The 70,090-nt window shown below is 51.4% G+C and overlaps 2 protein-coding genes and 1 long non-coding RNA gene across 12 annotated transcripts in view; 1 reads left to right on the forward strand and 2 right to left on the reverse strand.

The window, feature by feature from the left end:
* LOC135978278 (uncharacterized) overlaps positions 1-5,902 on the reverse strand; it is an 8,748-nt gene extending 2,846 nt beyond the window's left edge. The window contains exons 1-2 of the long non-coding RNA XR_010595707.1: positions 5,780-5,902; positions 3,105-4,879 (exon numbers count right to left, since the gene is read on the reverse strand). This is a non-coding gene — a long non-coding RNA (uncharacterized LOC135978278). The remainder of the gene's footprint in view (positions 1-3,104; positions 4,880-5,779) is intronic.
* An 8,499-nt stretch (positions 5,903-14,401) lies between these two features.
* Positions 14,402-49,472, reverse strand: LOC135978279 (class I histocompatibility antigen, F10 alpha chain-like). Of its 10 annotated transcripts, none has more exons than XM_065579270.1 (8): positions 47,894-48,073; positions 40,989-41,252; positions 31,113-31,388; positions 29,214-29,489; positions 27,357-27,458; positions 26,912-26,944; positions 15,958-15,999; positions 14,402-15,452 (listed from the first exon to the last, which is right to left on the reverse strand). In XM_065579270.1, the coding sequence occupies exons 1-8, from the start codon at positions 47,946-47,948 to the stop codon at positions 15,448-15,450; spliced, it is 1,053 nt and encodes a 350-aa protein (XP_065435342.1). In that variant the 5' UTR covers positions 47,949-48,073; the 3' UTR covers positions 14,402-15,447. The 10 variants fall into 10 exon arrangements, with proteins under 10 accessions (XP_065435342.1, XP_065435347.1, XP_065435343.1 ...); XM_065579275.1 differs by lacking the exon at positions 47,894-48,073 and adding an exon at positions 43,213-43,832; XM_065579274.1 differs by lacking the exons at positions 14,402-15,452; positions 47,894-48,073 and adding exons at positions 15,459-15,780; positions 49,360-49,472.
* LOC135978280 (fibrinogen-like protein 1-like protein) lies at positions 43,832-54,651 on the forward strand. The gene is made up of 3 exons (XM_065579276.1): positions 43,832-46,967; positions 51,999-52,109; positions 53,499-54,651. The coding sequence occupies exons 1-3, from the start codon at positions 46,961-46,963 to the stop codon at positions 54,176-54,178; spliced, it is 798 nt and encodes a 265-aa protein (XP_065435348.1). The 5' UTR covers positions 43,832-46,960; the 3' UTR covers positions 54,179-54,651.
* Positions 54,652-70,090: the final 15,439 nt, after the last annotated feature.

Genomic DNA, 70,090 nt, shown 5'->3' on the forward strand with positions numbered 1-70,090 from the left:
ATAGCACATGCAGTGGGAGCATGCCAGCTGCTGCACCCCTTCGTAGGGCGGCCCTGCCCTAGTCCTGCTGGCACAGGACAACAAATTTAAAAGCAAAGTAAAGGATGAAAACTTCCTGCCACTATCTGATGAACCCAGGAGAAACTTCTCAGCTGTAACAGAAGTGCCGTCATCCAGCTTCTTGACAGTCAGTTAAATGGAGCCCTAGTCCAGGAGGTGCCTTACAATTAATGAATTATGGTTATGGTCTGAAGCAAAATCATTTAGGAAAAGAGAATCAGTTGGGTATCAGTCTGGCCTAGTGTAATTTTCTGTGAATGCTTGTTCAATGACAGCAGAATTTCTTCTTTTCTCCTGCACGTAGCAAGGCTGAAGAAGAAAGTGAAAGAGTAAAGCAGAACAAGGGGGTTTGCCAGAGGTCAAAAAATCATTTTTGCTGCTTTTTAGCAAAACTGAGAACCAAAATCATCACTTTTCCCACAGCTCCTGGTCCCCAGCACCTCACAGCCTGGATAGTAGAGCCAGGGCCTCCCTCACTTACGCAAGCTAATCCCACTGTAAGGATTGAGCGACTCCCAGGGTTAGGCCAAGCTGTTCCTAAATTCCATAGGTACCAGCATCGGCAAAATAACCCTAACCCACGTAGTAACCCTGAACCTTCGAGTGGACATGCCCCTCCACATGGTTATGCGTTTAGATTCCATGTAGGGGCCCGGGACCGTGTTCCTTTCTTTTCAGATGCGACACAGAACAATTCACGCCTGCAGAGACCCAAGTAAAAAATGAGGACTCAGTTGTAATGAAGTTTAACCAGAGGCTTAAGGCTCAACGATGGGATATCCGGAAACTCCAAGCCCACGGGAATGAGTTGATGATGGAAGGCGAGAGAGAGAGAGAAGGAAAATCTGTAGATTATTTGTCTGCATATTCTACAAATTACTCAGCATAACGCCAATCGGCCCCGAATGTAGTTATCGCCCCTTTAGGCAGGAAGGCAAGAGGGAGATTCAGTGTCTCCGCAGCAGTAGGGGGCTGCCACAGAAATTTTATTATAGATACTGGGGCAGCAATTAGCATTATCCATGTTAAGGATCTTAGATCCTCTTCTCTGTCATCAGGGTGTACAAAAACACTTGCAACTTTTGCAAGAATCAGGTTGTTACCACCCTTCCTATACTCATTGAAGTTCAGATAGGTCACCTAAGAAAGGTTCAGACCTTTGTGCTGATGAAATTAGCAGACCCAGGGAATTGCCTATTGGGAACTGATTTCCTATACAAATAAGGATGTATTCTTGATTTGGTTAACCAATTGTTGTGTCTTACTGTAGAACAGGCAAAGGATGACTCAACAGTGCTCATACCTGAGTGTGGCATGGTATCTCCAGTGGAGGAGACTGAACCTGAGGGGTATGATTTAACCAAAATAGTGGCTAATCATGCAGACCAACCTGAGTTACAGGTGTTACTTCGCAAACGTGCAGATGATTTTGTGAAATACAAGCATGATTGTGGATGTATGGCAGTCACTATTGTTGTAAAAGGAGGAGATATATCAACCCAAAGACAATATCTTTACCCAGAACTGGCAAACCCATATATGGAAAAGACTATCAAGTCTTTACTGACACAGGGAGTACTACGTAGATGTACTTCCACTGCCAATTCCCCTATCTGGCCTGTAAAGAAACCAAATGGTTCTTGGCATCTCACAATTGATTACAGATGCCTGAATCAGACCACGACCACTTGTGCCCCTACAGTGGCCAAGATGCAAAATTTAATCAAGTCCTTTGATCCAGAGGCTAAGTAGTTTACTGTCCTTGACATCAGTAACCGCTTTTGGACATTATCATTGGCCCACATTGTACAGTACCATTTTGCATTTAGTTTCCAGGGAGTCCAATATTCCTGGACACATTTACCCCAGGGGTATAAATCTGGACATGACTTATGAGGAGAGGCTGAGGGAACTGGGGTTATTTAGTCTGCAGAAGAGAAGAGTGATGGGGGATTTGATAGCAGCCTTCAACTGCCTGAAGGGGGGTTCCAAAGAGGATGGAGCTCAGCTGTTCTCAGTGGTGGTAGATGATAGAACAAGGAGCAATGGTCTCAAGTTGCAGTGGGGGAGGTCTAGGTTGGATATTAGGAAACACTGTTTCACTAGGAGGGTGGTGAAGCACTGGAATGGGTTCCCTAGGGAGGTGGTGGAATCTCCATCCTTAGAGGTTTTTAAGGCCCAGCTTGACAAAGCCCTGGCTGGAATGATTTAGTTGGTGTTGGTCTTGCTTTGAGCAGGGGGTTGAACTAGATGACTCCTGAGGCCTCTTCCAACCCTAATCTTCTATGATTGCTCTACAGTACTTGTATGATGTGAACTGAAAAATACTATTTTTTTGTTTATCATTTTTACGGTACAAATATTTATAATCAAAAATAACATACTTTCTGATTTCAGTTACAACACAGAATACAATATATATGAAAATGTAGAAAAACATCCAAAATATGTAATACATTTCAATTGGTATTCTATTGTTTAACAGTATCAGAGGGGTAGCTGTGTTAGTCTGGATCTGTAGAAGCGACAAAGAGTCCTGTGGCACCTTATAGACTAACAAAGGAATTCGTTGTTGTTGTTTTTTTTTTTCCCCACTGCTTGCATCTGAAGAAGTGGGTATTCACCCACGAAAGCTTATGCTCCAATACCTCTGTTAGTCTATAAGGTGCCACAGGACCCTTTGTCGCTTCTATTGTTTAACAGTGCAATTAAAAATGCGATTCATTGTGATTAATATTTTTAAGTTAATCACGTGAGTTACCTGCGATTAATCAACAGCCCTAGTCTATAGCTTTTAGTCTCAGTTTCTAGTCAGCGCTATTGGCCTTCTCCATATGGAAACCTTTTCAAAGGGTCTAAAATGCTTGGGAATCTTTCCTTTCCCCAATATTTGTCAGGCCCTGCTGCACCTCCGGCTTCGAGCCCGCAAATGGGCCCCAATACCTTAGGACAGGATGTCCTGCCGCATTTCCAGCCCCACCAGAAGCAAGAAGCCACCCAGACTCTGAGAATAAAGCCAAGCAAAAAGAGTTTCAATAACTCACCCAAGGATAGCACAGTGAAGAGCTAGAAAGAAAGAACTGAAGACTCTCTTCTGCATTCTCTTGCTAAAATCTTCCCAGTTTCTCTTGGATGCGGTGTCATGTTTTACTTTTTGAGTAATTAAACAGCTGTTATATTATCTCCCAAGGTGGCTGCATGTTAGTGGTTGGTAAAGGGATCTCTGCATACACTGTAAAATAATTTGACCTCCAAATACATCACAATTATCATTTGGCTGCACTGCATGGCTTCTTAACACACCATGGAGAGAGCAGAGATAGAGCTTAGATACCCCTGCTCCAAAAACTCCCACCAGATGGCCTAAAGGAAATTCGCCCTTGGCTAACAAGCCGCATGAAGCCTATGACACGCCATCATTCTGGGGCTTCTGTTGTTTCTGATTCCACCATGCATTAATTTACATAGCAGACAGGTAGAGAGCTGTGACAGTCCCTACAGTCCATGCAGACCGGACAGCCTAATATTAACGAGTCTCCATAATTCCTTACATGGTGTTAATACAGACATTTCACAAGGATATTCATCACCAGAGTGTCGTTAGCTTTCAGAAAAGGCCTCACTCGGTGCACTCTTAGAAGACCGTAGTATTGTATGCAAGCAGTGGATTTAATTGTTTATCACTCTTGCCTCAGCCCCTGAAAGGGGGAGGGATGTTAACAGATGGGTGGTGCCCAGAGAACCTCCGAGTGTGATGATTGGCTCCCCCTGTGGTGGGAGCACCTCCAGAACTGGCAACGGATCAGTGGGGCGCAGGTGACTGTGCTGGGCTATCCCAACAGGGACTTTGGATGTAATTTGACTAATAAAGTTGCAGCCTGGTTAAAACCCAGACCATGTGTCCTTAGGATTCTTCCACGCAGTGAGTGCACCAACCCCTCTTTATGAGATGCAGGCTGCTTCCCCATTGCAGGTCAGTCCCATTCTGTGGGTCAGGGACCCAGGCCTTCCTCCCCTTTTGGCTGCCTTTCTAGAGGAGACCTAACTCTGCTGCTGCTGCCATGGCATGGCTGATTAGCAGCCTGACTCATCGTTAGAAAAGAGACCTTAGTCAGCCAAGTGGGACTGCAAGAGAGCTCCCCTCTCAATACCACTTCTCAGAGAACCTGCTTCCGAGCTGATCAAAGTCTGTTTGATGGATAATGGAACAAGACATGGAATAACTTATTTGACCTATTTTAACCCTCTCTCTCAAGGATGCAGTCAGCAGTGGTTATATCTCTGGCCGGAAACTTGGTGCTCACATGATGTGAGATGATTTCAGTTTACACCCTCTTACTCGTTCATGAATTCAACATTTCCCAGCAAGACCTCCGTTTGCTCTGAGGTCAAACCTCTCCTTATTTATTGAGGGCCAGGCACTTTCCAAACATTCTCTGCTCCAAGGAGTTCACAATCTAACCTTTAAACCCTAGGATGATTTCCCAGAGGAATATGGACTCATTAAAGCAGGAGACTGAGTCAGAGAACCGAGTGACTTCTTGTAGCTGACCTTCCGCATGGGGTGAGGTGAGTGCCAGGAGGCTGGTCTGGCCCTCGGACCGTGGGCCAGCCAAAGCATGGCTGGAGTTATTTTCAATTGCTTATTTAATTTGGCAGGCTGCTACATTTTGGTTCTTCCAGGCCTGCTGGAAGCAATGGTGGGTACTCTATAACTCCTTGTAGCACCAGTGCCGTCTTATCTTGCAGTATCCGAGTACGTACCTCATGCCTAAGGGCCAAATTCTGAAATCAGATGCTTGCATGTGGCTCCTATTATCTGCAAGAGGGAGACACATGAGCTATTTCAATAAGGTAGAATTTTGCCTTAACTGATTACATTGCTTCTAACATCTTTTTAATCATAAAGTCCCCATTGTTAGAGCGCACAGTTGTCAGTGCCTTAACGCTAAGGAGAAGAAGAATGTGGCATCCTTGTAAGTTCCCCCAAAGCAGGTATTTGTCTTTTCAGTGAATCACAGACAATTACTGTAGCAGAGTCTCCCTGGCCCCTCACCTAGGAGCCACAGGGACCTGCCAGCCGCTTCCCGGGAGCCACCTTAAGTAAGCGCTGCCTGGACCCTGCACCCCCTCCCATGCCCCAACCCCCGTCCCACCCTGAGCCCCTTCCCGCACCCCAAACCCCTCGGCCCCAGCCCAAACCAGAGCCTCCTGCACCCCAAACCCCTCATCCCCGGCCCCACCCCAGAGCCGGCACGTCAACCATCTGCCCCAGCCCTGAGCCCCCTCCTGCATGCAAACTCCCTCCCAGAGCCTGCACCCCTCCCGCACTCCGAACTCCTCAGCCCCAGCCCAGAGCCTGCATCCCCAGCCGGAGCCCTCATCCCCGCCCCAACCCCCTGCCCCAGCCCTGAACCCCCTCCTGCACCTCAAACTCCTCATCCCCGGCCCCACCCCAGAGCCTGCACATCAACCCTCCGCCCCAGCCCTGAGCCTCCTCCTGCACGCAAACTCGCTCCCAGAGCCTGCACCCCTCCCGCACTCCGAACTCCTCAGCCCCAGCCCAGAGCCTGCACCCCCAGTCGGAGCCCTCATCTCCCCCGCAACCCCAACCCCCTGCCCCAGCCCTGAACCCCCTCCTGCACCTCAAACTCTTCACCCACGGCCCCACCCAGGAACCCGCACCCACAGCCGGAGCCCTCACGTAGTACGGCCCTACCGACTGGGTGAAGGGCTGTCAGGCTGGAAAGCCAGAAAGGCGGAAGTTGCAGGAGTCAAGGCAGAAGATGATGATGGGCCTGGATGATGGTGTTAGTGACGTGGTGGAAAGAGACGGTCAGATCTCAGAAAAGATATGGAGGAAAAAAGCAGCTAGTCTCTTGTGATAAATGAAGGGGGGTGTAGCTCCCTTTGATAGACAGCCAGCCAGCTAGCTGTAAAATCCCTCTCGGTCTGTTCTCTGCTTGCTTTACCTGTAAAGGGTTAACAAGCCCACAGGTGAAAGAAAAGGAAGTGGGCTCATGACCAAAAGAGTCAATGGGAAGGCAGAACTTTTTAAAATGGGAAAGAAACTTTCCCTTTTGTCTGTTGTTCTCTGGAGAAGCAGGGGCACGGAGCAGCAATGCTATAAGGGGGAATGCTGTGTATGTTTTGAACCAGGTATGAAAAATTATCTTCCATACCTAGAAGGAATCATTTGGAGAGGGAACATTTAGATAAATGCGATCAGGTTTATTCTTTATTTTGGCTTGTGGAGCTCCTCTGTGCTAACCCCAGATGCTTTTGTTTGCTTGTAACCCTTAAGCTGAACCCACAAGGAAGCTATTTTGGGTGCTTACTTTTTGGAATTGCTCTTTTAAAATCTAGCAAAAGCCTAAGTTCCTGATGTATTTTCTTTCTTTTTGTTTTTAATAAAACTTACCTTTTTTAAGAACAGGATTGGATTTTTTGTGTCCCTAAGAGGTTTGTGCATGTTGTTTGATTAGCTGATAGTCACAGCTAATTGTCTCTGTTTTCTTTCTCAGCTCTTCCCTGGGGGTGGGAGGGTGAAAGGGCTTGAGGGTACCCCACACGGAGGAATTCCCAAGTGCTCCTTCCTGGGTTCAAAGGGTTTTTTTTTTTCTTTGCATTTGGGTGGTGGCAGCATTTACCAACCCAAGGTCAGAGAGAAGCTGTAACCTTGGGAGTTTAATACCAGCCTGGAGTGGCCAATATTAATTTTTAAAATCCTTGCGGGCCTCCACTTCCTGCACTGGGAGTGACAGAGTGGGGATTCAGCCTTGACATCTCTCATCTTCATTTTTTTTAAATAGCTCATTTTCTTTTTTTATGAATTGAGCTGAGGAAAAGGTCACAACCCTGGCTGCTGTCTGGGTTTGCAGGTGTTTGGTGGTGTGCTGGGTTCAATAGGGGTGCTAGGGGTGCCAGAACGAGGGGTGCTAGGCCCGCCACACCCCCTGGCTTGAAGTGGTTTCCATAGGGCGACTATGCCAGGTTGGGGAAGACGCTTAAGGAAATGGAGGCTCAGGTGATCTTCAGTGGGATTTTGCCTGTGCCTAGAGAAGGGCAGCAAAGGTGTGACAGGATTATGATGCTCAACAGATGACTCAGGCAGTGGTGCTATGAGGAGGGCTTTGGGATGTATGGCCACTGGGAGGCATTCATGGACAGAGGACTGTTCTCTCGGGATGGACTTCACCTGAGCAGGGAGGGATATAGACTTCTAGGCATAGGCGGTGAGTTATATCTCCATGTGGTGCCCAGGCACCAGCAATATTCAGAGCCCAGGGGCCCAGCTCCACCAATATTTGGGGCCGGGTGTTCTCCCCCTCCCCCCCACCCCGGCCCCACCTGCCGCCCCCTCCCGCCGGCCTCTCTAGCTGCCTCCCTGGAGCAGAGCATCCCTGGCTGCCTCTTCCGCCAGCTCCATGCTGCCTCCCTGCAGCAACTGCTCCCGTGGGGTCCTAGTGCCCCCCATCTCGACTGCCAGGGCAGACTGACTGAGCCTGCCCTTCCACCCTCCGACCCTTCCCTTTTCTGGCGGGACCCTCCACCAGCACAGCTCCCCCCCCCCCCCCCCGCCCGCAGTCACCGCTCCTGCCCCATGCTGGGCAAGGGCCAGGAGGGAACATGGGGAGGAAGGGGAGTGATGTGGGTAATTATACGCTGTCAGCCTGACATCCATCCCAGGCAAGATGATGGAATATCTGCTATGGGATTATGTAAAACAAGTGGAAAACAGACGTGTCATAAGTGCGCTGAACTGAGTGTCGTCAGAGCACCTGTTTGTTTTCTTTCCCCCTCCCTAGCCCCCAGCCACAAGGGCACAGAGTAGAATGCCCTGGGTACTGCTCATCCCGTGCAACTCCATTGGTAATCGGACTCTCCCTCGCCCAGAGTTCAAATCAGGGTAGCTTGTCCGTGATGCTGTGGGAGGTGTGGTCAAATGTTCGGCTGCATGTCTGTGTTCTTTCTGCAGGCTGTATTGACTGTGGCCGGACACCCCAGCAGGCTCCAATCAAACCAATAAATCCCAGACTTGGTTTGTAGCAAAGGCACTTGGTCAGGTTTCTTGTCAGCGGAGAGAGAGCAGCCATTGGACTATACGCTGAGTAGCTGCAGATTGACAGCTGTGTGCCAGGTGCTTTGGGGAGATCCGCGCTGATGCGTGAGTGGCGGACGGGGAGAGATTTTTCTGGAATGTGTGAAACTGACAGAGAAGATGCCACAGTAAAGGAAATAGAGGCATGAAGGTGCGGTGATCCTAGCAAGGTGGAAGAGCGGGAAATGGAGGTGCTTTAAGCAAAGAAATGACTGAACTATGTTGCAGTTTTGATTTTATTAGGAATTGCTCCTGGGAATGTTACGTATTGGTGGGAATATTCTGGACTGATGGTTTTTGTTTGTTTGTTTGTTTTGTTTTGTTTTGTTTTTTTTTAAGTAGAATTGGACATTTAAAAAAATAAAGTAACTCCAATTGATTAAAACAAGTTAACCAATAACATGGTGCAAAAGTAGGAGCAATGGAGCGGAGGCTCCGCATAGCCCAAGTGCTCAATGCAGTGCTGCTGGGTTCCGACACTCATGAAAGTTGGGTGCTCGGAGCTGGTCCTAGAGGGACCATCAGCTCACCCTTTGCTTTTCCTGGGGGTGGAATAGCGGGGGCAAAGCCCTGCTACTTGTGTGTGTGTGGGGGTATCAATGGAGATTGCACTACCCTGTGTTCTCCCCTGGGGGCAGTGGGCTCTGTGTTGGGGAAAGGGGCCAGACTGCTGGGGGAGGGGGGGCTCTGTCCCTACCAGGCACTGCTGCCAGAGGCACCAGATGTCCTAATGTTATAGGGACAGTCCTGATAGTTGGGGCTTTGTCTAATATTGGCACCTGTTACCCCCCCCTCCCCCGCCCCGATCCGATCCGATTTTTTCACACTTCCCGGCTGGTCGCCAGCTGCTGCTGGGAGCCTTAGAGGCTGTTGGTGCTTCCCTGGGGTCCGAGCAGAGACTGTTGCTGCTGCCTATAAATCTGCAGTTGGATTTATCACCCTATCCCCGTGTGAGTCACTCGGGCAGCACTGAGCCCAGTCAGCCACATTCCTAACAGCTGCACAGAAGATCTCGTGGTTACAGGTCACGAAGGGCCCCTACAAAGTACATGTACCAACAAGACACTAATTTTACATTTGCTATATCAGGTCACGTGCCTGGGGAAATTCAGGTGTATTATCAGCATGGGCACCAATGACCCTGAGAATAGTGTTTTAACCAGTTACATTATATTTACCTCTTGGTTAATATAATTACTGTGTTGAATTGTGTGTGTTATTTCTTGGGAGCCTCCAAATATCTGGCAGGTAAGTGGGGGTTACACTGGTGTTAGAATTTCCCTCCTAAGCTGCCCTGATGATCCTGCCAGGAAGGGGCACAGGGGATGGAGGCACCGCCAAATAAATTCATACGGGAAGAAAATAAGGAAGTTAAACCCCACTGAGCTGAGGGCAGGATCCAGAAGACTCATAGACTCATAGACTTTAAGGTCAGAAGGGACCATTATGATCATCTGGTCTGACCCCCTGCATGCTGCAGGCCATAAAACCGTCCCTACCCCTTCCCTGGACTCTGCTGTTGAAGTCCCCAATCCTGTTTTTAGTGACTGCAATCGGCAGAGACCCTCCTGCTAGAGATCCCTGCCCCATGCTGCGGAGGAAGGCGAAAAACCTCCAGAGGCTCAGCCAATCTGCCCTGGAGGAAAATTCCTTCCCGACCCCAAATGTGGCGATCAGTAAGACCCCGAGCATATAGGCAAGAGTCTCCAGCCCGACCCCGTTAGCCATTATACTATTTACCCACCATTGCTTGGCTTTCCTTGACTACTATGTTTTACCATTAAACCATTCCCTCCATAAACTTATCTAACTTTATCTTAAAACCAGACAGGTCCGTCGCCCCCACCGTTTCCCTCGGTAGGCCGTTCCAATATTTCACCCCTCTGACGGTCAGAAACCTTCGTCTAATTTCAAGTCTGAACTTCCCCACGGCCAGTTTGTATCCATTCGTTCTGGTATCCACGTTAGTACTAAGCTGGAATAATTCTTCTCCCTCCCTTGTATTAATCCCTCTAATATATTTAAAGATAGCAATCATATCCCCTCTCAGCCTTCGCTTTGTCAGACTAAACAACCCAAGCTCCTCTAGTCTCCTTTCGTACGACAGCTTTTCCATTCCTCTGATCATCCTAGTGGCCCTTCTCTGCACCCGTTCCAGTTTGAGTTCATCTTTTTTAAACATGGGAGACCAGAACTGCACACAGTACTCCAAATGAGGTCTCACCATGTCTATAGACAGGGGACTCTAAGGCTTTGTCTACACTCCCCAGCTTTTAGCAACACAACCCCGCCACTAAAACTTTGGCAGTGTGAACTTTTTTTGTTGGCACTTTTGCCGACAAAAAATTTCCACCCCCTACGAGTGGGGTTCATGTTGTTGACAGGACCGGGCTCCTGCTGACAACGTGGCATTCATACTGCTGACTGGCAAAATGTTCGTCTTTTATAAAGGTTTTTTTAAGCACCGGTGAACACCAAAACTTTTGTCGCTCACTTGACAGTGTAGACAAGCCCTAAGGCTTTTCCATGCCCAGGTGCTGTTAGTTTGTAGTTGGGACACAGGAAGTACAAGCCACCTGGAAAAGGAATATAAAGGGCAGCTGCATCATCTCCATTTTGTCATTCCTGCTCCTTATCTCTGGAGTGACTTTTCTACAAGCCGAAGCTCTGAACAAAGGATTGAATGACCCATCCAAGCTGTGGATGTGATCCAGAGGGACTTTCAAGCCAGTGAATTCCCCAGTACTGTTAACAACTTGATATATGGACCTTGAAGTCGCTGTATGTATCTGAGTGCTTTATCATTTAACACTCTTGTCTTTCTTTTTTCCTTACAATAAACCTATCATTTTAGACACTAAAGAATTGCCTGGCAGCGTGGTATTTTGGGTAAGATCCAACTTAATATTGACCTGGCACTGTGGATGACCCTTTGGGGTTACCAGAATATTTTGTATAACGAGCAGAGTTTTTAAATAACTTTCACTGTACTGGACCTAGGTGCTGATTGGGAGCCAGAAAACTGAAACACAATGTGATTTCTTTTTTCAGCTTCTCGATAACCAGTATGGGGGATGAGAAGCAGAGTTTATGACGGGTTGGTGAGTTTAACCTCAGTGTTAACCACCAGTTTTGCTCTCCCTTTTGCAGCCTGCCCTAACCTTGGGAACTGCAATACAATAATCCCTAGCACTTCTAGAGCATTGTTGGCTCCATTTTATTGATGGGGATAAAGGCACAGAGAGGAAAATGACTGATTTTCTGTGGAAGCAGCAGAAATGGGAACAGAATCCAGGAATCCTGGCTTCCGGCCCCCTGGTCTAATCAATAACAATTCTTTCCTAAAACTTTGTGGGTTACGCTGGCAAAACCCAGCAAATGATGCCCCTGCACTGGGTAAAGTCACTGAAGGAGTGGGGAACAGGTGGGGTAAAGTTGGGGTGAGGGGTGCCGTGTTTGTAGAACAGCCTCTAGTCCCAACCTGGCTCTGGGAGGACAGGCTTGTTTCTCTGCAGCTATAGCCAGCAGGGGGAGTGCCTAGCATTGTTTTTGTGCAGATCCTACACAAGCATTGACTCATCTTGCACCTCCAAAGCACCGACTCCGGGACCACTCTCCTTCTCAGTTGGGGCAAGTGGAACCGAATCTGTTCCACTGAGCGGGGTGAGGAAGGGGAATTGGGGCAGCCCCACAGGGACCACACCCACACCCAGGAGATGCTACAGGAGGGAAGGGGTTATTCTGCTTAGCCAGAGTAAAGGTACAAACTCCCCTCCTGTACTGGATACCCGGGTCACAGACAGCAGCAGAAGGAATGGGAACCCACAGCTGCATCTATATCTCACATAGGTTGGTCTACATTGTTTATGGCTCAGGTCTAGATGAAATGACTGTAAAGACTCTCAGTAGTTATCAATGATTCACTCTCACGCTGGGAAAACATTGCTAGTGGGGTCCTACAAGAGTCGGTCCTGGCTCTGACAGTGTTCACCGTTTCATTCATGATTTAGATGCTCTAGTGGAGAGTGTACTTAGAAATGCTGCAGGCCCGAACAAGCTGGGAAGGGCGGCCAGCAGTTGTGAGGACAGGATTAGAATTCAAAACAATCTTGACAAATTGGAGAATTGGTCTGAAACCATCTTTGTTGAATTTATCTTGATTAGTGCAAATATTTCAGCCAGGAGGACAAAATGAAATGCATTAAACAGCCTAGGTACCAATATTACAGAACAGGAGCTGGGGTTCCAGTGGACCACAAACTGAGTATGTGTAAACAATGTGAGGCTATTGTGAAAAAGGCAAATATCATTCTGCAGTGTATTAACAAAGGTGTCGTATGCAAGACAGGAGGTTAAAAAAATGGACATCTTTATTCTTGAGAAAGGAAGACTGTGAGGGGACCTGATAAGTTTTCCTATAAGTTAAGGGCTGTTAGGAGAGGACTGAGATCAACTCCTCTCCAGCTGCACTGAAAATAGAAGAAGGGGGAAATCAGCATGCTTTGCAGTGATGGACATTTAGGTGAGACCAGGGATGGGAAAACTACGGCCTGTGGGACCGTCCTGCCTGGCCTCTGAGCTCCCAGCCAGGAGGCTGCCCCTGGCCCCTCCCCTGCTCTCCCCCACAGCCATGCCGCCGCCCAGGCAGTGCTCGGGGAGAGGGGGGGGGGGGCGGGGCTGCGCAGTCCAGCAGGGCAGCGCGCCTAGCTCCATCCAGGCTGCTGCTCTGAGAAACATGGTAAGGGTGCAGGGCTGTGAGCTTCTGCGGGGCAGTGTGTCTAGCTCCGGCGGGGCTGCAAGCTCCTGCTGCTCTGGGCGGCATGGTAAGGGGGCCAGGGCGTTGGATAAGGGGCAGGAGGTCCCGGGGGGCAGTCACGGGACAGAGAGCAGGGGGTGGTTGGATGGGGTGGAGGTTCGGGGGGGGGGCGGCCAGGGGACGTGGAGTCTCGTGGGTCTGTCTGGGGGCAGGGGTGTGGATAAGGGGCGGGGCGGCCAGGGAGGGTTGGGTAGGGGGTGGGGTTCCGGGGGGGTGGTTAGGGGCAGGGAGGGTCTCTGGAGGGGGCAGTCAGGGGACAAGGAGTGGGGGTGGGGTGGATGGGTTGGGGATTCTGAGGGGGGTAGTCAGGGGGCGGGAAGTGGGAGGGGGCAGCCAGGCTGATTGGGGAGGCACAGCCTTTCCTACCCGGCCCTCCATACAACTTTGCAACCTCGATGTGGCCCTCAGGACAAAAAGGTTGCCCACCCCGGGTTAGACATTAAGAAAAACTTTCTATGAGGATAGCCAATCTGTGGAACAGGTTGCCGCAGACCCCCAGGCAAATGCGCTCTCAGCTTCCACAACCCATGGGAGGAACCGCTCTTTAATGTATTGACCATACTTGCTGCTTGGGGTTTAAGCCGTAGGCTCCTCCACCTCCCAGTACCACACCTCTGAGCCTTCAGCATGCCTTCCTCGCTGTGACCGCGCCGCAGTGAGTCTACTTGGACTGGACCCCTGGAGGCTTCACACCCAAAAGAAGCAATGCAGCCCCCCCCGTCTCTGGACTGCATCGACTCCCAGCTGGTGCAAAACAGAAGGGCTTCTTGTACGTCTGAACCTAACACAGGAAGTTCTCAGGGGCCTTGAGCAAGAAATTCTCAGCACCATCCTGCTGGGCTTGTCCCCACCCAGGTGGGCTCAGGCGGCTCCTTGTTCCCAGCCCAGAAGTGACTCCTCCTTCCTGTGGTCCCTCCTATATCCTCTCCAAGGCCCCGCCGCCATCCTCTGTCTTCTTTCCCAGGCAAACAGATCTCCAGGTGACTCTCTCTCTTCAGCTCTCTGTTCTCTCTGCTGCCCATAACTGGCTGGCTCCAAGTTGGGATGGGCCTTCAGGTCATCAGTTGCTAAGTTACAAAATGTCCAGGCCATGGTCTGGGGTCCAGGCTGCTAGACTGGGTCACACCTGGTCCTCTGCAACAAGAGACACCCCTCCTCCCACCTTGGTTAGACATGCAGCACATGGGGGAAACTGAGGCACACACAGTATACATACGCAACATTAGGAAAATATCCCACTTAGTCACATAGGTTACCTAGAGAGGATGTGGAATCCCCATCATTGGAGGTTTTTAAGAACAGGCTGGACAAACATCTGTCAGGGTGTGACAGATTTATGTTATCAAGCTGCCAGAGACCTTAGGTGATCAGTCTAAGGCAGCGGGATTTTTAGAGGTGGAGATGAAGAGAGCACACCAAGTAACTAAGTTTAAAGTTTTATTAAGGGTCTCCCATTCGCTGACCTTCACAGTCTCCCTCGTTTTCGCAGCCCCTGCAGTTTCTGTTCTGCGAGTCTCCTTTCTTATGGCAGGGCAGGGTTGGCAGGGCAGGGTTGGAAGCTCGGCTCCCCTCTTTCTTGGCAGGTAGCAGAGAATCTGTTGTGTGCAGTGACCTTGGGCTGGAGTCAACCTCTTATCTTCAGGCCTAGCTGGAGTGTCAAGTTAACCCGTTCCCTTGTCTCTCTCTCCCTCCTTTGGCCTCCTGAAACCTGCAAAGGAACCTTCCATTCCCCACTCACTCACACCTTTAACCCTTCCCAGAATACTGCACCAGCGTTAGCAACATACAATACTGATCTGCCTTCCCAGGGGACTTGAGGGAGAGGGCCATTGGGGTGTGACAAGGGATGGTCTTGGTTTACTTGGTCTTGCCAGTGACCTCTTGAGGTCCCTTCTAGCCCAGCATTTCTATGGCTCTACAAATGGTGAACAGGCCATTAGAGGCACTTATAAACTAAATGCAGACACTTATGCCTGTCCAACAGACTTCCTCCGCTGATGATAGCAACAGTGCTACCAGCTGTGAGTAGACCAGGCCATTTACCATGTTACAATCATGAAATTCTACAGAAAAAAAATAGGTCCCCCACCATATACACACAAGCAGTTACTGCTCACATATCTAGCATACCGTACAGAGTGTGCAAACAGCACTGCGCAGCGTAGAGCATTGAGTGCACACACTAAATGCTAGCAAATACTAAACTCTTACTAAAAGAGTTTTTATCCATTCACATTTTGGAAATTATTTTGTGCAAATAAAACATTATTACAGAAAACTATTACATCTAAAAGGTAAAACGTGGTTCAGTGAGCAGATAAATGAGGCCAGAAATCCCACACGGGACACTCCAAGTGCCAGAGAAAAGCTGGGAGAGGTTGATTGGTTCTTGTAGGGAGACAGAGCAGAGCTCATCCATCTTCCTCTCTGGGGTCCCCTCAGGTTGTGGCACAGACTCCAACAGGCTCTGTTAAGCTGCAGAAGTTAAACACAGGCAACGTCTATTAAAGGGAACCTGCCATAATGGATGGTCACCCTAGTGGCTCCATGTTTAGTGGACAAAATCTCTAACCCCGCCGACAAAGCTTTTAGCTCCAGTGTCAGAGATCTGTGTTCCTGGAGCCTCAGGTGCTGGGCTCTGTCCCTCCTGCAGGTTCACTGGAGACTGTTCTCTGAAGCAGCTGGATTTATCATTACAAATCTCACCCAATGCTCTATCAGCAGCCACAGAGAAACCCCTCTCACTAGAGTCTTTCACACCTAAATTCATCGCAGAGAAAACAAGGGGGATTTGGCTGCAAACCTGTGTGAATAAAAGGGAAATAAGAGATCCAGAACTCCCCTGTTCTGCTCCGTGGGGCTGGTTTGCTAGAGGGGACGGGCCAGTGAGACTCAGGGTCCAATGATTTGGACTAGGTGTCTCTCTCCAGAGGCCTCAGTGAGAGCAGTGAACCCCCAGGCTAGAGCCCCCCTCACTTACCCTTGGCAGATCTGTCAGAGCCACTAGATCCTTGGTCACTTGCTGTGCAGAGGAGGAGGAGAAGAGAGAGTATATTAGCATCTCTCACAAGGCTGGGCTTCAGCGTAGTTAGTAGATACGGGGGACTCTTATCCAAAGGGAACAGTCATCACCTTACTCTTCCCTAGCAGTGAGGTGGTTGGTGCACAGATCAGTCTACAATGCAGTTGCCCTGGATTTCCACTATTCACATGCAAAAAACATTACCATTGTACGAGGTCAGCACTGACTTGTGCTTTTCACGTCTCTTCAGAATGGAAGCACTGAACACTCAACAGTCAAAGGCTAGCAAACTAAGAAATGCTGGGCTATGGATACTCAGGCCAAACAACCTCAACTCTGCCCCCTTCGGTCTGTGCCCAAATGGGTCCTTCAAGCAGACCACAGACTTCACCCTCACACCCTGCCAATCGACAGCAATTCCCGCCTTAATCAATGGCGCTGCACAGAACAGTGTGGATGGCATGAAGAGGAATGCTGATTGGGGTGGTGCTGGGCACACAGACAAGGGTGAGTTTGGTTTGGCCTGGTGCTGGTCTATTCCCTGTTCCTATTCCCAGACCCACTGGGGCAGAGTTCGAGTTGCGTGGGAAGCATCATTCTACCTCGGCATATCCTGGTTTGCCAACCTTTGACTTCTGGGAATTCAACACTCTCAGGACACAGGGAGCCTAGGGCAGGGCTGAGCACCTGCAACCTTAACTCCACGTTAACAAAGTTCTTGCATGTGAATTTCCGTTGTTCTGGAGTAAAGAGGAGAAGCGAGGGAGGCACGACTCAGGGCCAACTGTAGGAGGAAGGGGGGTGCTCCGAGGAGGTTGTGTTGGCACTTCTCAAACCCCCTCAGGTACCCGCTGGAGACACCCCTGAGAGGGTAAAGAGAGAGCTGGACGGCTACACCCTAGCAGGGCCCGGCAGATCTACGCATTTTATACTGACTCTTGGTGCCAGGCATTAGATGGCCTCTGAGACAGTCCATCATTTATGTAAATATTTCCCATAGTTTTAGTCTTGGTCTTGTCCCTAAAGCTAATTGCCGGAAACAACTGAGGAGGGGATTTGAACTCGTGGTCCTCGAGGTGAGAGCTTGGTGCCGATCTGACGTCAATGGAAAGACGCCCATTGGCTTCAACAGGCTTTGGATCAGGCCCAGACTTCACAAGCACCAAACCAACTTTCAGGTAAGTCAAAAGAAGTGTAACATTAAAAGCAGGTCAGACACCTTCAGGGTCACATTCAGCCACACACAGCACAGCTCTAGGGGGATAATAATTCTGCCCAACACCACCGTATACATTCCTGACCATCGCCTTCTCTGCACTAGAAAAATTGGGACCCATCCCCGCAAGCAATGCAATTCCACCAGTGATAGCAAAGGTGGAGCAATTGAGGAGATGGGGTTCAGGTGTTTTTAACCACTGCATCATCTAGACTTCCCCTGAGCAAGGTTACAGAACATGTGTCTACAGCCACTCTACACTACTGAAGACGACCTCTGCTGGGAAAATAACAAAGCAGGGCAGATTATCCAACAAGTTCTTGGAATGTATTGGAGACATTTTTTTCTTTCAGAAGGTGGAGAAAGCTACTAGGGGAGAGGCTGTTCTAGATTTAACTTTGACAAATAGGGAGGAACTGGTTGAGAATTTGAAAGTGGAAGGCAGCTTGGGTGAAAGTGATCATGAAATGACAGAATTCATGATTCTAAAGAATGGTAGGAGGGAAAACAACACAATAAAATAATGGATTTCAAGAAGACAGACTTTAGCAAACTCAGGGAGTTGCTAGGTAAGATCCCGTGGGAAGCAAGTCTAAGGGGAAAAACAGTTCAGAAGAGTTGGAAAGTTCTCAAAGAGACATTATCAAGCGCACAGGTGCAAACTATCCCACTGCACAGGAAAGCAATGAAGGTTGGCAAGAGACCACACTGGCTTAAACCAGGAGATCTTCAATGATCTAAAAATCAAAAGAGAGTCCTACACAAAGTGGAAACTAGGTCAAATTACAAAGGATAACTGTAAACAAATAACGCAAGTATGTAGGGACAAAATCAGAAAGGTCAAGGTACAAAACGAGATCAAACTAGCTAGAGACATAAAGGGTAACAACAAAACATTCTACAAATACATTAGCAGCAAGAGGAAGACCAAGGATAGGGTAGGCCCATTAGTCAATGAGGAAAGAAAGACAATAACAGAACATGGGAGGATAGGTTGATACGCTGGAGGGTAGGGATAGGATACAGAGGGACCTAGACAAATTAGAGGATTGGGCCAAAAGAAATAAGATGAGGTTCAACAAGGACAAGTGCAGAGTCCTGCACTTAGGACGGAAGAATCCCATGCACTGCTACAGACTAGGGACCGACTGGCTAAGCAGCAGTTCTGCAGAAAAGGACCTAGGGGTTACAGTGGACAAAAAGCTGAATATGAGTCAACTGTGTGCAATACGAGTCAGCAGTGTGCCCTTGTTTCCAAGAAGGCTAATGGCATCTTGGGTTGTATCAGTAGGGGCATTTCCCGCAGATTGAGGGACGTGATCATTCCCCTCTATTCGACATTGGTGAGGCCTCATCTGGAGTACTGTGTCCAGTTTTGGGCCCCACACTACAAGAAGGATGTGGAAAAATTGGAAAGAGTCCAGCGGAGGGCAACAAAAATGATTAGGGGGCTGGAGCACATGACTTATAAGGAGAGGCTGAGGGAACTGGGATTGTTTAGCCTGCAGAAGAGAAGAATGAGGGGGGATTTGATAGCTGCTTTCAACTATCTGAAAGGGGGTTCCAAAGAGGATGGACCTACATGGTTCTCAGTGGTAGAAGATGACAGAACAAGGAGTAATGGTCTCAAGTTGCAGAGAGGGAGGTTTAGGTGGATATTAGGAACAACTTTTTCACTAGGAGGGTGGTGAAGAAGTGGAATGGGTTACCTAGGGAGGTGGTGGAATCTCCTTCCTTAGTGGTTTTTAAGGTCAGGCTTGACAAAGCCCTGGCTGGGATGATTTAGTTGGGGTTGGTCCTGCTTTGAGCAGGGGGTAGGAGTAGATGACCTCCCGAGGTCCCTTCCAACCCTGAGATTCTATGATTCTATGTGAAAATGGGGAAAGGGCTAAATGACTTTTTTGTTTCAATTTTCACCATAAGGTTTTATAGCGATTGGAGGTCGAGCATAGTGAACACCAGTGAAATTGAGGTAGAATCTGAGGCTAACGTAGGGAAAGAACAAGTTAAAAATGATTTAGACAAGTTAGATATCTTCAAGTCACCAAGGCCTGATAAAAGGCATCCTAGAATACTCAAGGAACTGACAGAGCAGATATCTGAACCAGTATCTTTGAAAAGTCATGGAAGATGGCAGAGAGGACTGGAAGAGGGGAAACATAGTGCCAATCTATAAAAAGGGGATTAGGCACAACCCGAAGAATTACAGACCAGTCAGTTTAACTTCAGTACCCAGAAAGATAATGGGGCAAATAATGAAGCAATCAATTTGCAAACACCTAGAAGATAATAAGGTGATAGTAACAGTCAGCCTGGATTTGTCAAGAACAAATTGTGTAAAACTAACCTGATAGCTTTCTTTGATAGGGTAACAAGCCTTGTGTATGGGAGGAAATGGTAGATGTGGTATAACTTGATTTTAGTAAGGCTTTTGATAATGTCTCATAGGACCTTCTCATTAACAAACTAGGGAAATATAGTCTAGATGGTGCTACTATAAAGTGGGTGCAGAACTGGTTGGAAAACTGTTCCCAGAGAATAGTTATCAATAGTTCACAGTCATGTTGGAAGGGCATGACAAGTGGGGTCCCTCAGGCCTGGTCTACACTAGGGGGTTATGTTGTATTTAGCAGCGTTAACTCGAATTAACCCTGCACCCGTCCACACAACGAAGCTATTTATTTCGACATAGAGGTCTCTTTAAATCGATTTCTGTACTCCTCCCCGATGAGGGGAATAGCGCTAAATTCGACATGGCCATGTCGAATTAGGGTAGGTGTGTATGTAATTCGACGCTAAAAGCTCTGGGAGCTATCCCACAGTGCACCACTCTGTTGACGCTCTGGACAGCAGTCCGAGCTCGGATGCTCTGACCAGCCACACAGGAAAAGCCCCAGGAAAATCTGAATTCCTTTTCCTGTCTGGCCAGTTTGAATCTCATTTCCTGTTTGGACATCGTGGCGAGCTCAGCAGCACTGGCAACGATGCAGAGCTCTCCAGCAGAGGTGACCATGCAATCGCAGAATAGAAAGAGGGCCCCAGCATGGACTGATCGGGAAGTCTTGGATCTGATCGCTGTGTGGGGCGATGAGTCCGTGCTTTCGGAGCTGCGATCGAAAAAATGGAATGCCAAGATCTACGAGAAGATCTCCAAAGCCATGACGGAGAGAGGATACAGCCGGGATGCAACACAGTGCCGCGTGAAAATTAAGGAGCTGAGACAAGGGTACCAGAAGACCAAAGAGTCAAATGGACGCTCTGGATCCCAGCCCCACACATGCCGTTTCTACAAGGCACTGCATTCCGTTCTAGGTGCGGCCGCCACCACTACCACACCACTGTCCGTGGACTCTGACGATGGGGTATTGTCAACGGCCGCTTCCTCGGAGATGTTCGCGGACGGGGAAGATGAGGAAGGAGATGTGGAGGACGAGGCAGTCGACAGCGCTTTCAACGCTGATTTCCCCGACAGCCAGGGGAAATCACCCTCATGGAGATCCCCTACCAACCCTCCCAAGGTGGTAACCCAGACCGTGAATCAGGGGAAACATCAGTAGGTAAGTGTTTTAAACATTTATTTTGAACAGAATAGGAATGGTATCTTAACAATGGGTTTTTCATGATTAGTTTGCCCTAGGCGCTTTAGTTTCTAGTCCTTGCCAGTGCAGCTACTGGAAAATTCTGTCAATATGTCCGGGGATAGAGCAGAAATCCTCCTGGGACATCTCCACGAAGGTCTCCTGGAGGTATTGTGAAAGCCTTTGCATCAGGTTCCTGGGGAGAGCGGCCTTATTGCGTCCTCCATGGTAGGAAACTTTTCCGCGCCAGGCTAGCAGCAAGTACTCCGGGATCATTGCCTCGCAAAGCATGGTGGCATACGGCCCTGGTGCTTGCTGGCATTCACGCAGCATGCGGTCTGTGCCCGAAATCCTCATCAGAGTGATATCACTCATGGTGACCTGCTTTGAATTAGGGGAATGTTAGTATTGGGACTGATTGTCTGTTCCTTTACATAACTGTAACCGGCGGTTTACAGCCAAGCGGTGGAGGCATGACAGGGGCAGCATGCAGGGATCTTTCCCAGGGACAGCCGCGAGGGGGGTGGGACAGGGGCAGAGTTCACGCTGGCCGGATTGCCGGCAGCAGGAACTGGCCAATGCTAGGAGCATTGCTTGGAACGTGAAAGGAGGGCACTGCTATAAATTAAGCTTTAAGCAGCCAAAAGTCTACGGCTTACCATGTCCGCCTGCTAGCCGAATTCCGTTGTCCGGCCCCGCTTGTGTGATCTGTAAAGCAAGACCCCAGGCACTCAATGGGAAGGCCGAAAATTCGACCTTGTACTGAGTGCGCATGTGATAGGTGCTGTGCATGGTCTTGTTCACAGAGAAAGACTATATTCATTGTTCGCAAAATTGTATCTTTCTGAGGAATTCACTCCCTTTTTCCCATCCCACAGCTGCGAGTGTCTCACGAGCTACCCCGGCATCCCCCTCCCAGAGGCTGGCGCAGATCAGGCGACGAAAGAGAAGGATACGGGACGAGATGTTCTCAGAACTTATGGGCTGCTCCCGAGCCGAGGCGGCACAGCAGACCCAGTGGAGGGAGAACATGTTGCGATACCAGCGATCACACAGCGAATGGGAGGACAGGTGGCGGCAGGAAGACCAGCAGGCAACTCAAACGCTGCTTGGACTAATGAGGGAGCAAACGGACACGCTCCGGCGCCTTGTAGACGCCCACTGGTGAGAACACTTTAACCTGTCTGGTCATTCAGTGACAGACCTGCGGGTGGCTATATTACAACAGAAAAACTTCAAAAACAGACTCCAACGAGAAACTGCTGAGCTAGAATTGATATGCAAACTAGACACAATCAACGCCGGTTTGAATAAGGACTGGGAATGGCTGAGCCATTACAGACATTGAATCTGTCTCCCCTTGTAAGTATTCTCACACTTGTTATCTAACTGTCTGTCTGTACTGGGCTAGCTTGATTATCACTTCAAAAGTTTTTTTTCTCTTAATTAATTGGCCTCTCAGAGGTGGTAAGACAACTCCCACCTGTTTATGCTCTCTGTATGTGTGTATATATATCTCCTCAATATATGTTCCATTCTATATGCATCCGAAGAAGTGGGCTGTAGTCCACGAAAGCTTATGCTCTAATAAATTTGTTAGTCTCTAAGGTGCCACAAGTCCTCCTGTTCTTCTTTTTTCAAAGATTTTATAAGTCTTTTCTTTCACTCCAAGCACCTCACCCAAGCCCCTGTCCCAGTTTCATCCCCTAACTGTGTAGTTCTTAATAAAAAATACGTTTCTGTTAATTACTGTTTCCATCATGTTCTTTTAAAGGAGAGTATCAGAGGGGTAGCCGTGTTAGTCTGAATCTGTAAAAAGCAACAGAGGGTCCTGTGGCACCTTTAAGACTAACAGAAGTATTGGGAGCATAAGCTTTTGTGGGTAAGAACCTCACTTCTTCAAATGCAAGTAATGTAAATCTCCAGAGGCAGGTATAAATCAGTATGGAGATAACGAGGTTAGTTCAATCAGGGAGGGTGAGGTGCTCTGCTAGCAGTTGAGGTGTGAACACCAAGGGAGGAGAAACTGCTTCTGTAGTTGGATAGCCATTCACAGTCTTTGTTTCATCCTGATCTGATGGTGTCAAATTTGCAAATGAACTGGAGCTCAGCAGTTTCTCTTTGGAGTCTGGTCCTGAAGATTCCAAGTCTTACCCACGAAAGCTTATGCTCCCAATACTTCTGTTAGTCTTAAAGGTGCCACAGGACCCTCTGTTGCTTTTTACAGATTCAGACTAACACGGCTACCCCTCTGATACTTGACACCATGCAAGGCACTTCATTTAGCCGTATGGAATGGAAATCTATCAACCTCATGAAGAAACTTGCACAAATACAGACAGATATCATCTTCCTTTTCAAATGCAAACGGATGGACATCATACCAAATGGACTGAAGGTGAAAAATCCATTGCTATCTACATACTGCACAGACCACAGTGAGAGATTATGCCATACACTATCAAAGAAACTGAGGAACAAAAAAACTTCAACATTAAGTGGGTAAAGAAACCGTGGCAGGTGCAGCTTCTGTTTAAACAAACTTAATAGTCACAGGTTACCCTGCTCACTGTGGAACCTAGCTTTCAAAGCTTCCCAGATGCACAGCGCGTCCCGCTGGGCTCTTCTAGTCGCCCGGCTGTCTGGCTGGGCATAATCAGCAGCCAGGCGATTTGCCTCAACCTCCCACCCCTCCATAAACGTCTCCCCCTTGCTCTCACAGAGATTGTGGAGCACACAGCAAGCTGCAATAACAATGGGGATATTGGTTTCGCTGAGATCAGAGTGAGTCAGTAAGCTTCTTCATCTCCCGCCTTCAGACGTCTAAAAGCACACTCCACCACCATTCTGCACTTGCTCAGCCGGTAGTTGAAGAGTTCTTTTTCACTGTCCAGGGCACCTGTATAGGGCTTCATGAGCCAGGGCATTAGCGGGTAGGCTGGGTCCCCGAGGATCACTATAGGCATCTCCACATCCCCAACAGTTATTTTGTGGTCTGGGAAGTAAATACCTTCCTGCAGCCGTCTAAACAGACCAGAGTTCCTGAAAACGCGAGCATCATGAACCTTGCCCGGCCATCCGACATTGATGTTGGTAAAACGTCCCCTATGGTCCACCAGTGCTTGCAGCACCATTGAAAAGTAGCCCTTTCGGTTAATGTACTGGCTGGCCTGGTGAGCCGGTCCCAGGATAGGGATGTGAGTTCCACGTATAGCCCCACCACAGTTTGGGAATCCCATCGCGGCGAAGCCATCTATGATCACCTGCACGTTTCCCAGGGTCACTACCTTTGAAAGCAGTAGCTCAACGATTGCGTTGGCTACTTGCATCACAGCAACCCCCACGGTAGATTTACCCACGCCAAAGTGATTCGCGACTGACCGGTAACTGTCTGGCGTTGCAAGCTTCCAGAGGGCTATGGCCACTCGCTTCTGGACAGTCAAGGCTGCTCGCATCCGGGTGTCCTGGCGCTTCAGGGCAGGGGACAGCAACTCACAAAGTTCCAGGAAAGTTCCCTCACGCATCCGAAAGTTTCGCAGCCACTGTGATTCATCCCAGACCTGCAGCACTATGCGGTCCCACCAGTCTGTGCTTGTTTCCCGGGCCCAGAATCGCTGTTCCACACCATCAACATGACCCATTGCCACCATGATGTCCACGGCGCGGGGTCCCGTGCTTTGCGAGAGGTCTGTGCCCCTCTCAGACTTAATGTCCTCACTGCGCTGCCGTAGCCTCCTCGCCCGATTTCTCAGCATCTGCCTTTGAAAAAGGTGGATGATAAGGTGCGAGGTGTTGACAACGGCCATAACTGTAGCGATGATCGCAGCAGGCTCCATGCTCACAGTACTGTGGCGTCCGCGCTATCAATCACCAGAAAAGTGCGCGAACTGATCGCCCGCCGGCGCTTTCAGGGAGGGAGGGCGGGAGTGAGGGTTGAATGATGACAGTTACCCAAAACCACCCTTGACGCATTTTTTGCCCCAGCAGGCATTGGGGGCTCGACCCAGAATTCCAATGGGCAGCGGGGACTACAGGAACTGTGGGATAGCTGCCCACAGTGCACCGCTTCCAATGTCAACGCTTGCCCCGTTAGTGTGGACTCACAAAGTCGAATTACTGTCCTTAGTGTGGATACACACGTTTGACTTTGTAATATCGGTTCCACAAATTCGCTTTAAGTAAAATCGAACTACTCTCGTAGTGTAGACATACCCTCAGGGATCAGTTCTGGGTCTGGTTCTGTTCAATGGCTTCATCAAGGGTTTAGATAATGGCATAGAGAGTACACTTATTAAGATTGTGGCGATACTAAGCAGGAAGGGGTTGCAAATGCTTTGGAGGACAGGATTAAAATTCAAAATGATCTGGACAAACTGGAGAAACAGTCTGAAGTAAATAGGATGAAATTCAATATGGACAAATGTAAATTACCCCACTTAGGAAGAAACCATCAATTGCACACATAAAAATTGGGAAATGACGCCTAGGAAGAAGTACCACAGAAAGGAATCTGGGGTCATAGTGGATCACAAGCTAAATATGAATCAACCGTGTAACACGGTTGCAAAAAAAGGCAACATCATTCTGGGATGATTAGCCCGAGTGTTGTAAGCAAGACACAAGGAGTAATTCTTCCTCTCTACTCTGTGCTGATTAGGCCTGAACTGGAGTATTGTGCCCAGGAAGGATGTGGACACATTGGAGAAAGTCCACGGGAGAGCAATACGAATGATTAAAGATCTAGAAAACATGACCTATAAGGAAAGATCGAAAGAATTGGGTTTGTTTAGTCACAGAAGAGAAGACAGAGAGGGGACATGATAACAGTTTGCAAGTACATAAAAGGTTGTTACAAGGAGGAGGGGAAAAATTGTATTCATCAACTTCTGAGGACAGGACAAGAAGCAATGGGCTTAAATTGCAACAAGGGAGGTTTAGGTTGGACATTAGGGAAAAAAATCTTGTCAGGATGGTTAAGCACTGGAATAAATTGCCTAGAGAGGTTGTGGAATCTCTCTCATTGGAGGTTTTAAGAGCAGGTTAGTCAGGGATGGTCTATATCAGAGGTCTTAAAACATGCGGCCTGTGGGGCTAGTTCCTGCAGCCTGCAAATCTCCCCGTGGCCCACTCCCCACCCCCTCCAGGCCAGGGGTGGGCAAACTATAGCCCCCGTGGCGCCGCAAGCCCCGCGCCGCTCCCTGAAGCGGCCGGCACCACATCCCTGTGGTGGCAGGGAGTGGGGGTGGGGGCAGAGGGCTCTGTGCGTTGCCCTCCCTTCCAGGCACCGCCCCTCCGCAGCGCCCATTGGCCGGGAACGGGGAACAGTGGCCAATGGGAGCTTTGGGGGAGGTATCTGGAGGAGCAGCAAGGCCAGTGCACGGAGCCCTGTGGCCCCTTCCCTAGGGGCCGCAGGCATGTGGTTCCGGCTGCTTCCCGGAGTGGCGCTGAACTGGACAGGCAGGCAGGCAGGGAGCCTGTCCTGGCCCCGGAGCTGCTCTACGTAAGCGGCGCTGGGCCAGAGCCCGCAGCCTAAACTCCTCCTGCACCCCAACTCCCTTCCCTGAGCCCCCTGCCGCACCCTGCACCCCAACTCCCTGCCCTGAGCCCTGGCCACACCCCGCACCCCTCCTGCACCCCCTAGGAGCAGGGAGGGGGTGGAGTTAGGGTGGGGAATTCAAGGAAAGGGGTTGGAATGGGGGCAGGGAAGGGGTGGGAAAGGCAGGGAAGGGGCGGGGCCTAATAGAAGGGGCAGAGTTGGGGCAGGGCTGGGGGCAACAGGGGAGGGGTGTCAGTGATGCGGCCCTCGGGCCAATGCACTAGTTCTCATGTGGCCCTCGTGGTCATTTGAGTTTGAGATCCCTGGTCTAGATAATATCTAGTCCTGCCTTGAGTGCAGGGAACTGGACTAGATGTCCTCTCGAGGTCCCTTCCTGTTCTAGGATTCTATGGTACTAGAGCAATAGTTGGAGATTTCCCGAAAAGCCTCACTGTAGACAAGGTCTATGAGTGGGAGCGAGGATCTCCTGTCAGTGGCTCCAGGCTAAAATCCACAAGCATATACTGATGGCTGTTCAGAGATGGTCACTTGAAAAGAGGCGATGGGTCTCTTGTCACTTACCCTGAGCTACAGCGTAGCCGTCTCCCGTCCTCCCTGCAGAGAGAAGGCAAATTTCAGTGAATGCCGCTCCCGAGATAGGAACCGACTCCGATCTGTGTCCACAGCTCAGAAACAGGGCCCCTGGCCCAGCACAGACCCCTGGCGCCAGTAATGGACTCAAGGTCCCAGGCGCTCACGATCGGCAGGAGAGAAAGACACGAGACAGTTTCCAAAGATCTCAGTCCACTGGCTGCTGGGCTCGCTGGAAAACCAAGCCTCATATAAACTGTAACCCGCACCAAGGTTCTGGGTCTGGCCCTCCGGCAGCTCCCATGGGGGTCATTAGCTCAGTCCCGCAATGGGACAGTCACACAGTACTGACACTGGCTCCTGTATTGCTGTTGGCCTTAGGTAGGTGTGCAGGGCCCGGCAAGTCCAGGAAATGCCCCCAACCCAGCCACTTTACCTGGGCATTGCTTTTTCCAGAAGAATACTCCGATTATAACACCAATCAGGACAGCTGCAGTGATAACTCCAGCCACAATGGGAATCAGACTATTATTTGGTTCTGAAATGGAATGGAGAGAATGAGCAATGGGGAAAAATCCCCCACTAAAACCCCCCTTTCATCCCAGTGCAGGGATCAGTCAGTCAGCTCCCCAGATAAGGGCTGAATCCTGCAACCATCCACCCCTTCCAATGCAGCCACCATGCACCTACCAGGCATTATACCCCACCACAGAAAGTCCTGGACACTAGACCCAGCCTCTACCACTTCAATTCATAATAAATATTTAGCACTTAAAATAGAAGACTTTTATAACATTAATCAATCTTCATAAACCTAATTATTAGAGAGAATTAATGTCAGTATCGTCCCTAAACGGGAAAGGGGGAACACTTGCTGAAGATCACACAGAATCAGTGAAAGAGCCAGGAATAGACCCCAGGAATCCTGACTTCCAGCCCCTCCTCCTCTAACCCACCTGCCCCCACTCCCCTTCCAGGAGTCCTGGCTCCCAGCCCCTAACTCCCCCTTGACCACCCTGACTTTCATGACTAATGGAACACAGTCCCATTGTGTGATTCTGGTGACAAACTGGAAACTGACCTCAAAGCTCTGGATTTCCCTGCCATGAATATAGTTAGACACTATGCGTGTTTTTTGAGGGGGCAGGAAGTGAAGAGGGGACGATAGAGATATTTTAATACTGTTCTTGGTTTATATGAACCTGTTAAACCCCAAGTTCTGTATACACTTTAAGTTTCATTAATCAGCTTCTCCTGTTGTCTGAAAGATCCACATAATAATACAGCAAAAAGAAAAATATTTCTAAGAGAATAAGGAAATGTGGTTTATGACACAAAAATTGGCAGGGGACGTAGTAGCAGGATTATGATGTGAAACCATCTGTTGACTAGATTTCCAGTGCAGGCTGCCCTTTTAGAAATTGTTTGCACTTCCAAATGCTGCATTTTTCCACATCCCAATTAACCAAGCAAAAAGATGGGTAATAAATTCTCTCTCGACTTCCTTGTGCTAGGGGCATAGGAGACTCTCCCCCGATGCAGGGCTCTAATCTGCCTCCTCGCTCCATTCCAAGGCCAGACCCTCTCTTCCAGCATCACTGCACACAGAAACAAGCTGCTCCCAACATTAAACCTCTACCTCTGGCCACACGGGCCCATAGAGTCGTGTTTCTGAGAACCTGCTGAATCCTAGGACTAGAAGGGACCTCGAGAGCTTATCTAGTCCCGTCCCCTGCACTCATGGCAGGACCACGAGTGCATGAAGTTGAGAACGGGCTGGAAGCTGAAGCAAGACCAACTCTGTCTGGAAATAAGGGGCAGATTTGAGCTTCTCCTGGGATGTGATAAATTCTCCATCCCTTGGAGACTACATCTGGAATGGAAATCTCTTTCTGAAGGATCAGCGCTAGTTTGCCCACAGATGACCAGACTGTGATTCCCCCCTGCACTGGACTAGGCAGGAGCTCAGATCAGATGATTAGAATGGTCCCTTCAGGCCTTAATGTCTCGTTGTTAATCTTCTCCCTTCAGAGACACTGTATTGCTGAGATGTATCCAACAGCCCCAGAGGCAGCAAACTGGAGAGCAAGACATGAGCCCCAGGCACTGTGGGTCCCAGCTCTAGCACAAGAACTTGACTGCAGGGGGACAGAGCCAAAGAGGACAGGGCCTCACAGACCCTGAGGAAAGTCCAGCTTCAGCCTATAAATCCGAATGAGAATTTTTCAGGGGTTGAGTTTAATGGATTCCCCCTCTCCCACTAGGAAAACAGACAAACACACAAACTCCTTACCCCAGGAGACAGAGAGTGGCTCTAACAGGCTTTCATGCTCCACGTGACATGAATAATGGGCTTTGATCTTGGGATCAATCTCCATTGTCGCCCAGGTCTGGTAGGTCCCATCCCCATTGGGTAGGATGCCTTCAGAGTAGGTCTCCTGCTGTCTGCTCTCCCCATTTTTCAGCCAGGTCACGGTGATGTCCCGGGGGTAGAATCCACTGACCTTACAGGAGAGGGTGGTGAGGCCGTCATGAGATGACCTGTCGCTCACTCTAGCTGTTGGACACACTGGGAAAAAGAAGAAACTCAAGTTAGGTGTTTTCAAGCTCTAATCCAGGCAGCATTTTCTAGAGCTTTGCAGCATGAAATTCTGAGACCCGAGCAGTGGGAGAGGATGAGAGTCCATGAGACAGAATCCCTCTGATGAGAGAGAACCACCATGTTAGAGGATTTGTGTGCCAAATTCACAGCATCAGCAACGGTGAATCCTGAATCCAGGTCCCTGACCTGGCCTCTGCTCCAAACCACAGAGACACAAATACCTTGACAGGTTTCACTAAACTCCAGATACAGGTGTCAATCACATGCTAGGTTTGTACCCATCTCCTCTCAGTCCCTGGATTTGAAAGAGAGAAGAATCTTGCCCTGGCCAGGGAGCAAAAACTGGACTGGATAAACTGACCAATTAGAGACGGAAAGGGCCCATTAAACAAAAAGTGACACACAGTGCAAAATTGCCCCTCAAACGAGCTAATATGAATTGGCTAATTTCTTGTAGGTTGTTACCAAATCTATTTACCCCAATATTATGGATTTCAAAAGGAATTATGCTAATGTTGAAAAATCAGTTTCCCAGCCCCCTGGCACTGAAATACACATTACAATGCTGTGTATGGATTTTTCTTGTTGGCATTTGTAAAGATGGCAAAGGACAAGATAATGTTCTGCTGAGGTTTGTGAGAGAAATAAGCAATTAGTATAATTGTTGCAAAAAACTGGGTAGAAATTTCAAGTAACCTTGAACAGCAAGTGCAAACTGTTTGGGAAGGGAAAGATCAGGGTGTGTAATGATGCTAACTAATCTGGGAAATGTGTGTATATGGTAACAGACAAGGTACATAAACGGGTAATAGTGAGTTAACATTTTGAAGCAGGCTGTCCTCCTGAGTTGGAGTGTTAAAGCATTTAACCTCTTCCCTTCTATGTTTGTGATTAATCTTTAACTAAAAAGCTGGTAATAAATTTGAGTGTGATTATCTGGTGTCTTATTGATAAAAGAATCGAAAAGTAAGTATGAAAGTGTTGCAGCAAAGGTAGGTTTTGACGGGGAAAACTTTAAGGACAAGGGGAGCCTTCTTCCAGGTTAGTATGGGGAGGGCAATTCCACATGTAGGGAATGGCATGGAAGGAAGCACATAAATGACTGTAGGAGAAGTTTGGCAACAAGGACAAAGCTACCATCATTGATGGAACACGGGCTGGGGGCAACACAAGAAATATGATGGTACAGACAGTGAATGGGGAAGAATTACATGGTGAATGAAGCTGGTGTCCATAGAAGTGGCACTTCCATAATTAAGCAGAGTGCTCTAACATGCACAAGTACAGATTGCCTTGATAACGGCTGTGTCACATCAGAGGAAGAGGTAGAATTTGTGATGTGAAGTTGCGCTCATTTGGTCAAGTGGCTCTGGAGATGCAGCTTCTCTACAGTGAACTGCTTTTAACATTTTCAATTTCTTATCTTTTTTTCCAGCAGAACTGATGGGGAAGGGGTTGTTTCCCCACCTATCCCTGGTGCAAGGTTCGCTGAATATCCCCCTACCCACCTGCTCCAGTTTGGAACTGGGGCTGGGGAATGGAGATGTAGCCAGTAGTGTCCCCCTAGGTGGGGCTTGTCCCTCACCTTACCTTTCCTCTGTAGAGTCTCCTTCCCGTACTCTAGAGCACTCCTTAGCCAGGAAATACAATTCCCCTCCACGTAGCGTTTCCACTGCTGGTTGTCATTTACTTCAGCCTCCCATCTCCTCTTGGTGATCTGAGCCCCAATATCTGCTGCTACCCAAGTCATGGTCTCCTTATCGAAGGTAAGAAAGTCTTGTCCGTCATATGAATCCTGGTAAAACCCCTGAATGCTGTTGTCTTCCCGGAGATCACAGCCGTATATCGTCTGGATGATGTGAAACCCTGAAACACAGCTGAGGGTCAGAAGCAGTCTCTCTCTGAAAATCTCACCAAGAGCCCACTGCAGGTAGCCCAGTGGTGGTTCTTCTTGCTACTGGGCCCTCCCTCCCCTGAGAAATGGGGTTCCCACTTATGCTGTTGGGTCCTACACCCTCCCAGCTCCTTTCAGGAGGGAACCCAAACCCACAGGGGGCACCCTCTCCATCTGTTGGGTCTTGTACACTAAAGAGCCCCCACTGCAGAGAGCTCACAACCTTCAAGGAGTACCTCACTGCTGCTTGTTCTTGTATGTTCCCTGCAGGAGGAGCAGGGTGGCACAATCCCAAAGGGAGTACTCCGGATATTGCAGGGATCTATCCCCTCCAGCTCTCTTCTGCTCTCTGAGGATCCCCCCAGTTCTCGTAGTCAGGGTCATTCTGGAGAAGAGAGGGAGTTCAGGGTGTCTGTACCCCACTCTCTTCTGCTCTGGTTGTATTAACTTTGCAGGGTCCTCAGGATCACTTGGTCCCCCACCTCCGTCATTGACAGTACCCTCATTCCCCTGTGAGGAGGGGGTACAGGTCTGTCCCCCACACTAACCTCTGCTCTGGTTTAATGACCTCACAGAATGCCCAGGGTCACTCTGTTTCCCTGCCCCATCTTCTCCGTGCCCCCAACTCAGTCTAGGAATGGCAAAGAACCAACTTCATATGCTTGGCCTCTTTTTCACATGGCCACTGTCTCAAGGTGATTCCCTGTGAGGATCAGGCCACTGACGGCCCTTAGTTCAGCTAGCCACCATTTTCCTACAGATAGGCTAATCTTCACAACGGCCCCCATCTCGCACACAACCAAGAGCAGACTCAGTTAATGGAGCCACCCCTGGGCTGATAGGAGGCAGGGAGGGAGACTGGGGGGGAGGGAAGGGGGATGGGGACAGGAAGGAGAATTTAGGGGAGCGGGAGAGAGGCTGTGGTGAACAGAGAACACTGCGGGGATCACGAGGAAGACTGAAACGTGGGGAAAGGATCAGACCCCTAGCTTGGCAAACTGGGTAGAATGTTGGGGCACAAAAATAACTCACACAGGGTCCCAAATATTTTCACCCCTCCCTCACCCTGCATTAGATACATCGAGGTAAATGCCAAGATTTTCAGCAATGACTAGTGATTTTGGGTGCCTAACTGAGACCCTTTAAAGGGGCCTGATCAGAAAGTGGGAGCACCCGGCCTCTGAACATCAGACACCCAAAAATCACTAATCACTTGTGGAAAACATTAAAAGTAACAACAGCTACAGAAAGGTTAGTAACCATTTTTTCTTCTTCAACTGTTTGCACATGTCCCTTCCACGTTCGGGGACTCCCAAGCAATACCATAAGAGGTGGGCTCGGAGTTCATGGACACATGGATTACAATACTGCCCAACCAAAACCAGTGGCATCTCTCACTGAGTGGGTAATGGCGTAGTTGGAAGAAAAAGTATGTATTGACGCCCAGGTCGCTGCTCTGCAAATGTCCTGGATCAGGCCTGGGCCATGAACGCCACTGAGCAAGCTTGTGCTCTCATAGAATGGGCCGCAAGGAAGGCAGGTGGTGGGACACCTGCCTGCTCGTAGCACATGTGAAATGCACAATGTAATCCACAATGAAATTCTCTGAGCCAAAAGGGGTAGGGTTTTCATCCTATCAGAGCGGTGTGGATTTATGGATCAGCTTAGGACACCTGCCTAACATCCAGAGGGTGGAGATGTCATTCCTCCCTATTCTTGTGCGGCTTGAGGAAGGGAATGGGCAGGAAAATACCCTGATTACTATGAAACTCCAAGATTACCTTTGGGAGGAACACGGGGTGGGGGCAACGTTGTACCTTGTCGCAGTAGCGTAGCCGAGTTGGGGGGGAGCAGGGGGAGCGGCCGCTCCCCCACTGAGCAGAAGCTGTGCCTTTTTTGTGCTCCGATGCCTTTTGCTCCTGCACTACTGACTGAGTGGAGCATTTTTTTTTGCTCCCAGCGCCTTTTTTTCTCCCGACACTTTTTGCTCCCGGTGCCTTTTTTTAGCTCCGCTCCCCGTGCTCTTAACCTGGCTACGCCACTGCCTTGTCGTTAAAGAACACTGTATATGGAGGTTTTGACATAAGAGCTCTAATCTCCGAGACCCTCCTGACTGAGGTAATTGCTACCAGAAAAGCGACCTTCTAGGAAAGGTCCAACAGAGGGCACAATGCTAGAGGTTCAAAGGGAGGCCCCGTGAGCTCTGACAGGACCAGGTTTAAGTCTCCCAGGGGGATGTTGTCAAGGCTGATTCCCCACTCTGGCATTTCGAGTGCAGAAGGTGGGAGCCTGCAAGGACTCGAAAAATTAATACTGGCCACTCCAGCCTGGTAATGCTGCCACCACCCAAGTGAAAATCTGCCTTTTGCCAATCCAGAAGAACTCTCTTGGGAAGTTTTTCTGGGGCCCCTCGGCTTTTCCACCCCTTCTTCGGGAAAGCCAAGAAAGGAAACAAAAGAAAAGGAGAACCCAGCGGTTGTATTAGCTGATTAATATATGCACTACCTCTTTACCTCATAAGACACAGAAATCCAGTCATGTTCTTACAAAAAGGAAATTTTATTTAAAAAAAAGAAAGAAAACACCCTTGGAAAACTTAGGTTATTGCTAGATCTTAAAAGAGCAACTGCAAGGATTAATCACCAAGAGTAGCTTTCTTGGGATCCAGTTTAAAGGTTACAACATTTTACCTTCTTTGTTTTAATAAAATCCTTCTTTTAAGAACCTGACTGTTTTCTATGGTTTTAAAACCCCGGGAGTGGATTGTTAGATCACTGTGTAACCAATTGGTTAGGAGATTATTCTCAAGCTTCCCAGGAAAGGGGGTGTACAGGCTTGAGAGGGTATTTTGGGGGGAAGGGGAACTTCAAGTGGTTCCTTTCCCGGATTCCTGTTTAAAACACTTGATGGTGGCAGTGAGAGAAGCATTTCTCAGGGTGCAGGGAATTTTGTACCTTGGGGGTTTTAACCTAAGCTGGTAGAAAAAGCTTAGGAGCTCTTCATGCGGGTCCCCACATCTTTACCCTAGAGTTTAGAGTGGGGAGGGAACCCTGACAACTTCCATATCGGTGGTTCCAAATGAGTAGTTTCTAGGTATGATCCTGATGATTTTTCATACCTGGCCCAGAGCTTTTTACGGCATAAGTACTGCCCTGTCCCTCTGCAGCCAAGAGAACAAAAGACCCACACACCCAGCACTTTTCCCCACTTTGAGAGGGTACAGCTTCCTTACTGGTTCCCCTGGTCAGGTGCCAACTCATTTTAAGCTTACCTCTTAACTCTTTACAGGTAAGGCAGTTAGGGTACAGCTGCTAAGGAGGATTCTATAGCTACTGAATGGTTGGGGTGCTACCCCCACTCATTTATCACAGATGGGTTCCCAGATTTGTAGGTACAGCCTTTCAAAGCCCTCGAGGAAGGGAATGGACATTTCATGTGAAAAACCTGACTGACCACCCAGCAGGGGTAGAATGCGGAGATCGCTCCTAGGTGTACCTTAACGGATAAAATCGCTAGACCTGGCTGTTCCCAGACGGTTCTGGAGTATCTGCTTCATCTGAAAGATGACTCAGTGGGTGAGGAGGCAGGGGTGCCAGAACAGGGGGACCAAGGGGCCATGGCCCTGCCACTTTAGCTGCAGGTGAGAGCGGGGGGAGGGGAAGGGGAGGAGTGGGCAGAGCCTGAGAAGAAGTGAAGCGGGGGGGAGGGGAAGAGGTGGAGTCACAGTTTCAGCACCGGTGGCCCCCACACTCATAGGGAGATTCTGGCACCCCGGTGAGAGGCCTTGCAGGGTAGACCAAATGGAGAAACGCTTCCACTTGGCAAGGTAAGTAACTCTGGTAATTGGATTCCTACTGCCTAGCAAGACCTAGCAGACCTGCTCCGAACAGGCCAGTTCTGCAGGTTTAAACATGGACCTGTCAAGCAGATGGAGCATTTGGCCGCGAACTTGCGAGATCAGGTCCAGAAGGGGAGGGAGCGGCATTGGAGTTGCTACTGACGTGTCTAGAAATAAGCCAAACTAGTGCTGATGTGGCCAGGCTGAGGCTATGAGAATAACCTTCGCTCTTGATCTTCAGCAAGATCTTGTGCACAAAAGGAATTGGGGGGAGATGGGGAAGGGGAAAGGCGCAGAACAGGTGATTTCTCCAAGGGAGTAAGACGACATCTGTGAGTGAGCCCGGGTTGCAGTCACACAGACAGCAGAACGGCTGACATTTCCTGTTCTGTCTGGTCATGAACAGGTCTACGAGGGGAGTACCCACCACTGGAAAATGGTCCTTGCTATGTTGGGGCATAGGGACCATTCATGGTGAGAAGATCTGAGTTGCCAGCTTGTTCTGGGCTCCCAAAAGGGGAGAAGCTTTGAGGTGTATTGAGTGCTTTATGAAGAACTCCCACAAACAAATGGCCTCCTGACACAGTGGGGAGAAGAGCGGGCCGCTCTCTGCCTGTTGATGTAAAACATGGCTGCCATATTGTCTGTAAGAACTTGCACCACCTTGCTTGCGATGGTGGGTAACAACACCTGACATGCTAGGCCAACCACTCTGAGCTCTCTGACGTTTATCCATAGCAAGAGTTGCTGCCGGGACCACTGACCTTGTGTCGTGAGGTGCTGAAGATGGGCAGGCACTGTGAGCACCGAGTCCAAATGATGGCTGTTTGGCCGGTACACTGAGGCCAGCCAAGCCTGTAGGGGTCTGAGGTGCAACCTCGCATACCACACCTCGTATAGGCACGCGACCATGCGACCCAACAGCCTGAGTGGGCCTTGACCTGTGATGACACTAATTGGAAGTGGGCTCCTGGGAGGAAGGCCCTGGCCTGGGTAGAATTGAGCAACGCTCCGATAAACACTATCCTCTGAGCCGGGAGGAGTGTTGGCTTCTGCTCGTTTATCAGCAGGCCCAGTGTTCGAAAGGTTGTTTGGACGAGGTGGATGCTGGCTTTCATCTGGGATTGGACTGGTCATTGACCAGCCAGTCACTGAGGTACAGATACACATGCACCCCTCACCTTCTCAGGAAGGCTGCCACTATTACCAGCATTTCATAAAGACCCATTAGGCTGCTGACAGGCTGAACGGGAGGATGGTAAACTGGCAATGAGTCTGGTTCACAACGATCCCGAGAAACCTTCTGTGGCCTCAGAAAATAGAGGTGTGGAAATAGGCATCTTTCAAATCGAGGGTGGCGTCCCAGTCCCCTACATCCAGGGAAGGAATGATGGAGACAATGCACAACTTCAGTCTTTGAGATGTTGCAGGTCTAGAATGGGTCAGAGACTCACTTTGGCACTCAGGATTAAGGATCGTAACGTTGCACTCCACATACTTCATGGAAATATGATTATGAATGTGAATATGATGTAACTGGAATATGCTTTATGCAAAACGTCTCTTGTATGATGTCATTAGAAAGCTTGTAATCTACTGAGTATGTTCATCCTATTTGTTTTCATGTATTATTTCTATGTCTGGAATTGGGGAAATATGAAACTTGTATCACTGTTGTAGTCACACCAGATGAGGGCCGTCAATGGGGCATTGGGAACTTGATGGCTCCCATTGATTAGGGCAATTGATGGTAAATGATTTATTTACCTGAAAGCCTTCCTGTGTACATAGGGGCCAACCAAGGAGGAATGGAGACTTGACCATGTCACCTGGTAGTGAAATCCATCTTAAATCTGGTACTTTTCCATTTAGCAAGAGGGGCAGGGACCCAGAAAGAGAAAAGATTCCCACCTTGTGCCAAAGTTATAAAAGGGGGTGCCAGTCATGAGAAAACCCCTGCTTATCAAATAAGATGTCTGCTGGATCTAACAAAGACTGTACCAGGGGAAAGGATGGGCCCAGACTAGGAAAGAGTCCAGTCTGTGAAGTAAACTTATTGGAACATCTTTGAGGATGAGATATTTCCTGTAATCAGTTTCTTAATGTATCAGGCTTAGATTTGAGTGTTTTGTTTCAATTTGCTCTGTTACTTACTTTGTTCTGTCTATTACTTGAAACCACTTAAATCCTATTTTCTATACTTAATAAAATCACTTTTGTTTATTAATAAACCCAGAGTAAGTGATTAATACCTGGGGGAGCAAACAGTTGTGCATCTCTCTCTATCAGTGTTATAGAGGGTGGACAATTTAGGAATTTATCCTGTATAAGCTTTATACAGAGTAAAAGGGATTTATTTGGGGTTTGGGCTCCCAAAAGGTTGAACACTGAGTGCTGGGAAAGTCCCTGTTAACTGAGAAGCCCCTGGGCTGAGTGAATCTGTTTCTGTAGCCCAACCTCTGTGTCTGTGCTGGAGGTGACTGGTGTGTCTAACTCAGCAAGACGGGAGTGGAGGGAAACCTGTTCGGGTAGGAGGGTTGTTCTCAGTGGTATCCCAGGACATGGAGTGACAGTCTCAAGGGGAGTCTCTGTGACCAAACCCGTCACAACTTCAGCCTGGCCTCCCTGTCCTTTTTCACATGTGGACTGAACTGGTGGAAGAGCTGACAGCGATCCGCCATAGGAGTCTCATCCAAGCACTTTAGACAGCTGGAGTGCAGGTCGCTCAAAGGCATGGGCTTGCCACAGGAGGCACCGGGTTTGAAGCCCGGAGACCGAGACATGCCCAGTTTCAGGAGCAGAAGAAACTCTGCTAGAAGAGTCCAACTAACTATTTAGATCAGTGGTGTCCAATACGTTCGCCACTAGCCACAGGTGGCTAATAGGCTATTGAATTGTGGCTAATGCATATGGCTTTTTTGTAATGTGGCTAATAAGAAAAATTCAAAACCACAAGTGTGGCTAGCATCGAATTTCTATTGGACACTGCTGATTTATACCAATCAACTAAAGTTAAAAAGTGAGAAAACAACTGAGGTGAAAAGGGATGGAGTAACGAGAGAACCACTGAGAATCTGGAGAGATGCAGGGCGGCAGGTCACAGACACGCAGAGATCCCAAGCCAGGTGCCCGAGAGGAGTGCCCCTCTTCTCCTCGGTGCTGCACTCCACAAGGATAAGCAGGGTGGGGCATGTGACGAACTGGGACTGTTCTTAATGTGGTCTGTGAATGCTGACAGGGGAGTGTGGCTAGGATAGTTAGTCTGCAATGGGGGGATGGGAGACTGACCAACAGAGAATACCTGAGCATGTAACATGAGAACCCAGGAAGGGGTTAGAGGCCAGGTGAGACCTTTGCCCGGGAAACTGAACAAAGGCTGTGGGAGGGGTCGCTGAAGGAGAGTCTCGGAAGCTGGCTGGTGAGGTGGCTGGGAAGCAGAGAGGGCTCTGACCTCCCAAGGGGGCTGGGGTGCCCGAGAACCCCAAGATGGACCTAATTGAGGGGTATCCTGTGGTCTGTGCCTGCAAGACCTGTCTTGGACTGTGTCCCTGTCATCTAAATAAACCTTCTGCTTTACTGGCTGACTAAGAGTCATGGTAAATCGCAGGAAGCCGGGGGTGCAGGGCCCTGAGTTCCCCCACACTCCGTGACAGGGCACCGATGAGGTCTCAGAGGGACCAGACCCCGAATTCCCCCCATGTGCGTGTTGGGGGCAGACACAGCTAGAGAGAACACTTGGTGGTCAAGATGCAGGACTCAGGACAGTCTCTGGCGATCTGGCAGCCCCAGGACGGAGGGAGGAAGAGGGGTAAATGGGGGGAGGAGGGCAGGAGGGACAGTGGTTTGGGGAGGGGGCAGTGGGAACAGAACAGCAGCTCCCCAGCGCAGGCGAGCGGAGGCCCTCTCTCAGCACTGGGGAGGCTGGTGTCCGTGTGAACAGGTCAGGCTGGACAGGCTCAGCAGCAGGGGACCAATGGGTGAGACTAGTCAGGAGAGGGTTAAACTAGCTACAGAGGGGGCGGGCTGGGGGGCAGACACTTGGCAACCCTCCACGCTGTCGCTTAGTCCTGGGGCAGGGCCACCAGAAACCCAGGTGTCCAGGGCAGGACAGGAATTAGTTCTCATTGCTGCTGTCAGTGCTGGGAGCCAGGAGGGACTGGAGGTGCTACAACAAGGGGCTGGGGACACTCCTGGGTGAGCACCAATGCGACAGGCCAGTACCACTGACACGGGGGAAACAGGGATTGTCACTCGCGAGTCCCCTGTCAGGAAGGGAGGAGCAATTACGTCAGAGAGACCCTCACCGGCCAGGGACAGTTCAGCAGCGCCAGGCACTGAACGCTTATGGATCATTCCCGTGCTAAGTGAGACAGCACAATCGGGGGCCTGGCCAGGTGACTACAGCCCCCCACATCAGGGACTGAGTAGGAAGAACGGCTCTGCACACGTCTATCGATAGTGTGCAGGGGAACCTGCCTGACCCCGGGGGCTCCGTGCTGGGTTTGTGCTGCCAGGAGTAAGGCAGCCCGGGAGTCTCTGCATGTTGCAAAAAGAACAGGAGTACTTGTGGCACCTTAGAGACCAACAAATTTAGCTGTAGTCCACGAAAGCTTATGCTCTAATAAATTTGTTAGTCTCTAAGGTGCCACAAGTACTCCTGTTCTTTTTGCGGATACAGACTAACACGGCTGCTACTCTGAAATCTGCACGTTGCAGGGGCTGATTCTCTCACTAACTCTCCAGCCCAAGTTGATGACACTCTGCAGAGTCTGACCTGAGATAAACTCACTCTGGAAATAAGACAAAGTGAACAATGAAGGAGGCTCACTGGTGAGCAGCTTCTCCCCAGGGCTGGGGTGAATGCAGCACTGCCTGCTCTTGTGACTTTACTGTGCGTTTCATGATAGTGGCTGGTTTTAATAAACCCCCAGTTCCTGGACTCATGGGATTAGGGGAAAGTCTCAGCTCTCTTTTCTTACAGCAGTAACTTCTCGTCCTTCTAGCAGCAGGGAAAACCCCAGAAATGTGTCCCCTAAGGGCTCAAACCAGAACGCAAATAAAAATAAGCTCCAGTATTATTCCCAAAATACTTACAACGCTTAAGCGAAACTCAGGATTTTGGGGGTCTGACTCGTAATGTCTGAACACTTGGGGCTGTCGATATTGGGGCTCCCCATCACTCGATATCTGGGAATTGAGACAAGACGTCTCAGAACCCTGTTCTAGCTCTAGGGTCTGACAGAGTCACTGTTGTAGCCAGGAGGAACAAACCCCCCTGTCCAGAAATCGCTGGGTGCGATTCTCTGGCCTGTGTCACCAGGAGGTCGGACTAGCCGGGTCTGCTGGGAACTTCTGGCTTTTGCACCTCTGCCACTCTGTCTGGGAAATGGCGGGGGTGGGAGGGGGCCCCCCCCGAAGGGCAGCAGAGGCAGCTGCAAGTGGGACTGGTAGCAGAAGTCTGGGCTGTTTGGGGAGGGGACAATCTGAGAGTCCCACTTTGGAGGGTGTCAAAAAATCTCTTTCGCATGGACCCTCCATCCTGCAGCCCCTCCCCCCATCCCATATCCCTTTGTCCCCCACATTCACACTGACTCCAGCGAGAAAATGCGCCTTCGGACTCTGTCCCCTCCCCCCATCCCCAACACACATCCCGGTGTCCCTTCACCCTGTTTACATCAACCACACTCCCAACCCCCACCCCATTTCCCTAGGTCGTGTTGTGTCCTTCACTCACCCTCGGTCCGGTTGTAGAGCTGACTCAGGGTGTTCAGACTCGCGTTGTACCATTTCTGGAAGCGCTGTCCCCACCAGGTCACCTCGTCCCAGAACTCCGAACCCTCGTTCTGCGCCATCCACAGTGTGTAGGGCTCCGCCCTCTTCGTCCCACTGGTGTAGACATAGGTGAGCTGATCGTCCACATACACAACACGGCTGTACCAGGGCAGCCCCGGGGCAGGCTCCGACACCACAGTGTCCAAAATGCGCCTGGAGTGCAGGCCTGAGGGGGGAGATTGGGGGAGGGGAGAGTCAGACCGAACCAGACCCTGCCAGGAGCCCCTGGCAATATGCGAGAGGCAGCGCCATCCCTTAGGAGGGAGATCTGGGGAAGGGCTCACAGAACGGCCTGACCGGGGAGAAAGAGACGGTGGGGTAGAAGGAGAAAGGGAGGCAGGGCTGGAGGGGGAGTGAGGAGAGGAAGGGGTAGGGAGGTACGGGGGGCTGGAGCATGTGAGGAGTACGGGAGCATATGGGGACAGTGTACTGGGGGTACAGGGGAGTGAGAGGCAGGAGAGGGGGCCCAGGAGGAGGGGCAGGGCTGGAGTGCGGTGTGGGGAAAAGGAAAGGGGTGTTATGGGAGAGGGTGGGGCAGGAGGACTGGGGGAGGGGAGATGCAGGAGCTGAAGCTGGGGAAGGCAAGGTGGGCAGGGGAATGTGTCCAAGCTACAGGTGGGAGCCAGGACACCGGCTGTGCACAGAATTTACTGTAATTTATTCAGAACATAAGAACGGCCAGACTGGGTCAGACCAAAGGCGCATCTAGCCCAGTCTCCTGTCTTCTGACAGTGGCCAATGCCCAGTGCCCCAGAGGGAATGAACAGAACAGGGAATCATCAAGTGATCCATCCTCTGTCGCCCATTCCCAGCTTCTGGCAAACAGAGGCTAGGGACAGCATCCCTGCCCATCCTGACCAATAGCCATTGGTGGACCTATCCTCCATAAACTTAGCTAGATCTTTTTTGAATCGTGTTATGGTCTTGACCTCCACAACGTCCTCTGGAAAGGAATTCCACTGGTTGACTGTGTGTTGTGTGAAGAAACACTTCCTTTTGTTTGTTTTAGACCTGCTGCCTATTAATTTATTTGGGTGACCCCTAGTTCTTGTGTTATGTGAAGGGGTAAATAACACTTCGGTATTCACTTTCTCCATACCAGTCTTGATTAAAACTATGATTTTATCATGGATATTTGTAGTATAAGACCTGGACAGGTCCTGGGCAATGAAGAAAAGCTCACGGAAGCCCGTGACCCATCCGTGACTTTTACTAAAAATATCCATGGCAAAATGGAGAGCTCAGCTGCGTGACCCACAAACCACACACAGGGGCTAGGCAACTGCAGACCACTCAGAGCTCTGGGTCCCCCTGCCACCCACAGCAACTGGGAGCGGTTGGTTCCCCCACAACCCACAGAGGCCGCCCCACCGCTCCTGGCTGCTACAGGTGGCAGGGGGACCGCACAGCTTCCGGCCGCCGTGTTCTGAAGTCATGGAGTTTGCTGGAAGTCACAGATCCCATGACTTCCGCAACCTCTGTGGAAAAATAGACTTTCATTATATCACCCCCCGTCATCTCTTTTCCAAGCTGAGAAGTTCCAGTCTTATTAATCTCTCCTCATGTAGCAGCCATTCCATACCCCTAACCATTTTTGTTCCCCTTTTCTGTACTTTTTCCAATTCCAATATTTCTTTTTTCTGATGGAATGATTACATCTGCATGCAGTATTCAAGATGTGGGCATACCATGGATTTATATAGAGGCAATATGATATTTTCTGTCTTACTATCAATCACTTGCCTAATGATTCTCAACATTCTGTTAGCTTGTTTGATTGCCACTGCGCATTGAAAAAACGAGGAGTCCTGTGGTACCTTAAGACTAAGCTTTCGTGTATGCATCTGACAAAGTGGGTTCCAGCCCACGAAAACTTATGCCCAAATAAATTTGTTAGTCTTTAAGGTGCCATGGGACTCCCCTTTGTTTTTGCAGAAACAAACTAACATGGCTACCCCTCTGAAACTCCACATTGAGTGCATGTTTTCAGAGAACTATCCACAATGACTCCAAGATCTCTCGAGTGGTAACAGCTAATTTAGATCCCACCACTTTATATGTATAAACTGGGATTATGTTTTCAAATGTGCATTACTTTGCATTTATCCACACGGAATTTCACCTACCATTTTATTGCCCAGTCACCCAGTTTTGTAAGATCATAGAATCATAGAAGATTAGGGTTTGAGGAGACCTGGGAGGTCATCTAGTCCAATGCCCTGCTGAAAGAAGAACCAACACCAACTAAATCATCCCAGCCAGGGATTTGTCAAGAACGGCCTTAAAAACCTTCTAAGGACGGAGATTCCACCAGCTCCCCAGGTAACCCATTCCAGTGCTTTACCACCCTACTAGTGAAAAAGTTTTTCCTAATATCCAAACAAGACCTCCCCCACTGCAACTTGAGACCATTGCTCCTTGTTTGGTCATCTGCTACCACTGAGAACAGTCTAGATCCATCCTCTTTGGAACCCCCTTTCAGGTAGTTGAAAGCAGCTATCAAATCCCCCCCATTCTTCTCTTCTGCAGACTAAATAAGCCCAGTTCCCTTAGCCTCTCCTCATAAGTCATGTACTCCAGCCCCCTTATCATTTTTGTTGGCCTCCGTTGGACTCTCTCCAATTTTTCCACATTCTTCTTATAATGTGGGGCCCCAAAATGGACACAGTACTCCAGATGAGGCCTCACCAATGCCGAATAGAGGGGACTGATCATGTCCCACGATCTGCTGGCAATGCTCCTACTTATACAACCCAAAAGGATGTTGCCAAAAAAGCTAACAAGGGCACACTGTTGATTCATATCCAGTTTCTCATCCACTGTAACACCTAGGTCCTTTTCCCAGAACTGCTGCGTAGGAAATCGGTCCCTAGTCTGTAGCAGTGCATGGGATTCTTCCGTCCTAAGTGCAGGACTCTGCACTTGTCTTTGCTGAACCTCATTAGATTTCCTTTGGCCCAATCCTCTAATTTGTCAAGGTCCCTCTGTATCCTATTCCTACCTCCAGCGTATCTACCACTCCTCCCAGTTTAGTGTCATCTGCAAACTTGCTGAGGGTGCAATCCATGCCATCCTCCAGATCATTAATGAAGATGTTGAACAAAACCGGCTCCAGGACCGACCCTTGGGGCACTCCGCTTGATACTGGCCGCTAACTAGACATGGAGCCATTGATCACTGTTGAGCCCGATGATCTAGCCAGCTTTCTATTCACCTTACAGTCCATTCATCCAGCCCATACTTCTTTCACTTGCTGGCAAGAATACTGTGGGAGACTGTATGAAAAGCTTTCCTAAAGTCAAAGAATAACATGTCCACTGCTTTCCCCTCATCCACAGAGCCAGTTAACTCATCATAGAAGGCAATTAGGTTAGTCAGGCATGACTTGCCCTTGGCGAATCCATGCTACTGTTCCTGATCACTTTCCTCTCCTCCAAGTGCTTCAGAATTGACTCCTTGAGGGACCTGCTCCATGATTTTTCCAGGGACTGAGGTGTGGCTGATTGGCCTGTAGTTCCCCGGATCTTCCTTCTTCCCTTTTTAAAAGATGGGCACTACATTAGCTTTTTTCCAATCATCCGGGACCTCCCCTGATTGCCATGATTTTTCAAAGATCATGGCCAATGGCTCTGCAATCACATCAGCCAACTCATTTAACATCCTCGGATGCGGTGCATCCGGCCCCATGGACTTGTGCTCGTCCAGCTTTTATAAATAGTCCTGAACCACTTCTTTCTCCACAGAGGGCTGATCACCTCCTCCCCATACCGTGCTACCTGGTGCAGTAGTCTGGGAGCTGACCTTGTTCGTGAAAACAGAGGCAAAAAAAGTATTGAGTACATTAGCTTTTTCCACATCCTCTGTCACTAGGTTGCCTCCCCATTCAGTAAGGGGCCCACACTTTCCTTGACCTTCTTCTTGTTGCTAACATAGCTGTAAAAAAACCCTTCTTGTTACTCTTAACATCCCTTGCTATCTGCAACTCCAAGTGTGATTTGGCCTTCCTGATTTCACTCCTGCATGCCTGAGCAATATTTTTATACTCCTCCCTGGTCATTTGTCCAATCTTCCACTTCTTGTAAGCTTCTTTTTTGTGTTTAAGATCAGCAAGGATTTCACTGTTAAGCCAAGTTGGTCGCCTGCCATATTTGCTATTCTTTCTGCACATCGGGATGGTTTGCTCCTGCAACCTCAATAAAGGATTCTTTAAAATATAGCCAGCTCTCCTGGATTCCTTTCCCCTTCATGTTAGTCTCCCAGGGGACCTTGCCCATTACTTCCCTGAAGGAGTCAAAGTCTGCTTTTCTGAAGTTCAGGGTCCGTATTCTGCTGCTCTCCTTTCTTCCTTGTGTCAGGATCCTGAACTCGACCATCTCATAGTCACTTCTCCCAGGTTCCCATCCACTTTTGCTTCCCCTACTAATTCTTCCCTGTTTGTGAGCAGCAGGTCAAGAAGAGCTCTGCCCCTAATTGGTTCCTCCAGCACTTGCACCAGGAAATTGTCCCCTACACTTTCCAAAAACTTCCTGGATTGTCTGTGCACTGCTGTATTGCTCTCCCAGCAGATATCGGGGTGACTGAAGTCCCACATGAGAACCAGGGCCTGTGATCTAGTACCTTCTGGTAGTTGCCTGAAGAAAGCCTCATCCACCTCATCCCCCTGGTCTGGTGGTCTATAGCAGACTCCCACCATGACATCACCCTTGTTGCTCACACTTCTAAACTGAATCCAGAGACTCTCAGGTTTATCTGCAGTTTCATACTGGAGCTCTGAGCAGTCATACTGCTCTCTTACATACAATGCAACTCCCCCACCTTTTCTGCCCTGCCTGTCCTTCCTGAACAGTTTATATCCATGACAGTGCTCCAATCATGTGAGTTATCCCACCAAGTCTCTGTTATTCCAATCACATCATAATTCCTTGACTGTGCCAGGACTTCCAGTTCTCCCTGCCTGTCTCCCAGGCTTCTTGCATTTGTGTATAGGCACTTAAGATAACTCGCTGATCGTCCTGCTTTCTCAGTGTGAAGCACGAGTCCTCCTCTCTTGTGCTCTCCTGCTCATGCTTCCTCCTGGTATCCCACTTCCCTCAGGGCTTTGGTCTCCTTACCCCCCCTCCGCCCGGCCAACGAACCTAGTTTAAAGCCCTCCTCACTAGGTTAGCCAGCCTTCTTGCGAACCCCAAGTAAGTTGGGCAGGGTCCTTTTCCCCTCTTCCAACCCTTATCTTCTATGATTCTATGACCCAGTAGGGCCAGGCTGCACTGGGGCCTAACCCTGTTTAGGTCAAACCACACCTGTTACTGAGGTGTCACAAGGGCACCAATGTGCCTTAAGCCATTTTAAACAAACCCCAAATCCACCCTGCACCCTCACCCGGATCAATACGGGCTGCTGAGCTGCCCAGCGTCTGAGCTGCTGCCTCATGGAGAACAAGGGAAATTCAAGTCCATGCCAGGAAAAGCAGGATGTGCCTTCCCCTCTCCTCACCCCATCCTACTGGGATCCGGAAGCTCTTTATCCGGCAGCTACGGGAGATCCTAACAGTACAAACGCAGCAGCTGTTCTGTGCTCTGCAACGGGAGCTCGCACCCAAACTAAGACCTGATTAATCACAGATCCAGGGTTCTAGACTCTCCCCTCGCCCTGGGGTGCTAAAACACCACCAGAGACAGAGGGGAGTTAACATCTCCTCTCTAGGAGGACACCTCTAATGACCTGCTTCCACTACAGATACGACCCATTGCCATTGCTGACTGGGAGTACAACTGGACTGGTGCTGACACAACTTAGCCGTACGTAGCCAAGGACAAACCACACTCAGGAGTTCCAGGCACTGGGGTGAAACCCAGCGTGAAGAATCTTCTGGGAGCCATGAAAGGTCAGAGATCCAAGAAGCCTTTTCCCTTCATTTAACCCTGGTCTATGGGGGGGGGGAGGGGGGGCGCTAATTTACTCCCTCAACCTGAGCTCTGCAAACAGGAAGAATCGTGTCTGAAAGCTCCGCCCTGCCCTGAGACGCGGGGAATGAAACACCCTGGGCAGCGCCTGGACCCGGGGATTTCCCAGTCTGAGCACCTCACGGGGCTGCGACGGGCTTGTCAGCGTGTGCAGCACCCATGGGTGCTCTGGCCCCAACGAAGCCTCACCCCCTGGCTGGGTGAGGTTGGCATTAGATGAAGGGGTTACAGTTCAGTGGCTCTCAGCACCCCACTACACACAGTGTCCCAGCAGCGACCCTGGCAGCACCTGGCACAAGGGGGCCAGGACCCCCCCAGTCACTATAGCAACGTCACCGTTCCATGTCAGTGACCGCTCAGTGCTGGGGGGAGCGGTGTGGTTATCCTGACACCTCTGAACGCAGAGCCCAGAACGGCCCCCCCACACCCAGCTCCCCCCTCCCTGCGCCCCCCAGCCCGACTGCCCCCCAACACCCAGCTCCCCCCTCCCTGCGCCCCCCCAGCCCGACTGCCCCCCGACACCCAGCTCTCCCCTCCCTGCGCCCCCCAGCCCGGCTGCCCCCCCGACACCCAGCTCCCCCCTCCCTGCGCCCCCCAGCCCGGCTGCCCCCCCGACACCCAGCTCCCCCCTCCCTGCGCCCCCCAGCCCGGCTGCCCCCCCGACACCCATCTCCCCCCTCCCTGCGCCCCCCAGCCCAACTGCCCCCCCGACACCCAGCTCCCCCCTCCCTGCGCCCCCCAGCCCGACTGCCCCCCGACACCCAGCTCCCCCCTCCCTGCGCCCCCCAGCCCGACTGCCCCCCCACACCCAGCTCTCCCCTTCCCGGGGTCTCCCCCCGATACTCACGGCAGTGGCCCCCCGGCAGGGCTACAGCCCCCAGCAGGCGCAGCGCCAGGGCCATGCCCGGTCTCGGCACCACAACCCGAGAACCCCGCGGGGCGCTGAGACCGGACTCCAGCTCCCAGCTACTGGCCGTGTGAGCCTCCGGTCTGCAGGGATTGGCTGAGAGGGGAACATCCAGCCAATAGCGGCGCGCAGCCCCGCCTCCGGTCTGCAGGGATTGGCTGAGAGGGGAACATCCAGCCAATAGCGGCGCGCAGCCCCGCCTCCGGTCTGCAGGGATTGGCTGAGAGGGGACCATCCCGCCAATAGCGGCGCGCAGCCCCTCCTCCGTCACCGGTCGCTGGGCCGGCTGGCGAAGGGGAACCGAATGTCTGAGCCGGGGGGGGGGATGAGACCTGGGCCCCGGGGCTGTAATGGGCGGAGCCGCCATTAGCTCGGCCGGTCTCTGGCCCCGCCTCTCTGGGGTCAGCTGGTCCGTGTGTTCCGAGGCTGGAACTCGGGGGGCCGCACCCCCGGGCTGGGGGCGGGTGGCACTAGGGGAAGGGGTCACAGTTCGGGTCAGGGGCTCTCAGCCCCCCACTACACACAGTGTCCCAGCAGCGCCCTTAGCTCTAGTCGGACCTGCAGCCCCCAGGCCCGAGACCCCTTCCTGGAGCTCAGGGACTTGTCTGTCCCGCTGGCAACTTTAATCAATTTCTGGATTTCATGAATTAACCCTTTCCCGCCCCTCTCCCTTTGCGGGGAGTGACCCCACAACAACCCCTGGAACTCCTGCAGCCTCACTGCCCCCAGTCTGTGGCTGAGGAGAGGGGCACAGAGAGAGGCCATTGATTTGCCCTGGAAGCAGCACATATAGGGCTAGAACCCAGGAGTCCTGGCTCCAGCCCCCTGATCTAAGCACAAGGGGACGGTGCCCCAACTCCTGTATTTTCTTTGCTTTTGCAAGTCAGGGGGCTGTTTACCTCATTTCGGGGAATTATTTTTCGTTAGTCTCCTCTTGGGGGCAGAGGAGGTACCAAGGCTCTGGGACCTGAGACGTTTGCCCCGTGCTGCAGGACAGTCACTGTGGGCGTTCGTATCACTGGGCTTTGCACACTGCCCTGGGCCAGTCTCTCCGGGTCTGGGGAGCCAGGCTAATGGGAAACTTCCCCAGCTGGGATGCTGTCAAGGCTGATTCCCCACGCTGGCACTTCGAGTGCAGAACAGGGGGGGGGGGGGGGGGAAGGGTCCACAAGGACTCTAAAAATTAATACTGGCCACTCCAGGCTTGTATTAAACTCCCAAGGTTACAGATCCTCCTGGCCGTGGATTGGTAAATGCTGCCACCCCTTTGAGAGCCCAGGAAGGCGCACTTGGGAATTCCTTCCTGTGGGGTACCCCCGAACTCTTCCCCCCCCGTCTGGGGAAGAACTGAAAAAAGGAAAAGAAATCAGCTGCTGCCACCAGCTAACTGAAAAACATGCACAGACCTCTTAAAACACAGAAATCCAATAATGTTCTTAAAAAAGGATCTCCCAGCAGTACGCCTTCTCACTCTCAGCTCCTAGTGCCTCTTGCTCCCAGATCCTCATACACACCACCACAAACTGAAGTGAGCTCCTTTTTAAACCCAGGTGCCCTGATTAGCCTGCCTTAATTGAGTCTAGCAGGTTCTTCTTAATTGACTCCAGGTGTCCTAATTAGCCTGCCTGCCTTAAATTGGTTCAAGAAAGTTCCTGCTTGTTCTAGTGCAGCCCCTGCTCTGGTCACTCAGAGAACAGAAAACTATTCATCCAATGGCCAGTATATTTGCCTTCTACAAGGCTTCTGTACCCCACTTGTCTGGGTCTGTCACATATCCCTCCCCCCTGCTCAACACCAAGGGGTTGGGCAGCTTGGGACGCCAGACAGTGCACACGTGACAAGCCATCGGCATTACCGTGATGGCTCCCTGCTCTGTGTTGCACACGGAACTGGAAAGGTTGGAGGGATAAGAACCACCTGGTCACCCTAGTGTTCTTCTCCTTGTTCCGTTGCATCCATTGAAGAGGGGCATGGTCGGTCACGAGGACAAATCTGCGCCCGAGCAGGTAGTAGCGCAACGTTTCCATGGCCCATTTTACAGCGAGGTACTCTCTCTCCACCACAGCATATTTTTGTTCCCTCGGAAGGAGTTTCCTACTGAGGTAGAGAACTGGATGTTCCTCTTCCCCAACCATCTGTGATAGAACGGCCCCTAACCCTACTTCCGATGTATCCGTCTGCAGGATAAATTCCTTGGTAAAATCTGGGGCTATCAGTACGGGGTTACTGCAGAGGGCAGTCTGTAGGTCTGTGAACGCTCTCTCTGCTCCGTCAGACCATCTCACCAGATCAGGTCCGTGGGCTTTCAGTAGGTCTGTCAGGGGGCTTGCCCTTGTGGCAAAGTTGGGGCTAAATCATCGGTAATACCCCACCACACCTAGGAATGCCCGGACTTGTTTCTTGCATTGTGGTCGGGGCCAATTTTGGATGGCCTCTAACTTGTTCAGTTGGGGTTTTACCAAACCTTTTCCCACAATGTAGCCAAGATATTTGGCCTCCGTAAACCCTACAGCACACTTAGCAGGGTTAGCTGTAAGGCCAGCTCGCCTGAAGGTATTGAGGACTGCCTCCACCTTCGAGGTGGGTTTCCCAGTCTGGGGTATGAATGACCACATCGTCCAGGTAGGCAGCAGCATAATGATTATGGGGTGTAGTAGCTTATCCATGAGGCGCTGAAAGGTAGCTGGGGTCCCATGTAGTCCAAAAGGGAGGACAGTGCGGCTTTAGCCTGTTCTGGTTTGACACATACACACACACCCCGCCCCAACCCGCCTCACCCCACAAAAAGCTGCCATTTTGCAACTGTCATGGGCCGGCAGCAGCTGTAATCAAACTTGGGACCTCTGGAGCTTCACACGTGAGCCTCTGCTGTAGGGTTCTCAACCTATTTCGCATTGGGGGCTGCATATGCCGTGCTCTGCGTTCTGTGGGCTGTAGCTACACAAGATGTAATACCAGGGCCGGGATAGATATACCTGGGGGGGGGGGGGGGGGCGGGGGGTGAATGAGCCGGTTTCTGTCCAAGAGTCTGGATTGCTCTGGGCTGCTGATCCCGGCAAGGTCATTGTGAATCCCTGCGCTGAGTGCTGAAGGTGGCCTGGGAAAAGCATGTGTGGGGCGGGGGAGGGGTGTCTATGTTAATCCCGGCTGAAATAAGTGGCCATGCCCTTGCTAGGGCAGCGCTTACAGTGCACCCCTCAGCGACCCGGCTCCATTTTGAACTCTTTTTGGCCAGGACTGTGGCCCCTGGCGACTCTGCCCACTTTAAGCCTGGCCTGAGCTGGGCCCACAGAACAGCTGCAGTGTCAGCAGCGTGTCCCCCTCTGGGCTGCTGGGCTGCAGTGCAGGGGGCAGCATGCCTGGCGTGGGGCACACAGCAGCTCTGTGCCCTGGGCCCCTCTCACCTGGCGCTCATCTGAGGGGGGCAGAGCCCTGCCGGAGGCTGCCCAGCTGCTGTCTCTGTGTGGGTGAGCGGGCACTGCCCTCCGGCTGGTGGTAGTGACTGTGGACGGGGGGAGCTGGGACAGTGGGGGTTGCTCCGAGCAGCACTCCCCTTGCAGCGGTGCAGCGCGGGGAGAGAGGAGGCAGCTCCTTCCCCACCACAGGGAGCGCTCCAGCCGGCCCTGACCCGCCCGGGACCCGGGAGCCAGGACATCGGAGCCGCAATCTTTGAATGGTTTTTACCATGCAGCTGGGTCCCCGCTGTGTGCTAATCGGGCCGGCTGCAGAGATGGAGACAGTGGCCGGGCCGGGGGAGAGGTGAATGGTGGGCTTCACCCCATCTCCAGAGACTTGCCCCCCCCCCATGCTGAGCCCCTTTGAACATCCAGCCATGCCCTGCGGTGCCTACCTGGGAGCTGAGCTCTTCTGAAAATCTGGCCCAGTAGTTGAGCCCTCTGAAAACTCTGGCCTTAGCGTCTAAGGGTAACATTTTCAAGAGTGGCTAAGTCACTTAAGTGCCTAAATCCCAGTGACTTCTAGTGGGATTTAGGCACTTGTGAAACTCTCTCCTGGTCTCATGTCCAGCGGTTTCTGTCCCCTGCAGGGTTCCAGTCCAGCTCTCTCCTGCTTCTGTCTGCGCTGTCCATGATGGCGCTCCTTTGCGTAGCCCCCATGCAGGGCAACGGGGCCCTGGCCCACAAGAAGGTCGAGAGGGGTGAGTAGAGAACCCGTCGGAGAGCTTCTATCATCTGCCATATCCGAGATCAGGGCATCGTGGGCCTGATTCTGCTCCTCTCCCCCATGCCGGGGTCACCCCTAGATCCACTTATCCACTGAATGCACCTTCCAGCCCCCCCGTCAGCGCTGGGCCCCAAGGAACGCTGAGTTCTCCGAAGGGATCGCAAGGCCAGCCTGCGCTAGTGACCCCACTACTCCCATTCGCAGGCCTCCAGCGCCTGGGAATGGGCCAGCCGGGGTGGGGGAGGTGCTGCTCGACTGGCTGTTTGCTTTCCACAGCTTCGTTATCCCTTTCTCCGGTAACGGCTGCCAAGCCCCCGGCAGTGACTGAAGAGCGCTGGTGCCAACCGCAGGGCAGCGTGTGGGAACCAGGCACCCCCCCCCAAATTGGCTGGGAGTTCTACCCTTCCATCTCACCAACTCCTATACTAGGGCTAGCCCCGGCTAACAGCTGGGGATCTCTCGCTCATGCCTAGAAGCCTTGCCCCCAGAGTCCAGGCAGCAGGGAGAGCCAGTTCCTCCTTGTCAGGGGTTTTCATTCCCTTCTCCCCACACCTCCAGCGGCTCTGGGAGCTGCTCAGGGGCTTGCCCAGGCAGGCCAGGGGCCGAACCAGCTCCAGAGGTGGCCCTGAGCCCCTGCCCCCGCAGAGCTCAGCAGCTCCTCCCCCTCGGCTCAGCTATGGGGGTGGGGCACACAGGGGGATTGTCTGGGGGGTAGGGGAGCTGGGGGGGCTCAGGCTCGAGGGATGACCCTGGGGAGGGGAGGAGCAGTATAACCACAGTGCTTTCATTCTACCAGGATAGTTCAGGACAATTTCCGCCCCAAAGACAAGCCCCTCGATAGGATGTCTGGAATTTTCAAAGGCACCACAGGGAGTTGGGTGCCTAAATCCCACTGAATTCCAATCACAGTCGGGTGTCAAACTCCCTTAGGCTCTTTGAAAACTCCCATTTAAATTGTCACTGATGGGTTTCATAATTGACATTCGCTGAGATGGATCTGGCAGCGTCTCCCCCACCCTCGCCAAATGATTTCTTCAGCAGTACGGACTCAGGAAGGATACAGAGCCTTGGTTTACACTTGATTCATCTCTTCAAGGTTTCTTCAAAACCAGCAGAGCAAGAAACTATTCTTATTTTATTTTATTGGTAAAATGAAAGTGTAAGATCTGGAGCCGGATTCTGTGGCCAGGAATGGCCGGGGCGGATTGTGTGGCTGTAGTATTGTGAAATACACAGGACCTGCCTCTAAAAACCCAGCCTCCAGTTACCCCAGGCTGATTTGATTGAGCTAGCTAGCGCGCGCTCTCTCTCTCTCCCTCCCCTCCCCCCCCGCCCCCTTAACCTGATGTTCGTGGCATTTCAGGGTTCCCCAAAGACTGCAGCAACATCCCCAGGGACAGCCCCAGCGGGGTCCATGTCATCCAGCCGGCAGGCTCTCCCCCTCGAGTGGTGTGGTGTGACATGGACACCGAAGGCAAAGGCTGGACCGTTGTGCAGAGAAATTCTTACAACACAGAGATCACCTGGAAGGAGTCCTGGAGCACCTACAAGTACGGCTTTGGGAACGTGCAGCAGGATTACTGGCTGGGCAACGAGTACCTGTCCCTGCTCACGCGGCAGACCATCTACAAGGTCCGCTTTGTGGTGGAGGACAAATCCAACAACACCCGCTACGCAGAGTACGACATCTTCAGTGTCGAGGATGAGCCCAGTGGGTACCCGCTGAGGCTGGGCAGGTACTCTGGGGACGGCGAGGACTATCTCACCACCTACCACTCCGGCCTGGGGGGCATACACGACAACATGAAGTTCAGCACGACTGACAAGGATCAGGACCAGTCCAGTGGGAATTGCGCAAGTAGCTATGGAGGCTGGTGGTACGACAAGTGTCAGAACGTCCTGCTCAATGGGAAAGGCTTCATCTACTGGGCAGGGTTCTGTAAGAGTGGGGAGTGCAGGTCTTCCCTCATCCTGGTTAAGCCAACAGACGTGTGCTGGGTCCGGCAGGAGGAGCCCATCCTCCTTGGGAGCCGGCGCCGCTGAGAAGGGGAGACAATATTAGATCAGACACGGCGCGCCAGCCCCCACCTAATCAGTGCAGTCCCTGCAATGCCTCTACTCTGCTCACTCCCTTCCTGTTGGCTTCTGCATGGTAAATCCCCTGGAATAAATGCTGAGAGCCGACCCCGCCGGTGCGTTCGAATGACACGAAAAGCATGATTGGTGTGTATAACTGGACCCCCGCTTCCACTCTGCCTCGCTGGAAGCCATGTCACTCACTACGACTTTAGACCCACATTAACCTCTGCTTCTCCCAGCCCTGCCACTGCCCCTTGGCATTAGTGATCAATGAATCATGACACTGGATTTCTAGCAACTGTCATTGAGCATTTAAATGGGGGATGACTCAAAGCCAGGACTTTACATCTGAATTCTGCATGTATTAGCAGTGGTGAGTTTAGGTTCAAAAACCTGGCCTCTGTGTTTTTAATAAATATGGTTATTACATGAGAAAACATTGCAACAGTAATTAGTTGCTGATGAACCACTGAGATTAGATAGACGTGCAACGAAACCACACAATAAAGATATTGGTGTCCCTCTTCAACCCAAGGGGCTAGTCAAAGTTTGGGGCCCTGGGGATGTTCCAGTGGGGAGCAGAAATTGGCAATGGAGTCTGGTAATTTTTGATGTCTTGTTTATTGACAAGGAACATACAGAGTCCTGCTTCTCCAAAAACAGCAGGAACCAACAGCAGGGATTAGCCTCCCTGCTCTCAGCTCCAAGCCTCTTTAGCCAGCACCTGGCCCAAAAGCTCTCTATGCTCCTCCCACGATCACACCATGCTCACAGGCTCTGCTCGGCTTTCCTGCTCTGCCTCCGTGTCCTGGCTGCACTGCCCGGCTTGTCTCTGTCACACACGCACCAGCTCAGAACGATACTCGGTGGCATCCTCTGCCCACCTGGGGCTAGTTTCTGGGCACATGCCATCATGGCTTGTTCTACACGAGGCCCCCTTACCTGTTGCTTCCAGCTGTCTTAAATGAAGAGTGCATCCTCACAGCTGTGTCAATGAGATTTTAACTCCACCCATCACATGGTATAATCCAGCTCCTAGCAGTGTATTTATCTGTCAGGCTGACGTCCTCTGAGCATCTCTGAGCATTTCCTGCCTGTTTGGCTTCAGTCACTTCAATCAAAGTTCATTGTGAGCAGATGCTGAACACCATAAATGCTAACAGCCAGGGGCAGGACCACCCCCCCCCACTCCCCCCCCCCCGAACAGGGAAAGAACAGGCTAAAGAACAAGTCAGCTGGGCCTGATGAAGTTCACCCTCAGGCAGGGCTCCCAAATCGTGGGCTGTAGCCCAAAGATGGGCCATGACGTAGCCCTGGCTGGTCCACTGGCAGGGGTGAAGATGGGGGGGAATGTGAAGGGGTGTTGCCCCCCCCCAAACTGCATCTTTCCATTCCCCTCCTGACCATGGCCCTTCAGTGCATCCCCAGGACACAAGGCCCTGTCTAATTGGCCTTCCTGACAGAGCCTGCGTGGAGAGCGTGCGTAGGGGGGAGTTTGGGGAGCAGGATTGGAAAGAGGGGTGTTTTCAGGGGGAGGGAAGCTGGGAGCTGCTGAGGTGCAGCTGGAAGGTTTCCTCCTCCCTCCTCAGCATCTGGGGTGCAGACAGGGGGGAGGGGGTTGCTATTTTGCAGTTGGGAGTATCAGGGACCCCGCCCCCCCGTGCACTAAGCTGTCCCCTCCATCTCGGTTGCTGGTGGTGAGGTGGGGGTGTGCTGTTTTGCAGTGGGGGAGCGGGGGATCACCCTGCCCAGGGCACTGACCTCTCCCCTTCCCACCTCCCATCTCCGCTGTCCGTGCTGGGAGCCCCACCCCCACTCTGCCCATTGCAGGCTGCGCTTGGTGCCCTCCCCAGCCAGCCATCCCTCGCCAGGCTGGAGCATGACGCTGCAAGTGGGGACATCCTCAGCCTGTCCCGGGCAGCCAGCTCGCTCAGCCGTTTTGCTGACTGGGGGCTCCCTGCCAAACCCAGGGGTCCCCTGCACCATTCCCCCCAACTTGGGGTCCCACCCACACCCCAACTCCCCCCGGAACATGGCTACCCCTCCCCTTCCAAAACAACCTGAACTCTTCATACGCCACAGCCCACCCCCACCCCTCCCCATGAGCCACCTGGCAGCAGTGCCCTCCATCGGACCAAACTGCTCTCCATGTCGCCCTCCCACCCCCACCCCCCAGGGCCAGGCTGGCGCTCTCTGGGGCTGGACCCCGGCTGTGACTGGGGTTTCAGCACTCCTGCTTCACAGATGTATACAGAGCACTGTATAACCAGAGTTGTCATAACTATAAAGGGAAGGGTAACAGCTCTGCTGTGTACAGTACTATAAAATCCCTCCTGGCCAGAGACTCCAAAATCCTTTTACCTGTAAAGGGTTAAGAAGCTCGGATAACCTGGCTGACACCTGACCCAAAGGACCAATAAGGGGACAAGATACTTTCAAATCTTGGTGGGGGGGAAGGCTTTTGTTTGTGCTCTTTGTTTGGGAAGTTATTCGCTCTTGGGACTGAGAGGGACCAGACATCAATCCAGGTTCTCCACGTCTTTCTGAACAAGTCTCTCAGATTTCAGACTTGTAAGTAAACAGCCAGGCAAGGCGTGTTAGTTTTTACTTTGTTTTCTCAACATGTAAATGTACCTTTTACTAGAGTGTTTACCTCTGTTTGCTGTACTTTGAATCCGATTTCTAACGCAGCGTTTTGCTCTGGCCTATTGCTCTTTAAGTTTGATTACCCTGTAAAGTTATTTTCCATCCTGATTTTACAGAGATTTTTTTACCTTTTTTCTTTAATTAAAAGCCTTCTTTTTAAGAACCTGATTGATTTCTCCTTGTTTTAAGATCCAAGAGGTTTGGAACTTGATCCACCAGGAGTTGGTGGGAGGAAGGAGGGGGATGGTTAATTTCTCCTTGTTTTTAGATCCAAGGGGGTTGGATCTGTATTCACCAGGGAATTGGTGAAAGGTTTCTCAAGGCTTCCCAGGGAAGGGAATCCACTTGGGAATGGTGGCAGTGGACCAGATCTAAGCTGGTAGTTAAGCTTAGCAGTTTTCATGCAGGCCCCCACATTTGTACCCTAAAGTTCAGAGTGGGGAAGCAGCCTTGACAAGAGTCTAGTGACTCTCTCACCCTGGGCTCTCCCCAGTATAGACTCTTGTTCACACTAGTCAAATGATGTTCAAATGCTGAGAAGGAGCAGGGAAGAGGCACAGAAATGACTTGTGGCCTGGCCAGCCACCTTCGAGCAGGCAACCCGAGGGGCTGCAGCTAGTCAGCTTGACGAAGCAGTTCCGAGCTCTGTCATTAAGGTCTATAGTCACCCAGCAGGAGGAGGTAGCTGCATTTCAGGTTTTTGCTCTAGCAGACAAAGGTGTAAGGAGAGCTGGCAAAGCTGATGTTAGAAACATTGACACTGGAAATCCATGTAAGTGTAGAAGAGTGACGGAACCAATCGTGCGGGGACGTGGGAATTCACTCTCACCTGGCCTCTGGGGATGGAGGCAGCACGTGGCTGGCACTTCTCGCTCCTGCCGTACGAGGGGCAGGTGCTGCTACCGACTGCTCCCCCTAACCCCGCCCTGCTGCGCTCTGGGGATGCTGCCCTGCTGTGGAGCTCTCAGGTGTCTTGAACTGGAATTTGTTTGGAGAGAAACTGCTAAGGAGCCTTATCAGCCCCGAGCAGAGAGTACCTGGGAGCCTGCCTGGGTCGGGCGGGTCTGGTACAGCCTCCCCCCAGATAAGGCTCTTCCCTGGACCTGCCACCCATTGGAATCTGGAACGATTCCCTCCGAGGTAACACCCGGGGCAGCCAGGGCAGGGCAGGGCACGGCCTGCTCCCCGGGAGCGTTAGGGCTTTCAGGAGTCAGAGGTGTCAGCGGAGCAGGTTGTACGTTAAAGCAGCGAAGGCAGTTGGGGGGCAGAGGAATTGGGTGCTTTGCCATTGCACTTGATCAGCTCAATTGGAAAATTCTTTCAAAGGAAATCCAGATGTATACATCTGACTGGGGTACATGTACACACATACACACGCACACTCACATGTGCACACACTCATGTGCACATACACGTACACACATACATAAACACATGTACACATACACATATATACAGACATACACATACACGCACACACGCTGTCCCTGGAGCGCCCCAGGATGCGACTGACGGGGTGGCTGGCTATTATGGAGGCAGAAGGGGGTTGGGAGAAAATAATCAAGAAGAACTTTTGCTGAAAATGCAAACCTAAGCTGGAAATCTGTGCAGGGCTGGGCTCAGCGAAAATGATCTTTTGAGCTGCTCTTATTAACCGTGGTCCTGTACTTCCTGGTTTGCGTCGGACCCAGGCAGGAGACTGGGCTGCTCTCAGCTGTAGAAGCCATTGGAATGAGCCAGGTCGGAATGAGCCAGGCCCTCAGAGCCTTCTGCCACCAATCGCCCCAGCAGTCACTGATCCACACCAAACCACGTCCTTCCAGTCAGGCAGTTTCATATGCACACGTCAAACCCTTGGTTTGCCACTCAGACACCACGGTGATGGGCACAGTAAGGACCGAGAGACGCTAAACAGGCAGACAGACAAGGAAATAGTGGCCCTGCCTACAGGTGTGTGTGTGGTGCAAACGGATGAACACCAGTTGCTGGCTGAAGGCACAACCTTAATACCTGCATCTCCTGTCTGTCAGCTATCGTTCGCTTGGCAGCCTGAGCTCCGATTTCTAACGCAGCGTTTTGCTCTGGCCTATTGTGGTTCTCATGTCGGGGGGCGCCTTGGCCCCTGGTATCAGGAGCGGTGCTAAGGAGACTGCTTTTCAAAGGTCCTTAGGTAGGGTTGTCAACTTTCTACTTGCACAAAACCAAACGCCCTTGACCCAACCCCTTTCATGCCCTTCCCCAAGGCCCCACCCCCACTCACTCCAGCCCAGCCCACCTCCCTCAGTCGCTCGCTCTCACACCCTCACTCACTTTCACTGGGCTGGGGCTGGGGGATGGAGTGCAGGGAGGGGTGAGGGCTCCGGTGGGGATGCGGGCTCTGGGATTGGGCTGGAGATTAGGGGTTTGGGGTGCCAGAGGGGGATCCGGGCTGGGGCAGAGGGTTGGGGTGCGGACTCTTTGAGGGATTTTGGGTGCAGGAGGGGGCTCAGGGCTGGGGTAGGGGATTGGGGTGAGGGTGGGGGTGTGGGGTCTGGGAGGGATTAGGGTACAGGAGGGGGTTCCGACCTGGGGCAGGGGGTTGGGGTGCCGGGTGTGAGGTCTAGGAGGGAATTTGGGTGTGGGAGGGGGTTCCGACCTGGGGCAGGGGGTTGGGGTGCCGGGTGTGAGGTCTGGGAGGGAATTTGGGTGCGGGAGGGGGTTCCGACCTGGGGCAGGGGGTTGGGGTTCCGGGTGTGAGGTCTGGGAGGGAATTTGGGTGTGGGAGGGGGTTCCGACCTGGGGCAGGGTTTCTGGGTGCGAGCTCCGGCCAGGCAGCGCTTATCTCAGCCAGCTCCTGGACAATGGCACACCGGTGCTAATGCAGGCTCCTGACCCCTGGTCTCCCTCCGCTGGCAGGCTCTGAGCAAGGCCTGCCCAGAGAACATGGATGACGAGCTCTCGATCCTGCTGACAGCACCCCCCAGCACAGACAAACTCCAGCACATCTTGGAGGTGAGCAGAATGGGGAGGGGCAGCAGGGATTTTACCGTAGCCCTGGGGACTCCTAGAAAGAAGAGACTGGAAAATCCATGTTTCTATTGGATCCTTCCGACTATGCATTTGTGATATAAACTCACTGGGTGACCTTGGGGTAACTCACTTCCCCCTTACGGCATCAGTCTTCTCCACTATCAAATCTACACTGGGGAAGAAGGACAGAAGCCCCGACAATCACCGTCACCTCTGGGTGTCTGGTCCTGGGAGCCGAAACCAACTGGACTATCTGCCCCATCTCCTAAACTGCCCTGTCTTTCCCTCCTAGGGCCTAGTCCTTAGTGCTCAGCCTGGCCCCTTCCCAGCTTGTCCCTGACCTTTAAAGGACGCTCCAAGCCCCTCCCATGCCTGCTTCCCTTGGGGTCTCTCTCCTGGCTGAGCACAGGCTGCCCTTCTATCTCTCAGCAGGCCTGGGTCCTAGTCACAGGCTGCGTCTTGTCACGTGACCCCCACACTTATTCCCTTCACCCTAGGGAGCTGCATCACCTGGGCCAGGTGCAGTTGAGCTCCAACCCCTTTCCTGGCCATCTCACCCAGGCACAGGTTGAAACTGGTAACCTGTGGGTAACAGTAACTGGTTGCTCCCAAAGGTGCTGAAGACACAATGGAAGAGGAAATCCTTTGGCCTGGATTGAAATTATTCCGACTGAAAGTGAATGAGAGAAAATAGGTCCAGAGTTCTCTTCCTAGCAGCAGAAAATGTAGCGATTGATAGAGGTTCAGGTTAGAAAAGACCATTATGTGCATCTAGTCGCCCCTCCTGTATAACTCAGGGCCTAGAATGTGACCAAGTGGTTCCTTCAGCCAACCATAGCATGGGACTGAGCCAGAGCACGTCTTTTGGAACGACATCCACATGCAGGAGAGCCAGCTGGCTACCAGAAAATCTCTCTTCTGCAGTGACGTGGGATTAAGGGACATGGGGGAAAAGACATGGAGGCTGTGACTAAACTTAGAGCAGCAAGATCAGGAAAACCAGGGTTAGGTCCCAGGCCTGGCTATCAGATCTGCTGTTTTCTATTCCTGGCTTTGGGACCATGAGCGAGTCTCTGCACCACTGTGTGCCTCGGTTTCCCCAGCTATCAAATGGAGCTAATCAAGGTTTTGTTTGTTCTCCCCATTTTACAGGGTGCGAAACCGAGACACAGTTGGGACCTGTCTACACTACAGGTCTGTCGTGCGTTTGTAATCTGCTGACCCCCACATGTTGTTCAGAGCCTATGGACAACACAGCTCCTAAAGGTACGTTTGTTCTGTGCTTATCCCCTATGTACCAGCAGGGCTGGACAGCATTTCTCACTGTGATGTGGGGAGCAGGTACTAAGGGTCTGAAGAAGCTCTCAAGGACTAATTTTTTAAAATAATTGTTATCAATGACTTGGGAGAAAACATACAATCACTGCGGATAAGATTGGGGGGTGACAAAATACAGGCAGAGTGGTAATTCCTGATGGGGAGAGGGCAGTGATACAGAGCGATCTGGCTCATTCGGCCAGCTGGACCCATTCAAAGAAAACAAGTTTGAGCAGAGCCCAATGCAAGGTCCTATACGTAGCCACAAGACACGCCGGCCACACCTCCAGAATGGGGACGTGTATCCAGGAAAGCAGTGACTCTGAAAAGGATTTAGGGGCCAGAGTGGAGAAGCCACTCAACATGAGCTCCCAGTGTGATGCTGTGGTGAACAGGGCTAAAGCCATCATTAGACGAAGGAGCAGAGCCGTGAGTAGGATAGGGAGTTGACACAGAAGCAGTGAGACTGCTATTGGAATCCTTCCTCCGGTCTTGGTGTCCTCCTTTGAAAAAGATGGTCCTAGAAATTGGAGCTGGGGCAGCAAAGAGCCACCAAATGTTCTGAGGGCTGGAGAAAAATGCCTTCTAGTGAGCTATTGAAAGAGCTCAACCTGTTTAGCTTATCAAAAGAAGATTGAAGGGGACTTCACTGAAGTGTTGAAGTGCCTTAATGGAGAGAAAATACTGGGTATTAAAGGGCTCTCTAGTCTAGCAGAGAAAGGCAGAACGAGACCCAGTGGCTGGAAGGTGAAAAGAGACAAATTCCTATGACAAATAAGGCACAAATATTCAACAGCGAGGATGATTGACCACAGGAAGAAGCTACCAAGGAAAGTGGTGGATTCTCCATCTCTTGATGTCATTAATCAAGACTAGATGCCTTTCCGGAATGTGTTTGCCCCAAAAGTAGCTATTGTGGTAGACAGGAGGCCTGTGATATGCAGGGGGTCAGATTAGATGCTCTAACTGTCTCTTCTGGCCATAAAGTCTACTCATTTCTGAGAAACCAAGTGTAGCATTGGGAGCAGCTTGTGATGTTTTACTGTCTGGCCGGCTTGCTTCCTAGAATGAACACTCATTGACCGGGGTGATCCACAGGGACTAACTCAAACCTCCAAAGTGTCTGGCCTGTGGCAGGACATTAGCACTGCAGGGGAGGGGTGGGTGTGGCAGTGACATCACAAAGGCTTTTTGCAGGACCTCAGCCTATTGGCCAAAGGTGCAGGGGAGGTGGTGAGCTCACAGAGAGATGCTGACATCAGCCAGGCAGGACAGGGGCGCAGGGCCAGGGAAACCTCAGAGACCCCTGTGGCTTTGCTTCAGCAAGTCTCCTTCTTGAGGTCTCTCTTTGAGGTCTGAGAGAGTATTTGGGTTCATATATGTGAGCACCAGGAGGAACCTCTTTTGAGTTTTCTCCTTTCTTTTTCCTGATTTCACTAGAAAACTGACGTCCCTGTTTAGAAGGTAAGAGCCTCCGAGAGGTTTGGAACCTGTTCAGTCTGCTGCATCTGGCGCCAGCTGAATTTTAGGCATGGAAAACACTAGCTTAAGGTGGTCAAATTTTATTCCCCACCTGGGATTTTGTCCCTTAGAATCTCTGAGGACATTAAGGTTTGTCCTTTTTCTTTTACCTTTTCCTCCATCCCTCCCTCCTTTCTTTTCATCTCTTACTTCTTTCGTCCTTTCCCCGTTCCCCTCCCACCACCAGGAGGGGGGTGTGTGTGTCGTGGGGGATGCTCTACAACTCCCATTGTGGGAGGTCCACCGAAAAATGTGGGGCTGAAATAGTGCTCAGACAGTGATCCCCAGCGATGACCTGGGCCATCCTTTGGGCTCTCTGGTGAGAACCCTCATCCTCCCGCCCCTCGGTCTATACCCTGATTGGCTGAGCAGGGGGTTATTGACAGGGAGGAGACTCAGGTCCCTGTTGTTTTCTTTTAAGACCAAGTAAATAGTCATAACCAGTCATATGTTCGACAAATTTTGCTGCTTCTCTGCAGTTCATTATTTTCTCTACCATTCCAGTTCTCCTAAAATACTTGCTGAATAATTACTATGAACTCTTGCTGGTCTGGAACTCACTTGAGAGCACTTTATTCAGGTCATTCAATGTCTGAAATTCAAGATCCAATGGTTAGTTTGAAAATCGGGGCTCTTGGGTCCTATTCCCAACTCTGCCACGGACTGGCTGTGTGACCTAAGAGAAGTTAATTCTCCTTTCTCAGCCTTAGCTTCTCCCTCTTTCAAGTAGGGATAACAATCCGCCCCTACCTACCTCCCGGCCGGTGGAGGATGGGGATCTATTGGAGAGTGTCACTAGGAGCAGTGCATAAGATGAGGTGTCCTATCATGTTTACGCAGATCAGATTATGACATAATAGAATGGCTGAAATAGTCTATTTTATTTGTATTTTATTATGTTGCAATTGTTAAGAGCAGCAACTACTTAGCTCAGACTGAAACATCTCATCTAATTTTTGAGATCTAAGTGTCTCCTCTTTGTGTAGCTCAAACCTCCAAAGTGTCTGCCCTGTGGCAGGACATTAGCACTGCAGGGGAGGAGTGGGTGTGACAGTGACATCACAAAGGCCTTTTTCAGGACCTCAGCCTATTGGTCAAAGGTGCTGGGGAGGTGGTGACCTCACAGAGAGATGCTGACATCAGCCAGGCAGCACAGGGGCGCAGGGCCAGGGAAACCTCAGAGTCACCTGTAGCTTTGCTTCAGCAAGTCTCCTTCTCGAGGTCTGTCTTTGAGGACTGAGAGAGTATTTAGGTTCATGTACATGAGCGCCAGGAGGAACCTCTTTTGAGTTTTATCTTTTCTTTTTCCTGATTTTATTAGAAAACAGACGTCCCTGTTCAGAAGGTAAGAGCCTCCGAGAGGTTTGGAACCTGTTCAGTCTGATCCATCTGGCGACAGCTGAATTTTAGGTATGGAAAACAAAAGCTTAAGGTGGCCAAATTTTATTCCCCACCTGGGATTTTGTCCCTTAGAATCACTGGGGACATTAGGGTTTGTCCTTTTTGTTTTACCTTTTCCTCCATCCCTCCCTCCTTTCTCTTCATCTCTTACGTCTTCTGTCCTTTCCTCTCTTCCCCTCCCACCACCAGGAGGACTCTGTGTGTGTGTCGTGGGGGGTGCTCTGCAGTGGGAACAGGGACAATTCTCCAACTTTGGGCCGTCGAGAGCCTGGGTGAGATAAGGGGCGTTAAAGCCCTTTGTTAAGGAGAAAGGGGAGTTTCACGGTGTTCAGCACCAAGGAATTCTAAACTTTGCTAAAACATCTAGTCTGCAGAAACCAGAAATGGTCGGGGCGAAGAGACGGGAGAAATTCGGAGAGTGGTCACTATTGGGCAGGAATCGGAGGAGCGGGAGGCAGGTGGGGGGATCCTGCTGGCTGTGTGGGGCCCTGGCTGTGTAATCTCCTCACTGGGAAGTGTCAGTGTGGCCCGAATCTCACACGCTCCTTTGTCTCCTTTGGGTCTCACAGGAGCTCATTGAGGAGCTGCCTGATAACTCTCCACCCGGCGCCGTCCTCGCTAACTCCCTGATTGCTGTGGGCAACCTCAGGTACCGAGACCCTCCGGCCCGGTTCCCCTAACCACAGTGCTGCTCAGGCCCAGGGCGGGGAGTCACTGCCCCTCCCACTCCCAGGTCACCGCCCAAGGGTGGCTCCTCTGGCAGAGGTGCGGGGAAGGGTCACTCTCTCCTGGCTTGGCTGTTCTTTTCACTCCAGTAACATTGCAACGGCTTTGGGAGAGGCTCACTCCCAGGATCAGATACAGGAGGGGCAGCAGGGTCCAGGGAACAGGGGCTATTCCTGCCCTGCCACTGTCTGTCTGAGAAACCTTGGCCTTGTCATTCCCTGGCTCGGTGCCTCAGTTTCCATTCTTGCCAGCCTGTGCCCATTTCGCGGCAGTTTCACCTGCGTGATGGTGCCAGTCCCATCCCTGCACTGCACAGTCTAATGCCGGCTCCTTTCTCTTGCCAGCACCATGACGCCTGCCCTGGAGCCAGAGCTGGAGACCCACCTCCTCCGAGCTGCCCTGCACGCCGTCTTCACCCTGGGCATGGAGAAGGACACCACCCAAGTGCAGGTAGATCATGCTAAAGTCATGGATTGAAGAGCCAGCTGTCATCCTGCCATGAATCCTTGCTAATTGCCTGCAGTGGAACGTGAATGAGAGAGGCCAGGAAATGTGTTTGGGGTCTCACCAGTGCTTCCCAGAGACCCCACTTCCCATCCTGTGGCAGATGTAGCCCCAGTTTCCCTAACTCTGAGCCATGGCTCTCCCTTGCTTTCAGGATCTGCCTAGGGTCTTGCCAGACCTCCTGGACGCCATGCTGGGGAACCTGCTGGCAGAGTCCCCAGACACCGACAGGCTCCAGTACATCTTGGAGGTGAGCCCGATGAGAGGGGTGGGGGCAATTTTACCTTCACTCTTAGATCCATTTTCCAGTCTGTCCTCCTAGCCGGGTCCCCAGTGGGCATCCTTGGTCAGGGCAGTCAGTGCAATGTCTCCTTTCCCCACAGCACATTAACTACTGGATCGTGTCCAGGGTGCCGCGAGAGAGAGCCAGGGCCGTTAAGAGCAGCACGGCCCTGCTCAGATCCACCATCACCCTCCCTGAGTTTGACGTAAGTGACCTCTGACCCCAGCTTCCTGACTCCAGGGGTAGGTGGGCTGGCTCCGACGGGCTGTAGGATCTGCTGCTGCAGGGGCTGTGGGTTAGGAGTGTTCCTCTTGGGGAGGCAGAGTCAGAGCAGAGAGTGAGCCTGGCTTGAGTCAAGTTTTTCTTGTCTAGTTAAGTGGTGACTCTGGGCTTTTAAGGGGACTGTGCTCCAGGTTCATGCCTCCCTGTCATCCTGGAGCAGCTGGGGAAGCAAGTCCTCATGGAGGGCCCTGCCCACAGCCCTGTGCTCCAGGCTTCCTTGGGGGCAGAGGAAATTAAGGGTCTGGCTCTAGCTCCTATCCTCTAGCATCTCCTGCAGAGGGGCTGAGGGGAAGGAGAGTCCTGGCCCGGGGGGGACGGGGAGCTGACAGGAAAATGCTGATGGAGTCCCCTCTCCCTCTCCCGTCCATTAGAACTCAGCGGAATTCCCCAGGATGGGTCACCACATGGCACAGCTGGCTCTGTCCGTCAGTGACCCAGCCAAGGACATCAGCCGGCAGGCCAGGGAGGGGGTTTACCGGCTCTACCAGCTGCTGCTGCACCAGAGGGGTAAGGAACCCAGCTGGGAAATGGCACCTGCTAGAAGAGTGAGACTGGGACCCCAGCCAATTTCTCTCAGACTGACCCCGGCTGGAGGATGAGTCTCTCTATCTCTTTCTGTCTTCCACACCACGCCCTGCAATTCTGTTGGGCCGGGCACGCAGCGAGGACTCTGCCCACTGTGCAGCCACCAATGGGATTGGAAGGACACAAGCCCTGCAACCAGAAGGACAAATGTGTGTGTGTCTCTCTCCCTGTCACCTACTCCCTCCTGGGGGAAACCCAGCAGCTGATGGGGGACAAGGTGAGCAGCTGCATTAGACTCAGGAGATTGGGGCGGGGCCCAGGCCTCATTCCCATCCTGTGGCCATTCGCTGGCCTGGCACAAGGAGCCTGGTGGGGAATGAAAAGGAGAGCAGGTGCTCCTGGGAAGGGAGATGAATTCATCTCCATGAGCAGGAGCGAGCCAGCTTGTCCCCGGAGCAGCTCCACCCAGCTCTTTAGCCAGGCTAATTAATGACAAGCTTTGCCTCATCCCAGACTTATGTTCTCAGGACACGGTGCTATCGCTCTTGGGAAAGGCAGGAGAGTCCCCCAAGTGCCCTCTGCGAGACTCTCCTGTCCCACAGGGCCGCACCCAATTCCTAGTGGTCTGGTGTCTGTGTCACCCGAGCCACCACCCAGAGTTGCTCCCATCACTGGCAGCCTGGGAGGCCAAGGACTGACGGGTGATGGCGTCTGACCAGGCAGGGCTGAGGCACATGGGCAGGGGACGCTTGTCCTGCTGCTGGCAAGGCTGGACCCGTTCTGGAGAGAACAGGAGGATTCAGTCAGCAGTAGGGTTACCATGTCTAATAAATAAAAAAAGAGGACCCTCCACGGGCCCTGGCCCCGCCCATTTCCCCTCCCCCGGCCCCGCCCCAACTCCACCCCTTCCCCCGCCCTAACTCCGCCCCCTCCTCCCTCCCACTCCCAGCCATGGGGAAAGGGCTGCCCCAGCGCTACCGGCTTCACGGTTTGCCGGGCAGCCCCCAGACCCTGCGCCCCCGGCCGGCGCTTCCCCAGCGCAGCTGGAACCTTAAAGTCTGAGAGGGGAGGAGCGGAGCAGCTCAGCTGGAGCCGGGGAGGAGAAGTGCCTGGCCCGTGGCTCGGGGTCCAGAGGCGGGGGGGCTGCCTGAAGCCAGTAGCGCTGGCTCGGGCAGCTCAGCTCTTAAAGTCTGAGAGGGGAGGAGCGGAGCAGAGCAGCCACGGGAGGGGAAGTGCCTGGCCGGCATTTTCCCGGACATGTTTGGCTTTTCGGCAATTCCTCCCGGACCGGGGTTTGATTGCCGAAAAGCAGGACATGTCCGGGAAAAACCGGACATATGGTAACCCTAGTCAGCAGGGGCTGCCGATCCGTCCCATTCACCAGGGCTGCCATCCTGCGGCTTCCGCATTAGTGGCTGGGGAAAGGGAAATGGGATGGGGGTGACTTGGGGAAAGGTCTCAACCTCCCCACATCCCACTTCACTGCTGCCAGAATCCCTCCTGCCCACCCCCCCGCTACAGTCCCCTCCCTACCCAACCTGGGTGGGGCTGGAGGAGAGGGGTCTGAGAACTTGAGCTGTGGATTGGAGGTGGAACAGCTGTCAGGGGCACTGAGGGGGACGTGGCAGGAGCTCCCCGTACAAGGAGGGGGGTTGCCACTGGAGGTCACTAGGAAGGACCAGAAGACTCCATCCTCGGGGTCAGGAGGGGGAATCCATCCCTCAGAGGTGGGCAGGAGCTGGGTGGAAATGCTGCTGGTTCCAGGGGCCGTTAATCCCCCCTGATTCCTCGGAGGCATCTGAGTCTCAGACAGGTTCTCGTTCCCTTGCAGCAGGAGGATCACGGCCAATGTGATGCGCCAGCTCCGTATCATGCGGCACTTGCGCCAGGTGCCCGAGGCGCTGCAGAGCCTGTGCCTCTGAGGCCACCAGCAACTCCCGCTCCCTGCTGCAGGTACTGCTCTGGCTCTCTGTAAATGGGGAGCTAGTGGAAGGGGAAGTGGAGCCCCCTGGCACTCACAGAAACCCTCTCCCCTCTCTGTGGAGCAGGGTCCTTTCCTCTGCCCCCAAATTCCTTCATCTGGGACAGGAGCTCTTTCCCTCACACCCATTCCCCTCTCCCCTTTCCTTGATCTACCCCCATCCCATTCCCCTTGCGCCCAGGCAGAGCTCTGATTGCCCCATATGGTGCAGAAAGGCCTGTGATATGCAGGGGGTCAGATTAGATGCTCTAACTGACTCTTCTGCCCATAAAGTCTACTCATTTCTGAGAAACCGAGTGTAGCATTGGGAGCAGCCTCTGCTGTTTTACTGTCTAGCCGGCTTGCTTCCTAGAATGAACACTCATTGAGCGGGGTGATCGACAGGGAGTAGCTCAAACCTCCAAAGGGTCTGGCCTGCGGCAGGACATTAGCACTGCAGGGTTGGGGTGGGTGTGACAGTGACATCACAAAGGCCTTTTGCAGAACCTGAGCCCATTGGTCAAAGGTGCTGGGGAGGTGGTGACCTCACTGAGAGGTGCTGACATCAGCGAGGCAGGACAGGGGCGCAGGGCCAGGGAAACCTCTGAGTCCCCTGTAGCTTTCCTTCAGCAAGTCTCCTTCTCGAGGTCTCTCTTTGAGGACTGAGAGAGTATTAGGGGTCACGTACATGAGCGCCAGGAGGAATCTCTTTTGAGTTTTCTCCTTTCTTTTTCCTGATTTTACTAGAAAACAGATGTCCCTGTTTAGAAGGTAGGAGCCTCCGAGAGGTTTGGAACCTGTTCAGTCTGATCCATCTGTTCCACAAGTCCTTCAGTCCAATCCACTTCCCTAACTAATTTCCTTAATTTTTTAAAGTTAGCCCTTTTGAAAAAAAAAAAACCCTAGTCACAGATCTATTTTTGTTTACCCTTCCATTTAGTTTAAACTGAATTAGCTCATGGTCGCTCAAACCAAGGCTGTCCACTACAACCATTTCTTCTAAGAGATCCTCACTACTCACCAAAACCAAATCTAAAATGGCATCCCCTCTTGTTGGTTCAGCAACTACTTGGTGAAGGAATCCATCAGCTATCACATCTAGGAAAATCTGAGCCCTATTATATTACTAGCACTTGTCCTCCACTCTATATCTGGGAAGTTAAAGTCTCCCATGATCACACAATTCCTATTAATATTTACTTCATTAAAAACATTTAAGAGGTCTCTATCCCTATCCAAATCAGACTCCTGTTCTAACAGACAGCAACACCCCCCCCACACACACCCCGAAAGGCAGAGATAGAGCCCAGGAATCGAGATGGTGGGGAAATTTTATTGAAACCGTTTCTGACCGAAAATCCTATTCAAACTAAACCAGTTTGTTTCTTGAAATCATAACAAGTGGCAATGAAAATTCTTTGTCACAATGTGTTAAATTGTCTCGTCGCACTCAAAGAGGAGACACTTAGATCTCAAAAATTAGATAAGATGCTTCAGTCTGAGTTAAGTAGTTGCTGCTCTTAACAATTGCAAAATAATACAATACAAATAAAATAAACTATTTCAGCCATTCTATTATGTCCTAATCTGATCTGAGTAAACATGATAGGACACCTCATCTTATACACTGCTCCTAGTGACACTCTCCAATAGACCCAGCAGTCCTTATTTCCAGGCCCCTTCACTAACCACTGCTGCACAC

This window comes from Chrysemys picta, unplaced genomic scaffold, assembly GCF_011386835.1.
Source record: "Chrysemys picta bellii isolate R12L10 unplaced genomic scaffold, ASM1138683v2 scaf205, whole genome shotgun sequence".
Lineage (NCBI taxonomy): Eukaryota > Metazoa > Chordata > Testudines > Emydidae > Chrysemys > Chrysemys picta.

Excerpts from the sequence above, each read along its gene's own strand:
- LOC135978280 (XM_065579276.1), top strand. Across the intron at positions 52,110-53,498 it reads CCACAAGAAGGTCGAGAGGG|GGTTCCCCAAAGACTGCAGC; the intron begins GTGAGTAGAGAA and ends GTGGCATTTCAG.
- LOC135978279 (XM_065579265.1), bottom strand. The coding sequence starts at position 47,948 with ATGGCCCTGGCGCTGCGCCTGCTGGGGGCTGTAGCCCTGCCGGGGGGC. Across the intron at positions 29,490-31,112 it reads GGAGACTCTACAGAGGAAAG|TGTGTCCAACAGCTAGAGTG; the intron begins GTAAGGTGAGGG and ends TCTTTTTCCCAG. Across the intron at positions 27,459-29,213 it reads GCCACTCTCTGTCTCCTGGG|AACCAAATAATAGTCTGATT; the intron begins GTAAGGAGTTTG and ends ATTCCATTTCAG.